The sequence below is a fragment of the Eschrichtius robustus genome, chromosome 3 (genome assembly GCF_028021215.1).
Source record: "Eschrichtius robustus isolate mEscRob2 chromosome 3, mEscRob2.pri, whole genome shotgun sequence".
Taxonomy (NCBI): domain Eukaryota; kingdom Metazoa; phylum Chordata; class Mammalia; order Artiodactyla; family Eschrichtiidae; genus Eschrichtius; species Eschrichtius robustus.
Genome location: NC_090826.1, coordinates 1,662,145 through 1,732,448, shown reverse-complemented (window position 1 = coordinate 1,732,448; position 70,304 = coordinate 1,662,145). Strand labels below are relative to the sequence as shown.

The window sequence follows — 70,304 nt, the reverse complement described above, 5'->3', positions numbered from 1 at the left end:
CAGAAATGACAGAAGCCAGAAGACAGTGTGAGTGTTATAAAGTGCTGAGATAAAATAACTGCCATCTTAGAATTGTAATGCAAGGTAAAATAACTTCAAAAATAAAGGCCAACAGTTCCTTGAAAAGTTAAACATAGACTAACCTAGCAGCTCCACTCCTAGATGTATGCTGGAGAGAAATGAAAACTTACGTCCACACAAAACTTGTACACAAATGTTTACAGCAGCTTTATACACAAAAGCCCAAAAGAGGAGGCAACTCAAATGTCCATCAACTATTGAATGATAAACAAAATGTGGTCTACCAATATGATGGATATATTATCAAGCTGTAAAAGGTACCAATTCACACTACACCATGGATGAACCTCAAAAACATTACACTCATTAAAAGAAACCAGACACAAAACAGCACATCTTGTGTGACTCCATTTACACAAAATGTCCCAAAAATTCAAATGTATAGAGACACAAAGTATATTAGTGGTTGCGTAGTGCCAAAAGAGAGAACAAGGAGTGACTTTAAATTGGCATGAGGTTTCTGTCCAAGGTGATGGAAATGTTCTAATTTTAGATTGTGGTGACGGTTGTACAACTCTTCAAATATACTGAAATCCATTGACTTGTGTACTTAAAACACGAATATAGTGGAATGTAAATAAAGCTCAAAAAAGTTGTTTTTTTAGTGAAAGCCAAAATATTTTTGCAAATACAAAGTGAGAGAACTGACATGGCAACAACACACACACACACACACACATACACATACACACACACATACACATACACACACACACAAATGTTAAAAAGTTCTCAGGCAAAAGGAAAATTATGCCAACCTGGAGAGATGAAATTCATGAGACAATTAAGTGCCCAGAAAGGATAACTAGGTGAATAAATATAAATGAGTTTTGTCTATATAAAACAATAATAATGATGTCTTATAGGCCTTTAAATATATGTAGAATTAACATATATCACAGCAATAACACAAAATGCAAGAGAGGGTCAAAGGAGTTAAAGGTGTCTGTGTGGTACTCAGTTATAGTAGAGGTAACAGACCAAGCATGCATGTTTCAATCTTTAAAGACTAGAAGAAGAATAAAATATATGATATCTAACAAGCTAACAGAGAGAGAAAGGAATAAAACAATCAGAAACAAGAGGGAAAGGGATCAGATGGGCCTAATAGAAAATCTAATAGTCAGATGGTAAATTTAAAGCCCAAAATATCAGTAATTATATGTAAAAGTACTAAATGTTCCAATTAAAATATATTGTCAGACTGTATTTTTAAAAAAAAACTATATACTGCTTGTGACACACTTTGATTATGAAGATGCAAAAATCAAAATGAAAAGGATGGAAATATCTGTGCCCTATAAAACTAACCCAAAGAAAGCTGGTGCTTTTCATGCACAAATATCAGGGACAGGCAGACATCAAGGAAAGAATCTGGATGAGAGATAAAGGGGGATGGTCAGTGAAGGCAAAGATGGTCACTCCCTCAGGAAAACACAATAATTTTAATTTATATGAAACTAATAATACAACTTCAAAACATATAAGGCAACAAGTGACAGATGTAAAGTGAGAAATTGGAAAAATTATAATTATAATGGGAAGTTGTTCATCTGCCTCAGCCTGTAATTGATAGGAAAAGCAAAAGTTCAGTAAGAATGTAGACAGTTTGAAAACGTGAATTAAAATGACACCCGATTTACAGATATACAACACTGTACCCCCAAACTGCAGGACACACATTCTTTTCAAGTATAGGAATGTTAACCAAAGTTTATCATATCCTGAGCAGAACACAGACCTCACAAACTTCAAGGGCAGGGCCAGGACAGTAAGGTGAGGCTTCCAAAATATGAAGAGACATTCATTCCCAGATTCATGCAAGTATGGAGTTATCACTGATCACAGTGGAATTAGGCTAGAAGTCAATTAAATAAAAATAACTCTAAGGCAGGGAAATTTTTGTGATAATAAGAATTCTCAGAAAACAATAAAAGGAAACATTTTAACCTGATAAAGAGCATCTGCAAAAAGCCTAGAGCGTGTATTACACTTCATGGTGAAGGTTTCCCCCAAGATCAGAAATGAAACAAGGATGTTTGTTCCTCCTGCATCTATTAAGTCTACGCTGGGGGTCCCAGCCAGTGCAATATAGCAAGAAAAAGAAATTAAAGGCATTTGGTTGGAAAGGAAGAAATAAAACTTTTATTATTTGAAGACAACATGATTTTATATGCAAAATATCTTAAAGAATTCAAAGGTAAACCATGATTAAGTAAATTCATTGTGGTCACTGGGTCCAAGGTCAATATACAAAAGTAAATTACATTTCTATGTGCTAGTGTTGTTGACCCACAACAAGAAATGAGATGGACCAACCCACACCACATAAAATTTGATTCAGATATAGATACTGCTGATCAGACACGTACACACACACACACACACACACACACACACACGTCCCAAGAGAATATGAGAAGGTTTACCACTCACACAATGAGGCTTTCTGGGGAGTGCAGCGCTGACTCACAGGCTGGTCTGGAAATGGCTTGAAAGAGCTTGGCCTGGGTTTACACAGTGGTTAGGGAGTGGGCAGGGTGAGGGTCCCACATACAGGCTGGGGCTTACAGGGACAATAAAAAAATTAGAAAATAAAACAACCAAAAATGAAATGATATTATTTACCATAACATAAAAAATCAAATACCTAAGAACAAGTGTTATATGTGCAATACCTCTCACAGAAAACTACAAAACATTGTTTTAAAAAGGTAATGATGAATGTGGAGAAAAGGGAATCCTCTTGCCCTTTTGGTAGAAATGTAAATTGCTGCAGCCACTGTGGAAAATAGTATGGAAATTCCTCAAAAAATTAAAAATAGAACTACCATATGATCCAGCAATTCCACTCCTGGGTATTTTTCTGAAGAAAACAAAAACACTAAATAGAAAAGATACATGCACCCCAATGTTCACTGCAGTACTATTTACAATAGCCAAGACATGGAAGCAACCTATGTGTCCATCAACAGATGAATGCATAAAGAAGATGTGGTACATATATACAATGGAATATTACTCAGCCATAAAAAAAGATTTAAATAAGGCCTTTTGGGAGAACATAGATGGACCTAGAGGGTAATATGCTAAGTGAAATAACTCAGACAAAGAAGGACAAATAGGAGTTGCAGCGGGGATAGGGGAGGATGGGGGTGACGGCCATTTCTTCTAGATGCTAGGGAATGCAGCTGGACCTGGATCCAAAGCAGGCTCTCCATATCAACTAGGCCTAGAGGGCAACGCCTGGCTGGAGGACCAAGTGGAGAGCAGAATGCCAGCCACCCTGTGCCTTTGGATTGGAGAATTTAACCCATTTACATGTAAGCCATGTGGCTGACAGAGTCTTGATGCTCCGGCCGGGTGTCAGGCCTGCGCCTCTGAGGTGGGAGGGCCAAGTTCAGGACATTGGACCACCAGAGACCTCCCAGCCCCACGTAATATCAATCGGTGAGAGCTCTCCCAGAGATCTCTGTCTCAATGCTAACATCCAGCTCTACTCAATGACCAGCAGGCTCCAGTTCTGGACTCCCCATGCCAAACAATTAGCAAGACAGGAACACAACCCCACCCATTAGCAGAGAGGCTGCCTAAAATGATAATAAGTTCACAGACACCCCAAAACATCACTGGATGTGGTCCTGCCCACCAGAAAGACAAGACCCAGCCTCATCCACCAGAACACAGGCACTAGTCCCCTCCACCAGGAAGCCTACACAACCCACTGAACCAACCTTAGCCACTGGGGACAGACACCAAATATGACAAAAACTACAAACCTGCAGGCTGAGAAAGGGAGACCCCAAACACAGTAAGTTAAGCAAAATGAGAAGACAGATGAATACGCAGCAGATGAAGGAGCAAAGTAAAAACCCACCAGACCAAACAAATGAAAAGGAAATAGGCAGTCTACCTGAAAAGGAATTCAGAGTAATGATAGTAAAGATGATCCAAAATCTTGGAAAGAGAATGGAGAAAATACAAGAAACGTTTAACAAGGACCTAGAAGAACTAAAGAGCAAACAAACAAATATGCACAACACAATAAATGAAATTTAAAATTCTCTAGAAGGAATCAATAGCAGAACAACTGAGGCAGAAGAACGGATAAGTGACCTGGAAGATAAAATAGTGGAAATAACTACCGTAGAGCAGAATAAAGAAAAAAGAATGAAAAGAATTGAGGACTGTCTCAGAGACCTCTGGGACACCATTAAACGCACCAACATTCGAAATATAGGGGTCTCAGAAGAAGAAGAGAAAAAGAAAGGTACTGAAAAAATACTTGAAGGGATCATAGTTGAAAAATTCCTTAGTATGGGAAAGGAAATAGTCAATCAAGTTCAGCAAGCACAGAGCGTCCCATACAGGATAAATCCAAGGAGAAACACACCAAGACACATATTAATCAAACTATTAAAAATTAAATACAAAGAAAAAATATTAAAAGCAGCAAAGCAAAAGCAACAAATAACATACAAGGGAATCCCCATAAGGTTAACAGCTGATCTTTCAGCAGAAACTCTGCAAGCCAGAAGGGAGTAGCAGGACATACTTAAACTGATGAAAGGGAAAAACCTACAACCAAGATCACTCTACCCAGCAAGGATCTCATTCAGATTCGACAGAGAAATTAAAAGCTTTACAGACAAGCAAAACCTAAGAGAATTCAGCACCACTAAACCAGCACTACAACAAATGCTAAAGGAACTTCTCTAGGCAGGAAACACAAGAGAAGGAAAATACTTACAATAACAAACCCAGAACAATTAAGAAAATGGTAATAGGAACATACATATCGATAATTACCTTAAATGTAAATGGATTAAATGCTCCAACCAAAAGACATAGACTGGCTGAATGAATACAAAAACAAGACCCGTATATATGCTGTCTACAAGAGACCCACTTCAGACCTAGGGACACATACAGATTGAAAGTGAGGGGATGGAAAAAGATATTCCATGCAAATGGAAATCAAAAGAAAGCTGGAGTAGCAATTCTCATATCAGACAAAATAGATTTTAAAATAAAGACTATTACAAGAGACAAGGAAGGACACTACACAATGATCAAGGGATCAATCAAAGAAGAACATAAAACAATTGCAAATATTTATGCACCCAACATAGGAGCACCTCAATACAAGAGGCAAATGTTAACAACCATAAAAGGGGAAATCGACAGTAACACAATAATAGTAGGGGACATTAACACCCCACTTTCACCAATGGACAGATCATCCAAAATGAAAATAAATAAGGAAACACAAGCTTTAAATGACACATTAAACAAGATGGATTTAATTGATATTTATAGGACATTCCATCCCAAAACAACAGAATACACTTTCTTCTCAAGTGCTGATGGAACATTCTCCAGGATAGATCATATCTTGGGTTACAAATCAAGCCTCGGTAAATTTAAGAAAATTGAAATTGTATCAAGTATCTTTTCTGACCACAGTGCTACGAGACTAGATATCAATTACAGGGAAAAAAAAAACCTTAAGAAATACAAACACATGGAGGCTAAACAACACACTACTAAATAACCAAGAGATCACTGAAGAAATCAAAGAGGAAATCGAAAAATACCTAGAAACAAATGACAATGAAAACACGATGACCCAAAACCTATGGGATGTAGCAAAATAGTTCTAAGAGGGAAGTTTATAGCAATATAATCCTACCTCAGGAACAAGGAAAATCTCAAATAAACAACCTAACCTTACAACTAAAGCAATTAGAGAAAGAAGAGCAAAAAGCCCCTGAAAGTTAGCAGAAGGAAAGAAATCATAAAGATCAGATCAGAAATAAATGAAAAAGAAATGAAGGAAACAATAGCAAAGGTCAATAAAACTAAAAGCTGGTTCTTTGAGAAGATAAACAAAATTGATAAACCATTAGGTAGACTCATCAAGAAAAAAAGGGAAAAGACTCAGATCAACAGCATTAGAAATGAAAAAGGAGAAGTAACAACTGACACTGCAGAAACACATAGGATCACGAGAGATTACTACAAGCAACTATATGACAATAAAATGGACAACCTGAAAGAAATGGACAAATTCTTAGAAAAGCACAAAATTCCGAGACTGAACCAGGAAGAAATACAAAATATAAACAGACCAATCACAAGCACTGAAACTGAAACTGTGATTTAAAATCTTCCAACAAACAAAAGCCCAGGACCAGATGGCTTCACAGGCCAATTTTATCAAACATTTAGAGAAGAGCTAACACCTATCCTTCTCAAACTCTTCCAAAATATAGCAGAGGGAGGAACACTCCCAAACTCATCCTACGAGGCCACCATCACCCTGATACCAAAACCAGACAAAGACGTCACAAAAAAAGAAAATTACAGGCCAATATCACTGATGAACATAGATACAAAAATCCTCAACAAAATACTAGCAAACAGAATCTAACAGCACATTAAAAGGATCATACATCATGATCAAGTGGGGTTTATCCTAGGAATGCAAGGATTCTTCAATATACACAAACCAATCGATGTGAGAAAACCATATTGACAAACTGAAGGAGAAAAACCATATGATAATCTCAATAGATGCAGAAAAAGCTTTCAACAAAATTCAACACCCATTTATGATAAAAACCCTCCAGGAAGTAGGCATAGAGGGAACTTACCTCAACATAATAAAGGCCATATATGACAAACCCACAGCCAACATCGTTCTCAAAGGTGAAAAACTGAAACCATTTCCACTAAGAACAGGAACAAGACAAGGTTGCCCACTCTCACCACTATTATTCAACATAGTTTTGGAAGTTTTAGCCACAGCAATCAGAGAAGAAAAAGAAATGAAAGGAATCCAAATCGGAGAAGAAGAAGTAAAGCTGTCACTGTTTGCAGATGACATGATACTATACATAGAGAATCCTAAAGAGGCTACCAGAAAACTACTAGCGCTAATCAATGAATTTGGTAAAGTAGCAGGATACAAAATTAATGCACAGAAACCTCTTGCATTCCTATACACCAATGATGAAAAATCTGAAAGAGAAATTAAGGAAACACTTCCATTTACCACTGCAACAAAAAGAATAAAATACCTAGGAATAAACCTACCTAAGGAGACCAAAGACTTGTATGCAGAAAACTATAAGACACTGATGAAAGAAATTAAAGATGATACAACCAGTTGGAGAGATATATTGTGTTCTTGGACTGGAAGAATCAACACTGTGAAAATGATTATACTACTCAAAGCAATCTACAGATTCAATGCAATCGCTATCAAACTACCAATGGCATTTTTCACAGACCTAAAACAAAAAATTGCACAACTTGTATGGAAACACAAAAGACCCCCGAATAGCCAAAGCAATCTTGAGAAAGAAAAGCGGAGCTGGAGGAATCAGGCTCCCTGACTTCAGACTATACTACAAAGCTACAGTAATCAAGACAGTATGGTACTGGCACAAAAACAGAAATATAGATCGATGGAACAGGATAGAAGGCCCAGAGATAAACCCACGCACATATGGTCACCTTATCTTTGATAAAGGAGACAAGAGAATACAATGGAGAAAAGACAGCCTCTTCAATAAGTGGTGCTGGGGAAACTGGACACTTACATGTAAAAGAATGAAATTAGAACACTTCCAAACACCATACACAAAAATAAACTCAAAATGGATTAAAGACCTAAATGTAAGGCCAGGCACCATCAAACTCTTAGAGGAAAACATAGGCAGAACACTCTACGACATAAATCACAGCAAGATCCTTTTTGACCCACCTCCTAGAGAAATGGAAATAAAAACAAAAATAAATAAATGGGACCTAATGAAACTTAAAAGCTTTTGCACAGCAAAGGAAACCATAAACAAGATGAAAAGACAACCCTCAGAATGGGAGAAAATATTTGCAGATGAAGCAACTGACAAAGGATTAATCTCCAAAATATACAAGCAACACATGCAGCTCAATATCAAAAAAACAAACAACCCAATCCAAAAATGGGCAGAAGACCTAGACAGACATTTCGCCAAAGAAGATATACAGATTGTCAACAAACACATGAAAAGATGCTCAACATCACTAATCATTAGAGAAATGAAAATCAAAACTACAATGAGGTATCACCTCACACCAGTCAGAATGGCCATCATCAAAAAATCTACAAACAATAAATGCTGGAGAGGATGTGGAGAAAAGGGAACCCTCTTGCACTGTTGGTGGGAATGTAAATTGATACAGCCACTATGGAGAACAGTATGGAGGTTCCTTAAAAAACTAAAAATAGAACCACCATATGACCCAGCAATCCCACTACTGGGTATATACCCCGAGAAAACCATAATTCAAAAAGAGTCATGTACCACAATGTTCATTGCAGCACTATTTACAATAACCAGGACATGTAAGCAACCTAAGTGTCCATCAACAGATGAATGGATAAAGAAGATGTGGCACATATATACAATGGAATATTACTCAGCCATAACAAGAAACGAAACTGAGGTATTTGTAGTGAGGTGGATGGACCTAGAGTCTGTCATACAGAGTGAAGTAAGTCAGAAAAAGAAAAACAAATACCATATGCTAACATATATGTATGGAATCTAAAAAACAAAAAAAAAAGGTTCTGAAGAACCTACGGGCAGCACAGGAATAAAGACACAGACAGAGAGAATGGACTTGAGGACACAGGGAGGGGGAAGGGTAAGCTGGGACGAAGTGAGAGAGTGGCATGGACATATGTACACTACCAAATGTAAAATAGAAAGCTAGTGGGAAGCAGCCGCATAGCACAGGGAGATCAGCTCGGTGCTTTGTGACCACCTAGAGGAGTGGGATAGGGAGGGTGGGAGGGAGACACAAGAGGGAGGGGATATGGGGATATATGTATATGTATAGCTGATTCACTTTGTTATACAGCAGAAACTAACACAACATTGTAAAGCAATTATACGCCAATAAAGACGTTTAAAAAAAAAAGGACAAATACTGTATGATTTTACTTATATGTGGAATCTAAAAACCAAAACAAATGAACAAACATAACTAAACAGAAACAGACTCATAGATACAGAGAACTAACAGGTGGTTGCCAGAGGGGGCAGGGTGGGGGGATGAGAGAAATAGGTGAAATAGATTGAAATTTACAAACTTTCAGTTACAAAATAAATGAATCACTGGTATGAAATGTACAGTGTGAGGAATATAGTCAATTAACTATGTAATATCTTTGTATGGTGACAGATCATAACTAGACATACCATGTGATCATTTTGAAATGTCTAGAAATATCGAATCACTATGTTGTGTTGTAGGTCAATTATATTTCAAAAACAAACAAACAGAAAAAGAGATCAGATTTGTGGTGAGGAGAGGGGGAATTGGATGAAGGCAGTCAAAAGGCACAAATTTATCTTACTTATAAGGTAAATAAGTAATAGGGATGTAATGTACAGCATGATAATTAACACTGCTCTATGTTATATATGAAAGTTGTTGAGAGTAAATCCTAAGAGTCCTCATCACAAGGAAAAATTTTTTCTCTATTTCTTTAATTCTGTACCTATATGATGATGGGTGTTTGCTAAACTTACTGTGATAATCACTTCATGATGTACGTAAATCAAATCATCAGCATGCTGTACACCTTAAATTTATACAGTGTTGTATGTCAATTATACCTCAATGAAACTAGAAGAAAAATATAAATTTCTTGAAAAGCAATGATGAACCTAAATAAATGTAGGTTCCTATCGTTTTCGTGTCTTGAAATACAATATTGTAAAGATGTCAATTATCTCCAAATTAATACATGGATTCAATATTAATTTTGAAATTCCAACAAGTTGTTATTGGTGGTAGTTGACAAGACAATTTTGAAGTGTATACGTATACAATGTTGAAGTGTATATGGAAATGAAAAGGGTCAGGAATAGGGAGAAAATCTTGCAGGAGGACAATGCAGAGGACCTGCAGTACCCAATGTCAACATTTATCATGAAGCTACAATAACTACGGAATTGTGGTGTTGGTACAAGGATGGACACACAGACCCAGGAGACAGACCCAGTCAGGATAAAGGATAAAGGTGACATTGCAGTGTAGACAGGGGAAGATGGCTTTTCAAGAAAAAGTACTGAGTCATTTGGGTATCAATATAGGAAAAAATAAATCTAGATCCCTACTTCATACCGCTCATAAGTATCAGTTCCTAGAACAATGTGAATTCTACATATGAAAGATAAGACAACAAAATTCCCAGAAGATAACTTGGGAGAAAATTTGCATGACTTTTGTGTAGGCAAAGATTTCTCGAGTAGAACACATAAACACAGATCATAAGGCAAGAAAGTAAAAAGGCAAACCACAGACTGAGGGCAAATATATCTGGTAAAGGACTCATATCCAGAACTTATAGTGACCTTCTGCAAATCAGTAAGAACAAAAGACACCCAATAATCAAAAAATGGGTAAAAGACTTGTATGGGCATTTCACAAAAGTTATCCTATAAGCAATTGAAAAAAAAAAAAACCCTGAAATGTCACTGCTCATCAGGAAAATGCTAATTAAAAGCACAATGGGAGGGTTTCCCTGGTGGCTCAGTGGTGAAGAATCCGCCTGCCAATGCAGGGGACACGGGTTCGAGCCCTGGCCTGGGAAGATCCCACATGCTGCAGAGCAACTAAGCCCATGCACCACAACTAGTGAGCCCACGAGCCACAACTACTGAGCCCATGTGCCACAACTACTGAAGCCCGTGCGCCTAGAGCCCGTGCTCCACAACAAGAGAAGCCACCGCAATAAGAAGCCCACGCACCGCAACGAAGAGTAGCCCCCACTCGCCGCCACTAGAGAAAGCCCACGTGCAGCAACAAAAACCCAACGTAGCCAAATATAAATAAATAATAAATAAATAAAAGCACAATGGGACCCCTTACATGCCTACCAGAACGGCTAAAATTAAAGACTGGGGACACCTGTGCTGGTGAGGACATGGAGCCCTGGAACTCTGGTTCGCTGCTAATGAGAATGGGAATCAGTGCAACTTTGGAAAACCGAGAAGCAGTGTTTACTGAAGCTGAACCTACACGTACCTCGTGACCCAGCAATTCCGCTCCATGGTGTATGTGCCCCATGGAGATGTGAACACATCCACCAACCGACACGTACAACAGTGTTCAAAGCCGCAGAAGAAGCAGCAGCCACAGGCAGGCGCAATCCAAGTGCCCACTGGCAGTAGGATGGACAGAGACTGTGGCAACAAGGGTAGCAAATCTCAGCCCCACGTGCATGGATTAACCTCGTGGATTAATGCTGAGCGGAAGGAACCAGACACGAAAGAGGCCACGCATGTGACTCCATGTACGTAAAGTTCAGAAAGAGGCAAGACCAGTGTGTGCCGTGGGAGGTATGTGCTTTGGGGAGGAATGTGGAAAATGACCGCTGCGTGGTGCTCAGTGCACCCCCCACGCCACACGCTCGGACCGTGGGAATCAGATTGAGCAGCGTGATGGCGTCCCTTCCCAGACCAGCGTGGTGCTCCTGCGTAGAGGAGCCGGTGCCGCATTCCCCGCCTCTGAGCAGCACATGGAAGAGATGAACGTTCGTGGCCACGGGAGCTGCGCTTGGCCGCTTCGGACATGCTTTCAGCTCTGCACTAAGACCAGAGGTTGGGACTGACATATACACACTACTGTGTATAAAACAGATAAGTAATGAGAACCTACAGTATAGCACAGGGAACTCTACTCAGGGCTCTGTCGTGACCTAAATGGGAAGGAAAACTAAAAAAGAGCAGATACATGTATACATATAACTGATTCACCTTGCTGTACAGCAGAAACTAACACAACATTGTAAAGAAACTATACTCAAATAAAAATTAACTTAAAGAAAAAAAGAGACCAGAAGGGGGTGGCTGCCTGCCTCTCTCCTCTGCACAGAAGTCAAAGTGTCCACTGCTTCTTTGTGGGGCACAGGACTCTGGCTGGTCCCCCAGCAACATTCCCAAACAGTGATGGTGAAATGAGGTGTCCATCCTGCCATGACAAGCTCCCAGTGACAATAGAACGAAGGGTAGGAGCACTCCTGGTCGCCTGGGCCAGGCACCAACTGTCCCATGCCCCACCACAGCGTCGAAGACCCCTGAGCAAGACCCGCATACAGGAGGCAGCGGGGCCAGAGCCACTGTGCGCTTTCCTGGGCCAGAACTTGTGTCAGCTTTGTGGTTTGTCCTAAGACCTTCTCAGCAGGGGGTCAATGAGCTTCTTTCAAGCGCTTTTTTTTTTTTTTTAAACAGAGCTGGAAGAATCAGGCTCCCTGACTTCAGACTATACTACAAAGCTACAGTAATCAAGACAGTATGGTACTGGCACAAAAACAGAAATACAGATCAATGGAACAGGATAGAAAGCCCAGAGATTAAACCCACGCACACATGGTCGCCTTATTTTTGATAAAGTAGGCAAGACTATACAATAGAGAAAAGACATCCTCTTCAATAAGTGGTGCTGGGAAAACTGGACAGCTACATGTAAAAGAATGAAATTAGAATACTCCCTAACACCATACACACAAATAAACTCGAAATGGATTAAAGACCTAAAGGTAAGGCCAGACACTATAAAACTCTTTCATGCACTTTTGAATGACGTTTTCATCTCTTCTCAGCCTTTGGCAACACAATTCTTCCACTTAAACCTGAAAAGCATTTTGCAGTTGTCCTGAGGAAAGAAAAAAAAAACCCACACAATTGGATTTACCTGGAGATCCCTGAGCTTTTTTGGAAAAGAGGCAAAAGCCTCAAGGGCTCCGTGCCCATAGTTGACAAAGTTCCATAACAGATAACGCCCTGGGGGTCAGGGAGATGGACCTCGGGCCGCTGCAGGCCTCACGCCCTGGTGCAGCCCTTCAGAACAAAATGATTATGATTTGCATAATGGGATTTCTGTGGAAATCATAATTAATCCTAAGTCTCACATTAGTGAGTGTGTAGGAACCCTTTCGCTTCACCAGGTTTCCATCAGAAACCACCATGCTGCCTGAAGACCACTGCAGGCGGCTGGGGACCACCCGTGGCCCGTGGAGCATCCTGCAGGAATCCGGTCCAAGGCCAAGAGAGACACGGACAGCCTGGCAGTGCGGGAGCGGCGGCGGGGTGGGGGCCAGAGGGGCGAGCATGGGTTTAACAGGACTCTGTGGTTTTGCCATGCTGGGCCCAGGGTGGCAGACCTGGGGGTCCAGGCTGGGAGGGGCAGCCTGGCCAGGTGTGGGACCACAACTGCAGGACTCTGGTTTGAACAATAGCCCAAAGTGACCGCTCACTTGGTGTTTCATGCCCTACGGTAAGATTTATGGGACCGGGGAGCCGAAACCATCCTCAGTGGGGCCCCCTCAATTTTTTCCAAATGACCTCACAGGTCCTTGGGGCTCCAGCTTGATTCCAAATGGCTCCCCAGGGGCTGGACTTCCCCAGCCCACCGGCCCCCCACAGTCCAGCTCCAGCCCCGTCCCCGCTCCCCGCCCACCAGCCCCTCAGGCACCCCAGGGCACGGCCTTGAAACCCCGTCTCCAAACCCACAGTCTTGGAACCCGGAGCCTCTGGGGTCCCGAGGGCCTCATGCCTCAACCACACAGCCCAGCTGTGGCCAGAAGGAGGCCGAGCTTCTGGAAGGCTCCAGGTGGTGGAATGCAGGCCGGGAACCACATGCTCCCAGGGCGGGGCAGCCCGCGGCTCGGGGAGGGGGCATTGCACACAGAGCCCCCATTCTCCTCGCCACCGCCCTCTCTCCAGGGAACGGAGAGCCATGTCCAGATTTTCTGAGAAGGTTTCGTGTCCTGTGCCGGATGCTGCGCCCGCTGAAGCCTCTTTGTCCCCTCCGTCCTGGCCACCTCTGCCTCCATAAACACCTTAAACCTCACGGTCTGGGGGCTGTGGGGTCAGCGGTGCTCGACCACCCAGCCCACGGCCAGCCTGCAGACCCCAGGGCCCTGCTTCTGCCTTTGCCGTCTGTGCCCAGGACGGGCCGGGCGAGGGCAGTGACCCCTCCTGGCTCCGGGGGTGGCAGAGGAGAGTGCCTTGACCCTCATCCACCCAGGTCCCCGCTCTCTATGCGGGACTGGACCTGCCTGTAGAGGGCAGTTGGAGGGTTACCCGTCGGGTGCTGGGTGCTGACACTGCCTGGCTGGCAGGCGGGCTGGCAGCCAGGTCCGTGTCCCTCACGTGTGTGTGCACGGTCAGCCCGCACGAGGCCACACGCAGGCCACACGGCGCCCCAGCACCAGGTTGAGGCCACTTTAAACAGCAAAATCGCCAAAGAAAAGCCCAGAAACGTGGAAAACTCAGCACCAGGTAGCCCACGGGAAGGACCCTTGTCCCCATTGTGAACCGAAGCTCACCCAGGGACACGTGACTCGTGACTCAAAGTTTTCACGGCCCCCCACGTGTCTGTGAGTGACCACAGAAGTGCCACGGGACGGATGTGGAGGCCACAAATACCCATCAGCAAGGAGGCGAATCCACAAACACCGAGTCCGTGAATGAGGAGGGTCGACGGTGCTATATTCCCCGACTGCACACTTTGAAAGAGTGAGTGGTGTGATGCGTGATGACATCTCAAAAATAACATGAAATAACATAAAATAAAGCCCGTCGGGGAGAAACGAAACATCCCAAATGGCAAGAGTACTCTTGCTGGCAACACACAGACCGGCCCCAGGACCCACTGGCCCTCGGCCCAACCCCTCAGAGAAGGCCCCCTCACCCCATACTTGTCCAGGAGGCCTGGTGCCCTCTCGGCGCTGCCCCCGGCCCCCGGCCGCCGGGAAAGCGTTAGGGACGGTCACCCGGGGGCCATCCTCACACCCGCTGGCTCCCAGCCTCTTCTGGCGATATTAGGGAGAGTATGTTTTATTAATACTGGATATTAAAGTTTAATGCTGTGATTACAGGGGACAAATGGGACTTTCGAGGAGTATTAGAGCTCCAAAGTGAGCCTGAGAGGGAGAGGGACATTCGTCACGGCCCAGCAGGACGGCCGCCCCATCCATCACGCCCCCTGCAAGGCTCCAGCTGTAATTGCCCCTGCGGTGCTCCTGCGGGGTCAGCCTCGCCCCAGGGCTCTGAGGCCATGGGGCGCGTACGTGGACGAGGCCAGGGCACCAAGGTCCCCAAAGCACCCCTCCCCTCTCGCCCTGTGGACTGAGCCCGTGGGCAGCACGGCATCCCTGGTTTGCCATCTGGGCCCCTCGGGCCCTCCTCACCCCCTTCGTGGGTCTGGTGCCTCGGAATCTCGGGGGGGGGGGTGTCCGGCAGGGTGGGGTGGGCGCTGGGGCTGCTGGAGGAGGGTTCCAGAAAGGGGAGAGCGCTGACCACCACGGTGCCTGACTAGCACCTCTGGGCAGAGGAACTGGGGTGCAGAGCCCCCAGACGTGGCTTCAAGGCTAGGCCGCAGCTCACACTTCAGCTCAGGCAGCCGTTCATCTCCCACTTGCTGGCCAACCAGCAAACCGGATGTCTCCCTCCTGCCTCCCTGCCCCCCACACCGACTGCAGCTCACATTTCTCTCCACCGATGGGCCATGCCGCCTCTGCCCGCCAACAACAGCCTGACACACATGCCTTCGTTCTGCACAGGTGCCCGTCAATACGTATTGTGGGCTCAGTGAAATCAACCAACACTTTGGGGAGTGTTGAAATGTGCTGGTGATGAAAAGACCTGGTGACCCAGCCCCAGCGTGGGCGTCCCAGCAGCATCCACGCTCACCAACTCAAAGACGAGAAACAACTCCTGCCGCTCTGGCCCACGACCGTGGCAGGCATCACCAATCGATCGCCAGGTGCCTCTCTGTTGAGCTCAGACCCAGCCAGAGCCCTCCCGCCCAGGGTGTGATCACAGCAGGTGTGCAAGGAGAAACCTGGCCAGATGTCCGACTCTCACGTGCGAAACAGAACCGTGGGTGGGGCAGCCTGGAGACCCTCAGTGTCCCCTCGGAAAGGAAGCAAGAACGCAGACTTCCCATGCAGCTCTGCTCCTGGCCGCGCTCACACACCCACCCCCGGGCCCCAGGGTCCAGCGCAGAGCTAGATTCAGCAGACTAATAAGTGTCTGTGGGTGGCCGTGAGCAGCCCTGTGTAAGGAGCCTGTGTGAAGTGTCTGCCTTCTGCCAGGGACCTGGGGAGACCTCAGAGGGCCCCCCACCCCGACCCAGGCAGGCCCAGGCTGGGTCCCCTTCGGCCCAGGTCCCATGAAGGCAAGGGCCTGCTATGAGGACCCCGTGCTGCCTCCCCCGGGGAGCTCAGGCCGCCTCAGGGGATGGGAGCAGCTTGGTTCTGGGGCTCTGGTTGTCCGGGGGCGCAGGCTGAGGGGAGGGCCAGCGGGAAAAGCAGCTCTGGAAGGCTCCACAGACGGGAACCATTATCCACGGCCAGTGGGCCTGTCCTGGGAAGTAGTTAGTGTAAAAAGTAGCAGAAGCGGTGAGTGGAAACAGAGCCTCCCAGCAAAGTGGCCCCACGGGGAGTGACCTCCCCCAGAGGTGACCGCTTGGCCACAGCAGCACGCACAGGTGGAGACCCCAGCAGGGGACCGAAACTGCTCCTAGCCCCGGGATCCGGTCTTCAAGGCGGGAGCCAGGATGGGGCAGGGGGAGATCAGGGCCGAGGGGGCTGGGGGAAGTCTGGGAGGCAGGATGCCCAGGGGCTGCTGCAGTAGCTCTTCCCTCCTGAATGCCCTTGACCTCGGCTCAGCGCTGGCTGGGGGCTCCGTGTCCCAGCAGCTCAGAGCCCAAACAGAACAGGAGCTCACAGCCAGAAATGCCCAGAGAAACTCTGGTGAGGCCCTCGGTCTGTGGCACCCATCCATCCTGGGTGTCCCCGAGCAGTCCTGATTTCACAGAAGCCCCGGCCGGAGCCTCGGCTCAGCCCTTACCTAGAAGAGCCCAGCGGGGCAGTCGTGAGGCAGCACCAGGCTGGAGATTTTAGCTGGTGTGTTGTCGCTGGCAGCTCAGTAGCTGGCATCCAGGATGTAGCGGTCCTCCACGGGCACCCGCACCCCTTCCTTGCGACTCGAGGGGTTAGAGAGAAGCAGATGGGGTGGCTCAGGTAGGGGCAGGGATGGCTGGCAGCCAGGTGGGGGCTGGAGGAAACTTGCTTCTCACTGGAGACTGTTGTACATTCTGAACTGTGCATTATGTTTTTAAAAATACAATTCAATTAAAAATAAATATCCTCATGCTTGTCTGACTGTATATACCTCTCACCCAAGAAATGCTATTTGCCCCCAAAACAGGGAAGGGGGAACGTGTGTCACAGAGACCTGGGACCGCCTCTCTGTGTCAAAGATTGTATCTAAAGCAGGAGGACGTCGCCGGAATTTCAAAGGCTCCCGTGTGATACGGTAGCCACTAGCTGTCTGTGGTGATTTCAATTTAAATTAATTAAAATAAATACAATTTAAAATCCAGCTCCAGAGTCACACTCGCTGCATCTCAAATGCTCATCTGCCACATGGGGCCGTGGCCGCCCTTGCGGGCAGGGCGAATACAGGATGTTCCTGGCATCGCAGAAGGCTCAGAAGCACGGCGCTGGGTGCCCTTGGCCACCAAGGCAGGCTGTCCAACGCCACCCCCGAGACTTCGCAGGGCTCTCCTGTAGGCAGTAGGAGCTCAATACGGGTCCAAAGAGCCACATCCTCATTCGATGCCCATGTTGGTGGGGCGGTGCCCCAGGAGCTGGGCACAGCAGGATGAGCAATGGGAAGGGCCTGGGCGGGGGGTGGGGGGGGCGGTTCCTGAAGGAAGTGGAATATTGATTAGCGAGCGCAGAAGGTGGTCGAGGTACCTGGTCAGCACAGACCCTGGAGGTGGGAGCCCTCCTAGGGGGCGGGGCAGGGGTCATGCCGAGCAAGCTGTGCACAGACCCAGGTACAAGACCGAGTGATCTCGATGGCCTCGTACTTCCGGGCCAGCCAACTTCTCGAGGATTCTGATGGGCAGAACGGATTTGGGAGGGAGGTCCAGACCCCATGGAAGTCAGAGGCGAGGGGACCTGGGACGGACACTGGGAGGTCTGTGCCTTGCAGGACAGCGTGTGCTGGGCGTCCCACGGAGGGGAGCCGGGACCCCGCAGAGCCTGGTGGTCTCGGGGTCTCTATGCCGCCAAACCTCCGCCAACCCCGAAACCCCCAAGCAGAACCCCCGAGGCCCAAGGCCCCCCCTTTCTCACCTGGGCCTGCTGACCATTACTAAAAGCTGGAAGGACCAAATAATGCACCTAAAGAGACCCCTGTCCTCGTGGTGTGTTTTTTATTTAATTTTCCAACGAACACACTCTTTTATCATCCAAAACCGTGAAAGTAAATTAAGAAGAAATGGGTTTCTCTCAATTAGGCTCAGCGTTGCTTTGAGTAACTGCCTATAATTCTATTTAATGAAAAAATAAAATCATTATTCCACGTCTCCCCCGCCCTGTCACAGACCAACAGACGGCCTCCATTACCGTGCACCGTAGATTTATTTAATTAGAAAAATATTTTGTTTTCTCTGATTCTTTGGGAAAAGAAAAAAAAAAAAACCCTCCAGGCACAAAATTAATCAAATCTGTTACCTGGTGGTTAATGGCCCCTGCACCAGGCACCTCTCCGTCCACGCCGCCGTTCCCACCCCGGCATTTCCACCCAAATCTGGATGCACCCCGCCCACAGGCCGCCCCCGTGCCTCCCTGGCTGTGTCTGCTAAACTCAGATGCCAAGATCCTCGCTGCCGGGCTGGGGACCCCCATGGCAGGCATATGAGGAAAGGGGCCAAATTCTTCTGTCGCCAGAAAATATCAGTCCTCTGGGCACATCCATACTGTGCAGGAAGCCGGCCGGGACGCACACGTGCTGCTGCTTAAGAGGAGCACCCCGGTGACGGTGCCAGCCCGGGAAGCGGACCCCCGCCCACAGGCCTCCTCTGGCCCCCAGGGACCGGAGCTGGCCCGGGTGGCGGGAGAGAGACCAGCCAATGGTACAGAAGATCTCACTCCCACACTCCACGGGGGAAGAAGCGGGATCCAGGCTCAGGCCCCAGTGACCCCATGGGTGACCTCACGTGACTCCCCCCCCAACCCGGGGCCTCAGTGTCCTCACTGCCCTGAAGGCACGTCCCTTACAGGGTCCCCAGAGCCACCGTTCTGGCACTTTGGGCCACCTGGGCCCCTTCTCACAGACCCCAAGTAGTGACGTCCTCAGGGTCCGTCGGGGGGGCAGAGGAGGGTGGACCGAGCAGGGCTGTCCTTGCCTTCAGGCCAGGGAAGCCTGGACGAACACGGCCAGACTGGAGAAAGCACTTCTGTTCCAGGGCCCGGCTCACGGGAGGCTCGACAGATGCTGTGAGGGAGGGGAGCAGGCAGGTCACGGGACTCTGAGCCCTACAGGTTCCTCCCTCCCCGCTCCCGCTTCCCTTCCCTCTCCCCCGACTCCTCTTCCCTCTCCCCCACCTCCTCTTCCCTCTCCCCCCAACTCCTCTTCCCTCTCCCCACCACTCCTCTTCCCTCTCCCCCGCCCTCCTCTCCCACACCCCCTCCTCCAGAGCCGGCCGTGTCACAATGCCCCTTCGTCCACTTGGGGAGGTGGGAACCTTCACGAGGGCATCCTTTTTGCCCTCATCCCGCCCAACCAGAGTGAAGGTGGGCGCTCCCAGAGGGAACAAGAGGTGGGAGGTCCGTGCCTCCTTCTTGGGGGCTCTGGGGCCCGCCGGAAGCCCGCTGACTCATCTGGAGGCCAGGCCTGGGACCTGGCACCTCCCAGCCAGCCTGCACAAGGGGGACGGTCAGGAATACGGCTTCCCCAGCGTGGAAGTACGTCAGTCACACCGGGCAGAGGTCAGGCACGCGGCTGCGACCCCAGCCCCCCAGGGCAGGGAGAGGTGTGACTGTCCCCGAGCTGGACCCCACTCACACCACAGGTGGCCCAGCAGGGGACAGGGTGAGGGTCACCAGCAGACAGACTTACCTGGGGGCAGTTTACTTGCCTTAATGGAGCTCCAGCTAGGGACCCCGCCTCCACCGCCCCAAAGCTCAGACCACGCTTCGGGCCAGTTGGGGCCTAGCCCACTAGATCTCCACCATCTCACCCTCAGCTCAGGCCTGGGTCCACAACCCCGGCCCCTCCCCACACAGCTCCTCGAGGATGGGACCAAGGTCTCCCCAGCTGACCTAAGAGGGGGACGCCCACAAGTCCAGTCTACACCGCCTAAACCACAGCCAACCATGCGATGGCCTCCAGGCAGTGTGGACAGCCTGGGTAACTGAGGGTCAGAAGAAGCCTTCCTCAGAACCCTCAGCAATCCCACTAGGACAGGGTGAGGGGAAGCAGGGGCATGCTCTAAACTCCAGGCTTGTTAGCGGGCGCGTGGTGGCAGCTTCAGCTCAGGGAGCGGGACTCCCCCGGCGTGAGGACGGGCCGCACCCGGGAGAGAAGCCCACCCACCTGCTGCCTGGAAGCCAGTGCCATCCTGTCGCCTGTGACCGTGTGGTCCCCACGCACCCTGCTCACATGGACTTGTGGCCCAAGCCTCGGGACACCCTGGTATGTCCCTTACCCAGCCCTGAAGGGCTTGGAAGTGGCGTCTGGCTGAGTTCCTGTTCTGCTCCTTGGGGTCTGGACTTTGTAAATTTCCTGGACACGCAGGCACACGCTCAGGTCAGCGCAGCGAGCCTGCCCGCCTCGCTCCCCCCAGACGCAGCCTGTGGCATCACAGGGCAGAGAACTTCTCTACCCAAGGCCACAGGAAGGGGGGCTTACAGAGGAAAAGCTGGCCCTGGAGTCGGGGAATCTCAGAGAAACTGAGGGCTGGCACGAAGCGGTCAACGGAATCATTCTGGCCCCGGAAGTACTGGGAATTCCGCAGAAGTGTTTTCACTTGACCGCTTGGCAAGTGCCCGCCACTGCCCACCCGGCCTCCACCTGTTGGCACGTGGCCCCGAAGAAGAGGACATTCCAGTTACAGGCTATAAGGACACAGGGACACCAAGGAAAGAGGCCAGAGAAGGAACCAGCCCTGAGACACCGACCTCAGCCATCCAGCCTCCAGGACTGAGGAAGAATCCAGCTCCTTTTAAGCCGCCTGGTCTGCACTGGGCCGCAGAGGGCAGGCCAGGGAGGCCGAGCTGCCCCCCGCACAGTGGCAGGTTACCACACGCGTGTCCCCCACAGCTGGAGTCACCCTGTGACCAAAGACGTCCCCCGCCCCCGGGGGAGGCTCCACCACACACGCTCCTGGCCCCCGACCCGGGGCTCAGACGCAGCGTGAGCCACTCACCCCAGGGGGCGCTCCGGGCTTCCTCTCCCAGGGACCCTTTGGGGCGGCATCTTCGCCCGTCTCCTCTTCCCCGTGCTCGCAGGGACACTCTGCAGGAAGAATGAACCACGGTGATTTCAGAGGGTCCCGACACAGACCCAGCGGGAGACTCAGCCATGGCTCACAGGGAGGTGGGTGGTCCCAGGGGCAGCCCCACACCCAAGGCCGTCCCACGGGGTCCCAGCGTTTGCCTCTCCCTTGGCTGGGATGCCCCACCTGCAGCTAGTCTTCCCGTGAAGACAGAAAGACCGAAAACCCCAGAAACATCAAAAGAAGGGAGACAGTCAAGTGCAGTCCCAGCACCCAGAAATGAGCACCGCCGGCCTGGTTCCGGCATTTTCCGACATAATCATGATGATCGCGTCCCATGTGGTCAGCTCAACAACGGCCCCCAAAGACGCCATGTCCTCAGCCCCGGAACCTGTGACTACGTGACTTGTGACTCCGGGCTTCTCTAGGAAAACCGAGCCAATAGGATGTGTACACGGGAAGAGTTTATCATAAGGAATGTGCTCACTCGATGATGAGAAGTCCCAAGGTCAGCAAGCTGGAGACCCAGCAGAGCGATGGTGTAAGTTCTGGTCCAAAGGCCAGCAGGTTTGAGACCCAGGAAGAGCGATGTGTCAGTTCAGAGTCTCATGTCAAAGGCCAGGAGGAACAGGAGTTCCCTCTCCCCAGGGGAGGGTCAGCCTTTCTGTTCTATTCAGGCCTCAGCGGACTGGCGGGGGCCACCCACGTTAAGGAGGGCAGCCTGCTGCACCCAGTCTGCTTCCTGAAATACTAATCTCATCCAGACACACGCTCGTAGATACCCCTGGATTCATGTTTGGCCCAATGTCTGGGCACCCCAAAGCCCAGCCAAGCTGGCACATAAAATTAACCATCACCCTGGCGACAGGATTTGACAGATGGGATGAACTTAAGGACCTTGAGATGGTGGGGGTCCTCCTGGATTAACCGGATGGGCCTAATGTGATCACCAGGGTCCTTATGAGAGGGAGGCAGGAAGGTGAGAGTCAGAGAGGGAGATGTGAGCATGGAAGCAGAGGCAGAGAGAGATCGAGAGAGATCGGGAGATGCTGCACTGCTGGCTTTGAAGATGGAGAGCGGGGCCTCAGCCAGGGATGCAGGCGCCTCTAGAAGCTGGAAGTGCCGGGAACAGGTGCTCCCCTGAAACCTCCAGGAGGCACCCGGTTTCGTCCACACCTTTAGGACTCTGACCCCCCCCCCCCCAGTTCTAAGATAATAAATGTGTGTTGTTTTATTTTTTTTTATTTTTTTTTTTTTTTTATTTATGGCTGTGTTTGGTCTTCGTTTCTGTGCGAGGGCTTTCTCTAGTTGCGGCAAGCGGGGGCCGCTCCTCATCGCGGTGCGCGGGCCTCTCACTATCGCGGCCTCTCTTGTTGCGAGGCACAGGCTCCAGACGCGCAGGCTCAGTAGCTGTGGCTCACGGGCCTAGTTGCTCCGCGGCATGTGGGATCTTCCCAGACCAGGGCTCGAACCCGTGTCCCCTGCATTGGCAGGCAGATTCTCAACCACTGCGCCACCAGGGAAGCCCAGCACTGACTCTTAAACCTCATCTAGATTTCTCCCCTTGGATGGGGGGAGATGACCCAAACACAGAGAAGAACAGCTCAGGACTGTGGGCTCCGCTCGCCCAGAACACCTTGCAGCTCCCCTGACCAGCCGGCTGGAGCCAGGATTAGGGCCCTGAGACGAGGGGCGCCTGCTGGGCTGCTGCCACCGCAGATGGGCCACGCTGCCATTGGGCGCCTTCCTGCCCCACCGCCACCGGCCCCCAACTCCTGTCCTCTTCATTAGGCTGGCTGTCACCTTTAGTTTCCCTGGAGTCTGGGGATTCCAGACGGTCTCTGCTCACACTTCTGGATCACGCCTGCTGCCTCAGAACTGCTGATTCACACTGTCCTGAAGCCAGTCCTAGAGTGACAAGAGCCACACCTGCAGGTCTATTCCACTGACCAGACGCACAGGACCGAGCTGGGCCCACGGACCTTGGTCTGGACTGTGTCGGCTGGTCATTCTTGCCTAGCTTCACAGGCCAACAGCCGCTGTCCTTCCTTTCTTGCTCATCACTGCACCCGCGGGTCACTCCTACCTGCTGCCGTCACACACCTGGCAACCTCGTGTTCCGCGGCCAGCCAAGAACTGAGACCCCAGCAGGCCCCTAGTTCCCAGCAGGCAAACTCCCCATTAAACTACTGCTGCCTAGCCGTGTTCTCGAGGCTTCAGAGCCGGGAAAGTGCGGAGAGGATAGCAATCCGCGGCTCCCACAGCCCCAGACCCACGATGCTCCGCGAAGGCGCCGGAACCTCGCCGCACCCACCCGCGCCAACACAAAGGAGCTCTGCACCCGCCTGTCCCGCGGACCCGGGCACACACCCGACCATCGCGACCCACGATGGAGACGCGGAGGGCGGGGCTCGGCCGGCGGCGGGCGCTGGGGCGGGCGGGAACCCGGGCTCCGGCCCCGGCCCCGAGGCCGCGCAGACCCAGCGAGCCACCCGCCCTCCCTCCCCACCCGCCGCCCGGAAAAGCATGTGTGTTGTTTTAAAGCACCAGGTTTGTGGTAATTTGTTACAGTGGCCACAGGAAAATAATACACGCAGTCTGGCTTTTTTTCCGCTTAATATAACTCATTTTGTTAGCTGAATAGAATCCCATGATTACGTAGCGATTCTTCAGCCGTCCCTCTGGTGGTGGGCATTTGGGGGGCGTCATAAACAGCCCTGTGGGGGACATCCAGGTCCTCAGTGCCCCCTTCCTGTCCTGCATTATTGCCTCTGCATGAACTCCCAGCAGCGGGGTCTCTGCTGCTTTTAAGGCAGTTGCTGTGATGATTTCCGAAAGTCCCAGCCCCACCCTGTCAACCCTGCATGGGGGAGGGGATGCTGGTTTTTGCTCATTTCAGGGCATCCTGGCCAGCTTTGAAAGACAGCTTGCTTCAATCTAGGCGTATCGCAGCGGGTGGAGGCTGTCACTCCCCGAGACCAGAGGCAGGTCCCGAGCCAGTGTCCCCTCGGCCTCAGAACCCCGCCAGCCACATGGGCTCTTCTGCCCTAATGGTGCCAGCTTCTTGGCAGACGGCCTGGCTGCCCTCCTTCCTGGTCTGAGGGGCCCCCTCTAGGCCTCTGTTCACTCAGTCCCCGGCCAGGAGAGGTGGCTTCTCGCGGACCACGCGGAGCAGGCCACAGCGGGAGAGGACCCGCCCCCCACCCCACCCCAGGCACGTTGCACCAACGCTGGTTCCAGCGGAACCGAGAAGCCTGTGATCCGAACAGGATGGTGCAGAAAACCCATCTCTGTGGGTATTAAAGGTCAGAACCCCTCTGCCATCCCTGGACCACCCCCAGGGTTAGAGCCTGGAAGTGGCGGCCAACTCAGTCTCCAGTCCAAGACCCATAGGAGCTGCAGGCTGTGTGGCCCTGATCAAGCCCCTGGCCCGCCTCCCTGGGTCTCCCCTCCCGTGCCGGGGAGCAGCCTGGGGTGGCCCAAACACCTCGCTGTGCACCGTCTACCTGACCAAGCTCCCCAAGGCCAAGGGTGGACGCTTGGAGGGCAGGCCAGCCAGGAGGGCGTGCGGCCATCAGCCCCTCAGCCCCACCCCCCCCACCCCTTTCACGGTGACATCTCGGACACCAGGTCCGAGGCCCCAGCTCCCAGTCCCTGCAGATGGCCTTTGTGCATCGGGGGTCCACTCTCCACCCAGCCTCCGGCATACACGGCAGGCCGCCTCCGCCGGGAGGACGGAGCTGTGCATGGAGCGCGGCCCCCCTCTGCTGGAGCCTGTGTGCAATGACCAGGGCAGGAAGCGGGTGGCCACCTTAATGGGGCTCAGGCCTTGGACCATGGGGCCCAGAAGGCAGACCCCCTTCAGCTGAACAGAGCTGCAGACGCGGCCCCCCCAAGGCCAGTGCTGACCACGGTCTGCATCTGCCGAGCGCTCACCGTGAGCAGGGCGTCCCTGAGCTGTCCCAGGGGGACAGTGTCCCTGACCCCCCGCAGCCGCGAGAGGGCATCGTTAGACTGTTTTATCGGGAAGGAAACTGAGGCACAGAGGGGCGACGCGGTGATCCGAGGTGAGGCTTGCTCGGGTGGGGGCCCCTCTCTCCAGAGGCCACTCCCCTCTGGACAGGGACCGCCACACAGGCATCAGGGTCATCAGTCACCCTCCGCCCACAGCCCAGGCAGAGAGACTGAGGCGCAGGCCCCGAGTCACCTGCTGGCCCAGTCGGGCGCTCTTCCCTCTGCAGCGTCTCGGTGTGGGGGCTGCTGGCCTGGGGCTCCTGGGAGGGAGGCAACTGGGGACAGGGAGGAGGAGCTGGGGTGGACTCCGGCAGGGGGGCCCAGCACCACCCTCACACCCCTAAGACTTCATCCCCAAAGCAGCTGTGGGGGGCCGGAAGCCCAGGTGGGGCGGGACAGGTGAGCGAGAGGCTCCCACTGCAGTCTCGTGGGGTCGCCCCGTGGCCTCCTTTCTGCCTGTTGCCGGGTCTCTCCTGGAACGCACCCCCCGGCCCCGCACCCCCATGGTCAACCGTCCTTCCAGCCGTCGCCCTCCTGGGTGCTTCCCCAAGCCCTCGCCGATGTGGGCTCTGCGTTCAAGGCCTGACCCCACCACCCAGTGTCCAGGGCCGCCCACACCACCAGAGGCCCCCGGCGGCCCAACACCCCTTCCCTGGCACCCGGGCCCGGCCGACACCGAGCCCAGCTCGGAGGTTTCAGGTCTCAGTCTCCGCCCCGACGGCCCCCCGGGGACGCCAGGTCCCGCGGGTGACCCGCAGGACTCGCTGTCCCAGGCAGACGAAGAGCTTCTTTCATCACGTCACAGGCGACTCCCCCCACTCTGAGGAGAAGGGCTGGTGGTCTCAGCAAAAGTAAACAGCAGGCCGACTGTTTATCTGTCCTGACGGCAAAAGCTGGGCCATTTCTGACCACCGTGCCGTCGCTCCTGAGCAGGGCTGCAGCAAGACACCGGCCGGGGCTCCAGCCAGGACTGCGCATCCGAGACTGAGCTCACCCCCGCCCCTCCCCGACGCCCGGCTCACTGGGGGCGTGGGGTCAGCACCCCTGCAGGCCTCCTGACACCCCAGCCCCCCAGCTTCCTGACCTCCACCCCACCCCTTGTCCCCCAGCGCCCCATCCCCCCGACCTCCAACCCCCAGCCCCATAGCCCCTTGTTCCCAGGACCACCCCGTGGCCCCAGCTCTCTGGTCCCTAGGCCCCAGGTCCCGGGCCTGGCACTCCAGCCCCGCCTATGCGCGTGGGAGAGGACCAGGATGGCCAGCCCACCTTCGCCCCCAGGAAATCCTCCACACTGTGATTCACGTGAGCCTGTCGACTGCCGTGAGCTCAGGGTCACGGCTACTAGGAGCAAACAGAGGCCCCTGAGGTTAAGGCAGGTGTCAGCTCTCACTCATAGCCTGGGCGTCCACACGCGCACACACACGTATGCACACTCACAGGTACAACGGGCACACACATGCGAACATGCGTATTTACACACAGCGTGCGCACATTCACACACACGTGGATACATCTGTGGCCACACTCAAATGCCCACGTACACACATGTGTGTGCATGCGCCCACATGAACGTATACACATGGGTGTACTGTATGCACAGACACACATGCACAGCACATGCACACGTACACACACAAATGCAGCCCCACACACTCGCATGCAGACACAGCACACACACGCACGTGCACAGAGAGCATCCATGTTTCCGGTGCTCTGAGAAGCTCAGGGTATCCCAGTGAGGAGGAGGAAGGGCAGAGGAGTGGGTGGATGGGCCTGGGTCTCTGCAGTGCTGGTTACGGGGGTCCTGAGATGCCCCCGAAGCAGCGAGGCCCCCAGTCAGCACCCAAGGGCCCGTCGGGACAGAGGGGAGCGGCACGTGTGGCCCCAGCTCTGAGTTAGGAAGGGCCTGGAGGCTTCTGTAACACCGCGGAGTGGGGAGCCCTGGAAGAGATGGACGCTGCACCCCCCCACCTGCCCAGACAAGCTCAAGACATGGTTGTGTTTGAGTCCGAGAGTAAAAAGCACTCTCAGATGTTCTGGCACACCACAATATTGTGGGATCAAGGTCAGAGCCGCCACAGCAGGCGAGAGCGTGTGGCCTTTGCGGGGAGTGGGGGCCTCGTCCCTGGGGCCATGGGAAGGCACTGGGCGGGGCTTCTCAGGGGAGAAACAGTGACAGGATGGGGCTCCGCTGACCAGCAGGCTCGGCCCAGGCAAGGCAACCCCGCTTTACGGGACCCCTGTATCTTGGCATCCCATAATACCACACTCTTTTTAAGACTCAAGACCCTGGAAGATGTGCGGGTGTACTGCCATGATTTCAGTGTTTCTAAAAATTCCAAACCTCACCTTTCACATCATGAGGTCAGGATCAATGCCTCAAATGCTCGGTTTATGCAAAAAGAAACCCACACAGAGCTTCCCAGAAGTCTAGACCGGCCGCCCTCAGGGCCCACAGTCTGCAGGCATGCAGCTGCAGCAGAAAGCATCTGTGTAGGAGGAGTCCCAGCTGCAGTCCAAAGGAGTCCCAGCAAGGTGAAGTTTGTGCTGGATGGCAGAGGGAGCGATATCTGTATAATTGCGTCAGAAACTCCATGCAGACCACACGAAACCCAGGGAACAAAGAGGAAACTCTCTCTAAACGACAATGATGACTTGCTGCCAGCACAAAAAGGGGAGTCCCTTAAAAACTGAGGGCTTCTCAAAGGCCACAGAACATGGCCTTTCTCCTCTCCCCTCATTGCCTCGTTTGCAAGCTGCTATTGCAAGCATCCCACAAAGGTGGAATCCTGCCCCTGACCCTTTGGATCTGGGGTGAAGGATGCAAGTCCAGAGCAGCCTGGGTGATCTGTGCTTTCTTTGTCTCTCTTTCTCTCTGTCTCTCTCCTCACCCTGCTTCTGCTCTGAGAACAGCTCAGACTGGCCTGTGGAGGAGGCTGAGGTGCCCAGCTTACAACCAGCCAACCCCCAAGGGTGGGGGGGACACAGCCTGGCCTGCAGGCTCCCCTACCTGATCCACTGCTGACCAAAGAGATGTGAACAATAGTCAGCACTGATTATTTAAGCTCCGAGTGTTGGGGTGGTTTGTTATGCAGCTGTAGCTAACTGATACAGACAGGTTCACTTGGAGACAGAAGGGTCAGAGACAGACATTTGGAGAAACAGCAATCTCCTCACCATTTTCTAAAGTATTGAGACACAGAAAGAGCTTTTGTCCAGCTGTTCTTACGTGCATTAACTTTTTGTACAAGATACTTTGTTTTAATCCCCATCCACCCCCACCGCACACCACAGCTGCTACGGCCCAGGGGTCTTGTCCTTAAAAAGACCTTAAAAAGTTAAACATGTCCTTAAAAAGTTAAAATCCAGCTCTTCTTCCTTAAGCTCTTGATTAACACGCAGAAACCTTACCATCATTTTCCTGACTTTAAAATTGCAACCATGGGACTTACCTGGTGGTGCAGTGGTTAAGAATCCGCCTTCTAATGCAGGGGACGTGGGTTTGATTCCTAGTCGGGAAACTAAGATCCCACATGCCTCAGGGCAACTAAGCCCGTGCACTCTAGAGCCTGCGCACCACAACTGGAGAGAAGCCCACGCACCTCAACAAAGGGTCCACACACATGCCGCAGCAAAAGATCCAATGCAGCCAAATAAATAGATATTTTTCAATAAATAAATAGAATAAAAATTAAGAAAATAAAATTGCAACCATAATTTTTAAAGGAGGGAGAGTAATTAAATGCTTGTAAACATTTTAGACATTAATAAGGGAATAAATTGTATTTCCTCTTAAAATATTTCCATATTCTGATGAAACAAACCTCCCCAAGTACTTGTTAAATAACCCTTATAATTCCAATGAATTAAATTGATAAATATAGAAAAATCTTTAAATTCTCTTCAAATTCCAATACAGTTCACACTTAGTAAAGTTATCTTATGTCATTCAGCTTAAAATTACAAACCTGAATCAATTATTTATAATTTGAAAGTAGAAGCCCAGGGCTACTCTGTCGGACACTCTAATACACCAAATTCTCTTAAATATTGCAAGTACATAAAATACCAAAAAGAAATTATTTCTAAATTTAACAATAAGCTGTGGATAGTTTTGCTTTACTGTCATCTCCTTGCTGGATTCCTGTTCTCCGAGGGGACAGAGTTGGTTACTCACCAGGGAACGATGACTTGCCCACTCCCAAGTGACCTTTCTCATGATCCAAGCGGCTGAGCTTTTTATAGCCGCCGTGCAGTGGGCTCCAGCCCTAAAAAGGGATGGTCTCACAGTCCAAGCCCGTGGGTTTAAATCCGGTCATCACTCAGTGCCCCTAGGGAAGCTGGCCACTCCTGCTCAGACTGGGGCTGGCCTCATTCCTGGAATCCAGCTGGTCAAGACCAGCAGAGCCCAGCAGAGCTGCGGCCAACCAAGCCTTCACGTGATACAGCCGAGAAAGAAACAGCTGTCGCGAGTCACTGAGATGCTGGGCGGGGCTGTTCCTGCAGGCGAAGCGACCACCGCACCTGTCTCCGCTCCTCTGGAAACACTGAAGCATCTTCTGAGCCTGAGCGGAGGACACTGGACACCATCGTCACGTCCTTCAGCCCCGTCGCACGCTCTCACTCAGCTTGGATTCGCCTCACCTTGCCCCCGGGGGCAGGACCACAGCTCCTACAGGAAATAAAATGGCTCTGGATTCTGCCATCTCCCTTGGCTTCAGATCCTGCTGACGGTAGCGACACTGACGTCTACGTAGAATCACGTCAGTCACTGGGCAAGGGACTCCTGGATTTACTGTGCTTCGCAGGCACTGCGTTTTTCACAAACTGAAGGTTGGTGGCCACCCTGCACCGAGCAAGTCTATCGATGCCATTTTTCCAACAGCATTTGCTCGTTTCATGTCTCTGCGTCACATTTTGGTAATTCTCGCAATATCTCAAACGTTTTCTTTATTATTATATTTGTTATGGTGACCTGTGATCTCTGATGTTACTGTTGTAATTGCTTTGGCACATTTTAGCAATAAAGTATTTTTTTGGTGAAGGTATGTACATGGTGTTTTTAGACAAAATGATATTGCACATTTAGTAGACTACAGTGTAATATAAACATAACTTTTATACGCACTAGGAAACCAAAGACTTCGCATGACTTGCTTTATTGCAATAGTCGCTTTATTGCTGTGGTCTGGAACCGAACCCGAAAGATCCCCAAGGTGCCCGTGGTGAGTTCCAAAATCACACCTTGCAGCATCTCCCAGATGGCCTCGGCAGCATGTCAGGAAGCCCTATGGGTCAGGGGGGTGGTTTCTGATTAAAGGTACCTGGCAGAGGCTTTGTTCACCCTTCGGGAACGTCCTAACACGTTAGACTATTAAAGGCTCTGAGAAGTCCTGCAATGAGAAAACCCGTTTACTTGTATTTAACCCTGTATTTTCCCCACCATGTTACATTGTTTTCATGTACCCCTGTTGAAGACTGTATTATTTGTTCACAATTATCTGTTTCCCCCCAGTTCCCAAGCTCCCCACGGTCAGAGCTTCTCCACCCTCCTGACTTGGGGCCTGGCCACTTTGCTTCAGCTGAGGGAGGTGGAGTGCGTGTGCTGTTTGCTGGACTCCGGCCTCTGGCTCCTGCCCTCCAGTTCTCATGGAATGTGACCAAGAAATAAGCAGCTGTTGTGAGTCTCTGAGATGCTGGGCGTGTCTGTGCTGCAGCCAAAGCTGACAGATGCAGAAAGTGGTACCCGAATGATGACCGTGACAGCATCGTGACATTGGCTTTGGTGTAGAGAAAACTCATAGGAGGCTGCAAGAGCGGAGACCATGTCACGATGTAGCCAAACAATCCCTGAAACAGATGCCTGTGATGACTGGGAGGGCAGACCCCCCACCCAGTGAGCACGTGGCCCTGGGGAAGAGACTCAGAGGCAGGTCCTCGGCACTGAGTTGTCCTCAATCGGCTGCCTCTGATCGAAGGTACCACAAGAGGAGGGTCTGTTCACGGAAGGGGGAAAGGGGCATCCAGAAATTCTGGGGTCCAAGATGCCCCTTGGCATCCAGAAATTCTGGGGTCCTTCTCTTGAATAAAAGCGAAAGATTTCAGATTAAGACTCAGCCTGGCGACAAAGACCAGATCGGAGAACAGGGTGCCCGCCATCTGATGGGGTGGAGGTGCTCTTAGCAGGAAACTGAGGTGAAGAGGACACACCTGGAAAAGCCTGTGCTGGTCTCAGCTCTGCTCAGCCTGATTCCACACCACCCCCACCTTCTCTTTCCAGACCCCAGGCCGAAGGGTAGCCTTCCTCGGGGCCGTGATGATCTCGTGTGAGGTGTGGCGGGCAGGATAATGACCCCCCAAACACATACACACCCTGATGCCTGGAATCCATGGATACGTGACCTGACACGGCAAAAGGAAGTTTGCAGATGGGATTAGGTGAAGGGTCCTGGGATGGGGGTTATCCTGGATTATACAGGTGAGTCCAGTGTCATCACGAGGGTCCCCAGGAACCAGGAGGATCCGAGTCAAAGAGAAGAAATGACAGTGGGAGCAGAGTTCAGGGGGGAGAGGACCCCGGGCTGCTGACTGTGAGGATGGAGAACGGGGACGTGAGCTGAGGAGAGCGGGCGCCTCTAGAAGCTGGAAAAGGCAAGAAACGGATTCTCCCTGGAGGCTCCAGCAGGAGCCCGCCCTGCCCACACCTTGATTTTAGCCCCGTGAGCCTATTGCGTACGTCTGAACACCAGAACTGTTAAGAGAATAAATTCTGCTTGTTCTCCGCACCTCAGTGTTTTTGTAGGAAGCTGATAGAAGGGGGAAGGGATGGGGGGCAAAGCCGATCCTGCATTTCGTCTCCTCCTGATGGAGCCACGGGGCACGTGCGCTCACACCCCATTCGCCAGAGCTTGTCACGTGGCCACACCTGAAGCCCGTGGGCCACAAAAGCCCGCTCCCCCACCGGGAAGCAGGCGCTCGGGTCCCGCCCTCACCCCACCGGTGAGGTTGTGCTCACAGAGCAGGATCAGGGCCCTCAGTCAAGGAAACCGCGCCGACCACCGGCAGGTCTCAGGCCTGGGGGAAGGGGTCCAGACTGTCAGACCAGGGGGCACAGAGAATGCTGTGCACTCAGCCCGGGGCTGCTGGCCCCCAGGTTCCACGGGGTCCCCAAAGAGCCCTCCTGCACCCACAGCATCAGGACCCCAGGGCGATCCTCACGCGTGGGTCTCGGGGCCGCATTCCAGATCCAGTGAATCGACCTCACCTGCCCGTGGAGCCCGGGAACCTCCTTTGTTCAACGGCCTTTAGGGTGAGGCCAGAGGCCCAAGAACGTGGGGGCTGCCATGGCAGAGTTTGGATTCGGGTAGAGGCATGGGGCCAGACCACAGGTGACCATCCTCAGGTCTGTGTGCCCCTCGCCAGCGCCATTCCTTAGCCCTCAGGGGCACAGGGGTGGAGGGGCTGGCATCCGTGCTCTTGAAGAGGTCCCCCTGCACGTCGGGGTGGCCACTGTCCCCCTGTGCTCCTTGGTCACCACCTCCCTGCTTCCCTTGAGAGAGGCTGGCACACACAGATGTTGGCACGTCCCGCATGGGGCTGTGCCATCACCCTGGGTCCCTCCAAGGTGGGAGGGCACGTATAGCAGACCGCAGCCCCCCACAGCCAGGCCGACCAGGCGGGGCCAGCCGAGGCCAGGTGACCCAGCAGAGGAGGTGGGTGAGGGGGGCTTTCACTGCTGGTTCTTCTTCAGGGAGGGCCAGCACCCTGTGGGGTGTCCACGGCGAATTCTGCCCGTGCCGAGTACTTTGTATGTACTAGGAGTGGTGCCGGGGGTCCCCTCCCAGAGGACCAGCCCCCCCTTCTATGGGGGGGGCACAGGGGACCAAGAGAGGAGCTGAAGCTTCCCACTGTGGGAGCCAACATGGCCCTGTTGCCCAGCTCTAGAGTTTTCTACGGGCATCAAGGTCCCAGAGCCAGGCTCGCGGCAGCAGCACCGCCCCAGCACCCCTACCGGCGACAGTCCAGAACCTCCCCCATCACTGGTTACCCGAGTGAAGAAGCGTCTTGTCAACCCCTGCCCCTACCCCTCACGCGTTACCCCCAACTCAGAACCTTAGTGCACCTGTTCCCTGGAGGCTTAAACAGGACTTTGCTTTCTCACAGTCTGGAGGTTGGAAGTCCGAGACCCAGGTGTTGGCAGGTTGGTGCCCCTGGACTCTGTGAGGGAGAATCTGGTCCAGGCTTCTCCCCAGCTTCTGGTGTTGCCGGCAACCCTTGGCATTCTGTTCCGTGGCTTGTAGATGCATCGCCCGCTCCCTCTCCTCCGTGCTCACGTGGCGTCTCCCTGTGTGTGTGTCTGTGTACAGATTTACCCCTTTTTACAAGAACGGTCCTATTGGAGTGGGGCCCGCCCTAATGACCTCCTCTTCACTCAGTTACCTCCATAAAGATCTCATCTCCAAATATGGCTGAATTCTGAGGTAGGGGAGGGTATGACTCCAGTACATCTTTTGGGGGGACACGATTCCACCACTACACTTAGTGAACAGTTCTCCTTAAAGACCCTCTCACCTCCTCCCCCACGCCCGTTTCCTGGTTGCCGTAGAGAACGGAGCTTCCTGGGGGCCGTCCTGGACTCTAACACCCCCGCCCCCCAGAGCCACCCCATCAGGACCACACAAGCGGGTGCTGGCATCTCCTCCTCACACGCTCCAAGGGGCCGCCCGACAGCCTCTGACACCGTGGACCCCGGAGGCGCAGGAGAACACCCACACGGGCAGCCTCACGTTCCACGCCCCTAGCCCAGCACCCGCAGTGTCCACGCCCACGTGGTCCCCCATCCTGTGCATCTGCTGGCCCTGCGATTCCTTCCGTATCCCTCGAGGGCAGTGCTGAGCCCACCCCGAGATCATGGGGGAGGGGCTCCAGGAGAGAGGGGTGTCCTGCAAGGCACCTGCCTCAGCTGAGGTCTCTGGGTGGCAAGGGGAAGGGCCTGTGCTCTTCTAGGGGTCAAGGGTCTGCCTCTGCTGCCAGAGGACTAGGGACCCTCGGGCCCAGAGCCTCAGGTGCCCCCACCGCGTGTCCCCAGCCGGGTTCTCGGGGTCCTGCTCCTCTGCTATTACAACCCCACCCATGTCACAGGAGACCCTCAGAGGCCAAGCACCCAGCCACCCTTGCAGCCCTGCCACCCACCGTTATGTCCTGGGCCTGCTTTCAGCGGGGTCTGCCCGCAGTTTCAAGGGAACTTGGTAAGACCGCGTCCCTCCCCGTCCCACTGCCCTGTCATCCATCAGCCACCCTAACCCACAGCCTTCTCTCGCTGAGGCTTTCAGCACAGGACACAGAGGCTGTCCTGCCACGGTCCCCATCGACGCTGTTACCCTCGCTCAAGTCACTGCCACAGTCACTGCACGCCCAGCCTCTCACCTTCCACCTGTACCTCCGCCCCCGCTGAGAGCCTTAGCCCCACCAGGGCCCCAGACCAACGAGAGATCAGCTCCAAAACGTCTTCCTGATGGTCTGCCTTCCAGGGCCACCTGGGTCTGGGCCCTGTAGAAAACACAGCCTAATAGGGAGGCTTTGGGGCTGCTATCTAACCAGGGAGCAGTGGGGAGGGAAGTGGAGGCGGGTGGCCACCAGGTCAGGCCCCCATGGCACAGCGGCCTGTGCCCGGGGCCGTCCCTCCTGCAGGGAAGGGGAGGTGACCATCCACTGTCTCAGCTCCCCGCCCTCAGGGTGTTCCCTTTGCAGACTCTGGGCACCGCCCTGCGGCAGCGTCAGCAGGATGCCCTCCGGGGCCGGGAGGTGTCACAGCTCACACCTCCGTGGGCTGGGAAGAGAGCAGCTGTGGCTGGAGCGTCTGCGTGGAGTGTGGGGATATCTGAAACAGCAGGTGCAGAACCCAGAGGCCGGGGCCCAGGCTTGCCCAGGGTGACACTCGGACAGGGTCATCGCTGGCCATACAGCCAGGGCTGGATGGGGAGGCCCCATCCCCGTTAGTCAGCACCGGACAGCAGCTCAGGTGATGTGCGGGCAGGAGAGTGAAGTAAGAGGCATTAAGAGGAGGAAGGAAAGCCAAGTGCTTCCAGGGGCATGACCCAGTGCCGGAAAATCCACCAGAATCAGTTAAAGGCTGTTCTAAGTCACGGGAAAAGTCAGCCATGTGACCTGGCCAAAATTAATGTAGAGAAGCCCATGGCTCTCTTACAGGCAAACAACCCACCCGAAGCTACAATGGAAGAAAATGTCTGTGTAAAATAGCAACTGGTAAAAAAGATTAAGTAGCTCGGGGTGACTCAGAAATGTGCAAGATCTAGATGAAACTGGCCAGCCTTCCTGAACTAATCAGTACATTTAATAAAAAATCCCCCTAAAATAGATAAACAACAAGGACCCACTGTATAGCACAGGGAACTATATTTAATACCTTGTAATAACCTATAATGGAAAAGAACCTGGAAAAGAACAGATACATATATGTGTCTAACCGAATCATCTTGCTGTTCACCTGAAACTGACACAACATTGTAAATCAACTGCACTTCTATTAAAAAAAATTTTAATGCACCTAAAATATGCCATGCAGCTTTTTATCGGAACCAATCAGATTTTAAAGTCCACACAGGGGACTTCCTTGGTGGTGCAGTGGTTAAAAATCCGCCTGCCAATGCAGGGGACACGGGTTTGAGCCCTGGTCCGGGAAGATCCCACACGCTGCGCAGCAACTAAGCCCGTGCGCCACAACTACTGAAGCCCACGCGCCTAGAGCCCGAGCTCCGCAACAAGAGAAGCCACCGCGATGAGAAGCCCGTGCACCACAACGAAGAGTAGCTCCCGCTTGCTGCAACTAGGGAAAACCCGCGTGCAGCAATGAAGACCTAACGCAGCCAAAAATAAATAAATAAATTTTTAAAAATAAATAAAATAAAGTCCACACGGAAAGGGAAGCATGAAAGAATGCCCAAATCTGGCTCACTGGCTGGTCTTGTGAGCTATCAATGGTTTATGCACATTTTAATGGTTGGAAAATATCAAAAGAAGAGTAGTCTTTTGTGACACAGGGAAGTAATGAGATGTAGGTGTCAGTGTCCATAACTGCAGCTTTACTGGCACACAGCCGGTCCACCTGCTGACCTTTGTCTGTGACCACCTCTGTGCCCCAACGGCAGAGCTGGCTTGTGGCAACAGAGACCTGACCCGTGAATCGTAAACTCCTCACTCTCGGGGCCACCCCTGCTCTGGAGTACCACGCAGCCAGACTTGGCCCCAGCTCCCCAGGGCTCCCTGAGTCCTGCTGCATGCCAGGCTGTGCCAGGCTCTGGGAAGACGGGGGTCTGGGGTTGTGGGGTTCCCTGCCCTGGTGAGCTGACCTTCCAGCCAGAGAGATAGACAGTAAAACATGTGACGGGGTGGGTTCTGGCTGGGGCACCCAGGCAGGCTCTCTGGGAGGAGAACCCTAACAGACTCAGAGTGGCACAAGCGAGCCACACCAGCATCTGGAGGGCGGGTGCTTTGGGAGACGGGAGAGGCAGGTGCAAAGGCCCCGGGGCAGGAACGCCCCTGGAGAGCGGTGCAGTCAGAGCGGGGACCCAGGGCTCACCAGACACCACGGTGACCCCCTCACAGGGCTGTTCTGTGGCGGAAGGGGGTGTAAGGCACAAGAGGCAGCACAGAGCTGGACCCATCATAGGAGCTGGTGAGGAGTAGGACCCGCCGTTGGCCGAGGAGCTGCGGGTCCAGGACAGGGAGGAGGTGCAAACCTGGAGAATCTGGACTTTGTGTTGACAAGGACTGTCCTCTAGGCCGAGCCTCAGACGGCCTCCTGGAGCCCCGTCCCCCACTAGGCCTTGTCCTTGGGCCCTGCCTTCAGCCTGCCCAGCCCAGGGGTAGCAAGAATCCCCCCTGAATCAGTGAGGGGAGAGTGGCCCCAGCCCTGAGACCTGATCAGTGTCGATATCCGATCAAATTCCTTCTCCCCCACCCTGATGTCCCCCACCCTGGCCTCCCTTCAGCAAGAATCCCCCCCCCCTTAGTGTTTGCTCTTCTAATTTTCCACGCCCTCCCCAGTCCTGCTCTGCGGCTATAGCTCGCCCTGTCCTGTTGTATGCGGACGGGAGCCTGACCCCTCTCCCCTGCTGCAGCAGTCCTGAGGGAAGACCTCCTTACCATCCGAACAAGGGTCAGAGTGATGCCTTCTCTGACAGCAACCCCCCACCCTGGTCTCGCCCGGCCCCAGCCAGAGCCTCAGCTCTCCCTGACCATCCCGAGACCGCAGCCCACGTCCGAGAGGGGCCCTACCCTAGACACTGCCAGGGGCCAGCCTGAGACTCGGGGCACGCCTGTTCATCGAGCCACAGTGCGTCCGATCATGGCGCCAACCCCACGAGGGCGCCCACCACCCCCGCCAGGAGGGCAGCTCGGCCCGACTCCATTAATCTAACGCTCGCTCACGTGTCAAGGTGCACAGCAATTTCTGTAAAAATGATCTGCCTGCTAATTAGGCTGTTTATAACTTGTTTCCCTGGTCGCTAATGATAATTAACATGCAAATTAGCTCGGGGAGGGAAGGCTCTGGGGCCCCCAGTTCATTACCACGTTAATTACTGTTTGCATACTTAAGCATCACAGATATAAATGGCGGCATTTAGTGTAATGGGCAAGATGATAATTATACCAACGACATTTTGAAAAGTCATTTTGCTGTGTTATTTTTCTGTGTGATTAATGCTTCCATGCCTGGTTGATAAACTTCGTTAGTTCAAACCAATACAGGCTCCGTACACAAACCGGCCAGCAGGCGCAGCCCATTAATCTCCCCCCATTCCCCTGATGGCTACAAAGTTTCGGAGGAAGGAAAACGGCAAAGGAGAAAGTTGGGCAGCTTTGGGGGAAGGAGAACTTCCCGAACTTCTTGCTTTTAAGCAGCTGGTTCCTTGGAATCTGCTCTCACAGCCACGGCAGCTGGTAACTGTTTAAGGTGCTGAATTTGGGCAGACCTGTGACTCGAGGCCAGCCTCCTCTCAGGGAGCCGGGCCGGGCCTCACTCCTTCCTTTCTTCCTACCCTCCCTCCTTCTCTCCTTCTTTCTGTCCCTCCTTCCCTCCTTCCCTCCCACCTGTCAGGCAGGAGCCTGCTGGGAAGTGGCAGCCCTGTCCTGCTGGAGCCAACATTCCAACAACAAAATCCCATAACAGACAAGAGGATTATGCTGGGCAGTGAAGCAGGTGAGGGAGCAGAGGGGAACAGGGAGCTGTTTTACATGAAAGGGGGTCAGAGAAGGAAGTGAGGGAGGACGTGTGGCAGCAGAGGGGCAGGCAGTGCAAAGGCCCTGGGGCAGGAACAAGCTTGTCAGGGTACGGCGTGGGGCGGGCCCAACAACGGGGCCAGTGTGGCTTGGCCGAATGACCAGGGTGCTGGGCGGGGCAGGTCCCAGGGGCAGGAGCTGTTGGTTTAGGGGAGCCCCAGAAGCCTCCCTGATAAAAAGAGGGGCCTTCTCCATCAGCCTAGGACCTCAACATCGCACACCTGCTCCTTCTAAAACGAGAGCTTCACCCACAATGGTGCCCCTAAGGCGGAGGCGCCCTTGGCAAGCCACAGCCACTGTAATTGAGATTAAAAGACAGGTGGGCGATGGGTGAGGAGAGCAGTGGGGACGCACCTCGCCCGCTGCATTATTGATGGAGGGATGGTGATCCGGACAGGCGTGGTCCCCGTGCCGGCCTGAGGGCTGCTGGGCCTGCAGGAAGCTTGCGGCGAGGCCAGCAGAGGGAGGGGTCCATGCCCATGGGTGGTCAGCAGAGAGGGGGAGGGGCCCGAGAGGAGGGGTCTCCCCGTCCCAGGCTCCCGGCTCCAGACTCCAGAGGACTGTGCGGCCTGCAATTCCTGCCGATCTGGCAGGAGGGATGAGAAGCTGAAATTTCATCTGGTGACGACCAATCCCCGGCCCACCCCGGTCCCCTGGATCCCAGCGGTGTCCCTGTGGTGTCCCCCACTGCTGTTCTGGTGTGTTCGGCCACTGCTCCACAGGTGAGCCTCCAGGGCTGAGAGGGGGCTGCTCAGAGCCGGGGGTGGGTGCGGGGGGGGCGGGTCGTCCCGAGCCCTGGCAGCCAGGGGGCTCTGGTGGCTCACACACCCTGGGAGCGCACCCTGAGGAGCACAGGATGGTGGGGGTCGCTGAGCCCAGAGAAATGACCAGAGCTGCTCCTGGCGCCTGGGGAGAGAGGAGAGCACCCCTGAGAGCCCAAGGTCAGCTTTGGGGGAGCTGGGTGCAGTCACAGGCTGTTGCTAAGAGCCCCCCTTTCTGACCGAGGTCGGTGGAGAAGCAGGGAGCCTGCCTTGCTGGCCGGTGCCTGGGGAGGAGGGGGCAGGCATGTTGGAGGCCAGTAGGCTGGGGATCCCAGGAGAGCTCCCAGGGAGACAGGAGGGGCTACACGGGCCCTCCCCTCCCCCGTGTGCAGGGTGGACAAGGCCAGCTTGCCTCCAGGGCCCCTACTTGGAGCCTTGGCCGTGGAGGCGGCTCACGGGCTTCAGGAGGCCCAGCCTCACCACCCCCCCGGCCGAGGAGCCTCTGGCCCTCCCGGGGCCACAGCAGAGTCTGCAGGCAGCGCCACAGCAGGAGCAGGACCAGACCCAGCACCCACCTCCCGATTTCTGGGCCCAGCGCTGGGATCAGGCCTGACCTTGGGGAGGCAGGTGCAAAGGCAGGGAATGGGCCAGGGTGAGTAAATGCACCTGCTTTTGTGGAGGTGATGGGTGAACTGATGCCCCCCGGCCCCTCTCAGAGGAGCCCCTGGGGAGGGGCTCGTGAAGATTCAGAATGAGCTCCTGACAGGGCCGGGGAGCTGGTCCCCGGGCAAGCGACCCCACTGCTCCGTGTCTTTCCATACAAAGGGCCCAGGAGTGCCCGGCACACCCCACCTCGAAGGAGGTACAAGCCACGCAAGTGCAAGGTCAGCCTCAAGGCCGTCACCAACCGTCCACTTTCATGAGCTGCTTTTATCCCCAACTTCTCTGCCGTGCTTCTGCTCACACCGAAGACGGTTCTGGAAACGGGGCCTCAGCGCTCTCTCCAGTTGGTGGGCCTGTATCCCAGTCAGGGCTGTGACCGGGACGGTATCTGGAAAAGGGACTGTGACATGGGCGCCCACGTCCCTTGGGGCAGCCATCGCATGGCCATCTCAGGGAGCGTAGGGGTCCCTGCGGGGCACCGGGCGGCCCCCCTAAACCCGCCCGGGTCTGACCGCAAACACTGGGGCGGCTGGGCAGGCAGAGCGTCCTCACGGGGGGCAGCAGCGGCGCTCGGAGGCTGTCGGCTCAGGGTTGCTTCTTGCTCCATTCCTGGCTCCGTGGGGCACCCATCCAAGCGTGTTCAGTTGGAGCCTTAACGCTTCCATCACAATGACACCCCGTGTGCCCCTAAAACTGTGGATGAGTCACAAACTCCCCACAAAGATGTGGCCTGGCCTGGCGTGTCAAGGTTTTGAGGGGCACAGCAGTGTGAAGGGCAAGTGCACTGAATCACCTCCATCTGGGTACCGGTCAGAAATGGCGAGAACCCCACTGTAACGGAGAGAAAGCGGCTTCTTTTTGAATTCAGTTGTCACACCACGGCCTGAAGCAACACACATCTGCACACAGGATACCTGCGCCTGGTCCAGCATCCTAAAGTTGCCCTGGGGTTACCTGTATCCAGGTGTGCTGCTCCCAGGTAGGGTCTGCGATCACAGCTTCCGGCCCACTGAGACCACTGGGCTCATCCGGCCAGCGCCCGAGGGTCCACGGGCACCATGTGCCAGGGCAGAGGCTCGGGGGACCAATCAGGCTAATGTGATGGCGAATGTCAGGCAGGACTGCCGCCTCCATGCCCCGGGCCCTTCCCACAGCCCTGTGACAGCCCAGCTCCATTACCACTCTTGCCTAATTAGGGTAATAAAATGAAAGTAATCAAAACCATGGGAGATCTCTCACCGCTCAGCTCGGGTATTGTGCCTTTGTGAATGTCAAGGAGCTAAAGAACAGGCCAGGAGCCGGACCGGGGGGCCAGACCCTGCTGACCACACCTGCCTGACCCTTGCAGACCTTGAGCCCAGACTCTGACTCTGCCCATGGAGCCCTCCCTAAAGGGCTGGTGGGCCACATCCCAGGGGCCAGGACCCTGGGGAGGACATCAGAGGCAGCACCCCCCTCCCCTGCCCCTGCCCACCCTGCCCCACAGCATCCAGTGCCCTAGTGGGCACTCCACCTGATTCCCTGAGCCCCACAGAGGACCGGGGTTTCCTGGCATCTGGGAACCTTGACATCTTGAATTGGGAGGGGCCCTAGCCCCAAACAGGACCACGTCTCCAGGGACGTGCAACTCAGCAACCTGCCCAGGGGCCCCTGCCAGGGCTGGGCTCAGCGTCTCGGACCCCAGTGCACCAGCACCGCCCCAGCAGCCGTGCCCACCTCTGCACCTCTTCACACTTACCCTCCTTGCTGCTGGGAGGGGGTGAGTCCTAAAATATCACCCCCACCCCATGCTGCCGGCCCTCCTGCACTACAGTCCGGGTGACCCTGGGCCAGCAGGTGCATGTCACAGCCCCTTAGGGCCACCTTCTGGGCCTCATCTCAGGAAGGAACAGGCCCTCTGCTCAGGAGGCCATTGGGAGTGGAGGTGGCTGGGTGTGTACACAAGGGTCTGGTCTGTCTGCCCGGCTGGGAGTAGCCTGTGGGGAGGGAGACCCAGGGCCAGTAGGAAGACCTACAGGAGCCCAGGTGGTCGGGGCGACTTGGGGGCCGGCTTCCTAGGAAGCAGCCTGCAGGGGGTGCACCAGCCTATAGAAAGGGGCCCTGAACCAGCGCGACAGTTCTGGGGATGGCAGGAGCCCAGGGCTCCTGCACCTCCCTGGAGCTCCTTCCTCACCTGTGAGGGTCATGAGGACGCGTGTGCGGCTAGCCCCAGACTGCGGGCAGCTCCTGCCAGGGAGCCCCATAGCCCCCACCCTCCTCCCCAGACTCGGGGCTCAGGCTGCCCAGAGCCTGGTCCTGGGGTGGCGTCTCTCCCCTCCCCTCCCTGTGCTCTGGTGGGGCAGGGTCGGCGGGGCGCAGCGGGCCTGGGGGACTGGGCGGGGTCCGGTGCGGGGGCGCGCCTGGCCGCTGGGGGCGCCGCTGAGCCGCCGAGCCGCCGGGGTGTTGACGGTGTCCCGGGAAACGGACCCGCCCTCCGGACCCGGGCGCAGCGGCGGTGGGCGCCTCTGGAAGCCCAGCCGCGCGGACCCTCGGGCAGAGCCGCGTCCACCGCCCCTCCACCCGGCCGCCAGCAGGTGTGGTGGCTCGAGCCTTTCCCTTCCCCGCGCGCCCCGCACAGTCTCGGCGCACAGGCGAGTGTGAGCGCGTTTGCACATTGGGGGGCGCCTGTGTGTGCACATGCGTGTGAGTGCGTGCGTGTGTGTGCACACTCGTGTGTGTGTCTGTGTCTCAGTGTGTGTCGGGGAGCATACATTGGGTGGGGGGCTTGTTTGCAGGCACTTTGGGATCCAGGAGAGAAAGGGCCACAAGCAATTGGTTCTTCAGGTCAGAAGGTTTGGGGACGGGGAGAGGCACGAGACAGGGCTGGTCCTGGAACTGACCTCAAGACCTGACCCTCTGGCCTGGGCCATCGTGGCTCCCCGCTGCCACCCAAGAGCCGGCCAGGTGCCCCTCACCACCCCAGCAACCGGCTCCCCCCCTCCGCATTGCCCCCGTGCGGGAGGTGGGCACCACTGTGGTCCTGAGGTTGGGTGAACAATAGAAACTTAGAGCCCTGAGAAGGCGTCGAGAAGGCCTGTGTGAGCTGGATTGATGGGAGGGGGTCCCCCTTCCTGAGGGTCTCTGTGCTGGGAGGGGCAGCAGGTGGAGTGAGGGCCACCCAACTCCTCCCTGCGTGGATCCTCAGGGGTCAGATGTCCACAGAGGGCCCATTGCTGAGCGGGGTCACGGCCCCATTCTGCAGAAGAGGAAGCAGAGGCCTAGAGGCAAAGAGCCAGCTGGGGGCCTGGCTTGGGAGGCGTGCCCCAGCCCCATGGAGATGCCTGCAAGGCAGACACCCCCAATGCCTCTTAACAGTTGAATCCACCCTGCCTTCACTCGGGGGCTCTGCGCTGACCCTGGGGTCTCCATGGGGAGGGGCAGGAGGCCTCTCTGGAGCACGGCTAGGGGGCCGTAGGGCAGGTGGGCTGCCGGCCACCCACGCACTAACCACGCTCCCCCCTCCAGGTGCTGGGAGGACCGGACATGGGCCCATCTGAGGTGTGGGCGTGATGTCGGCCCAGGAGCTCGCAGCCTGCCTCTGCTGGCAGGGGGACCAGCACCTGGCCCTGGGGGAGACACCACTGGCCACTGCCTTCTACCTGGCTGCCTTCAGCTGCCACGCCCCCTCGGCCGTGCGGAGCGTCCGAGCTGCCCTGGCCGGGGCTAGGGGGTCCCCCGTGGTGGCCACGCTGGAGGCCTGGTGCCGAGGTGACAGCCAGATCCCGGCCATCCACTGGGACGGCATGGCGGTGGTCTCTCTGACGGGGACCCTGGCCTGCGCCTTCCTGGCCACCCTCTGCCCCGACCACCCAGCTGCAGCCCTGCACTCCCTGGCGGGCCTGCTGGCCCACGGGCACCACGGGGAGGTGGTGCAGCGCTGCGGGGCCCTGCTGGACGCCCACTCCCAGCAAAGTCTGGAGCTGCGGCTGACCCGTGCCCTGGCCTGGGTCCTGTCCAGGACACGGGTGGACGCCGGGGTGGCCGACTACCTCCAGGCCTTTGCAGCCAGCGCCGACCGGATGGTGGCCTTCGTTCACACCCACCAGCAGCCCTACCTCCCCGCTCTGGTCAGCACCCTCCAGGACTACATCTCGGGATGCCAGGAGGCTGGGGACGGTGCCAGCCAGCGGGAGACCGACTGCCGGGGACTCCTGGCAGCCCTGGACCCTGTGGGCACGTGGAGCAACACCCCGTCACCCGAAGCCCTGCTCCAAGGTGGCAGGTATGAGGACTGCCAGGCGGCCTGCAGCCGGGCCCTGGAGGCCGCCTCAGCGGGCAGCAGACCCCAAGGTAGGCGTGCCCTCCTCACCCCCTAAGGGCCGGGGCAAAGGTTGCTCTCACTATCGCTTCACTGCGTGGTTAAGTCCTGCTTATGGCGGGGGTGGGAGTTGTGCTGGGGCTGGGGACACCACAGTGACAAAACAGAAAGACCCCTGACCTTATGTAGCACCAAGAAAAGAAGCAAAACAAAATCTGTGCTTTGAAAAATGGGCTATGAGAGGCGCTGCTCTAGCCTGACGGTCAGGGAAGGCTTCTTGGAGGAGGTGTCGTTTGAGCTGAGACTGAAGGATTCCAGGCAGCAGAAACAGAATGTGAGAAAGTACTTGGGGTTCCTTGCCACTGAATGGAGATAGAATGGCTGGCGGGGGGTGGGGATGGGGGCAGAGGGAGCCGGGGGATGCTAAAGACAGTAGCGGTGGCCAAGCCCTCCTGGCCTTGAAAGACTTTGGATTTTATCCTCAGGGCAGCAAGAAGCCATGGGAGGGTTTTAAACTGTGGAGTGAGGTGCTCTGATTTGCATTTTTAAAGTTTCCTCTGGCTGCTGTGCGCTGAATGTGCCACGGGGGCCAGACTGAGAACAGAACCTGCTGGAGGCTGGGGCGCGGTCCAGGTCTGAGTTATCACTGAGACAGAAACGACAAGACTGTGGCCAGATGTAATGATGGGGAGAGGACGGGGGCGTAGAGAAGGATCAGCAGTGATTTTAAGAGTTCGCCTTCAGCAACTGGATTGCAGAGGCCGGGGAGGAGTGGACGGGAAAGGGGGCATCAGGGGCTGGAGACACCCCCAGTCTGAGACGCCGCTCCTGCCGGGCCCCTTCGCTGGGTCCTCCTTCACGGCGGGGGCGGGGGCAGTGGGGCGTGTGGTTGGGAGCACCCCGGAGCCGCGCGCCAGCCTGCCGCCACACTCCCGGCTCCCTGCCGCCTCTCCACCTCCCCGCGCGCAGGTGAAGGTGGTGGCCACGCCCACTTCTGAGGGTTGCTGTGCAGATTCAGTGAAACTGTGTATCAAGCCCTGAAAATGTTGTCACCCGCTAAGCGCTCCCCAAAAGTGTCCCTTGGGCCCCTCAAGTGGACGTGTCATTAGGCAGCTGGACACATGAGCCTTGAGATGAGTGGGGGCTTGGTCTGAAGAAGGGGTTTGGGGATCATCCACACAAGGAAGGGATTTAAAGTCAAGGTCTAGATCGGGAGGGAGCACGGGAGAGAGTAGGGCAGCCGGACACCTAGAGGTGGGGGGCCGGGGGGCCTGCCATTCACTCAGCGGGCGGACCCATTGTGCGGGCTTGCTTGATACGCGTTTTCATCGCATCCACACAGCAACCCTCGGAGGCGGGTGCAGGCACATCCCCACGTGCCCGTGGGGCCGCCAGGGGCACACAGGGCGTTCACGGAAGCTGGGATTTGACCCCCGGGTGCTCCTAACTGCCCACCGCACTGCTCTCCACCAAAAAAGGGCCCAGCAAAGGGGACAGGAGGACGGAAGAAGGGGGAAACTCAGGAGCCTGCAGGGCAGTGGCGAGGGTGTGTGCGAGATGAAGAGCTGCACCGGCTCAGAGCTGCCTCAGCCGAGCCCACGTGGAGGGCGGGGCCTGTCTGTGCGTCCCGCGAGGCTGTTGGTAACCCCAGGGTGAGAGGGGGGCCAGACAGAACTGAAAACTGAGCCGGCCAATTTCTTTCTGGAAATATGCCAGACCAGATACCCTGAAACCCTCCTGCTATAAATTACCTAGAAACGCTAGAGTCGCAGAGAATCCCGAGTAGGAGGTCCTTGGTGCCCAAAGCACAAACATGCAGCGGCCTGTGCGCTGGGGGCGGTCAGCAACCCCTGGGGTGGAGGGGGTCTTCCACTTTAATGGCCAGAAAAGCCCCTGCAGAAATCCAGAATCCCCAAAGGGCTGCAGCCTCGAGGAACAGTGTTCTAGAAAAACTCTGCTCCCCACCCCCACCCCCAGAGACTGCAGGAAGCTTGTCTGTCCCGCCTGGGCTCTGAGGCGGACAGGCGAGCCTTCACTATGGAACACTGCATTCATTAGGACAAAGTCACTGATGTCACTGGGAGTCACCTTATCATCCCCACTCACACCAGCACGGCTTACCACGTGAACAAATAAATTCTCCTGTAACAAACGTTTTGCAAATGTAGATTCCTATAACAAATGCATTCTAATCTCCAGGTTACTTATCCAAAGTCCTTGGAAACATCGAACAAAATCTTCCATACTTGGGAATATGCTCAGTCCTTCTTAGTACGTGGACATACAAGGACACTCAGTGTATGAGGACGAGATACAGAACAAGAGTAGCTTTAACTCACATCCCCCAGGGGCTTCGGTTCCCTGACTGCTTATCCTCTGAAAGTCCCCAGGGCAGCCATCTCCAGTTCGTTCAAGGTTCCTCATTAAGAGCTACTGGGGTAGGTGAGAGACAGAGCCATGGTTGTAGCTCTGCCCAGCATGGAAACAGAGTTCACTTGGCCTTGCGATTTGCTGGGACCAGCAGAAAATAGTGGAAGTGATGCCGTGTGGTTCTGGAGGCCAGGCCCCACCTCCATCCTCTTGCAACGTTCCCAGTGCCCTGCGAGGACGCTAAGTAGTGAACCACGAGGGCACACACAGAGAGGGAGGCTCAGCCCACGGCCAACACCAGGGCCCCAGACATGCGAGTGCGGCCACCTTACACCCTCCTGCCCAGTTGAGCCACCAGGTGGCCGCAGCCACAGGAGTGATCCCTGGTCAGACCAACAGAAGAACTGCCAGCTCAGCCCAAATTGAAGAAGAATCGCAGACAAATAGAAATGGTTGTTGTTTTAAGTCACTAAGTTTTGTGGCGGCTTGTTACACAGCAATAGTAGCTGATACAACTGCATACTGAGTCAAAGCATTGGCTTTTGATGCATCCTTTAGCCAAAACTGAGTTAAATAATGCAAGACTTATAGTTTTATGTTTCTGTAATAACACAATTTACTACATTCATTAATGGAAGAAAGAAGAATATATTATCATTGCAATAAATCAGGGAAAAGTATTTTATAATATTTAACATCTCCAAAATGTAAACAACCAGGAATAGAAGAAAGCTTACTTAATTGCAGAAGATAAAATCTATCAAAACCTACCAAAATATCGTACTTCATGTGATATTTTAGAACCAAGAACACGACGGCTGCCCACTCCCCCATTTATCCATCATTGCTCTGGAGATGCAGCCAAGGCAATGAGGGAAAAAATGTAAGACCAGAAAGGAAGAGATAAAGCAACCATTATTTCAGACAATATGATTAGCTATGTAGAAACCCCAACAGAAGCAACAAAAATGTATTAGATATAGGAATAGAATTTAACAGGAGATACAAAAAGTATTTATGTTTATAGACACCAGCAACAAATAGAAACTTTATGGGGTTTTTTTGTTTGTTTGTTTTTTAGTTTCTTTAGATTTATTTTTTTATTTTTTTTTAACATCTTTATTGGAGTATAATTGCTTTACAATGGTGTGTTAGTTTCTGCTGTATAACAAACTGAATCAGCTATACGTATACATATATCCCCATATCTCCTCCCTCTTGCGTCTCCCTCCCACCCTCCCTATCCCACCCCTCTAGGTGGTCACAAAGCACCAAGCTGATCTCCCTGTGCTATGCAGCTGCTTCCCACTAGCTATCTATTTTACATTTGGTAGTATTGGTAGTATTTATAAGTCCATGCCACTCTCTCCCTTCGTCCCAGCTTACCCTTCCCCCTCCCCGTGTCCTCAAGTCCATTCTCTACGTCTGCGTCTTTATTCCTGTCCTGCACCTAGGTTCTTCAGAACCTTTTTTTTTTTTAAGTTTCCATATGTATGTGTTAGCAAACTTTATGGTTTTAAAATACACCATTTACCGTAGGAAAAGAAAATAATTTATTTCAATGAGTCATATGACTTAATGGAGAACACTATAAAACTTTATTAAAAGAGAATAAATTATACATATATAAGCAGAGAGAGTCACTGTCCATTGACAGGAACACTTGGTATTATAATAGAAAAGGACCAATAATAGACAAGACAAAGGAGAATGAGCAGGAGCAGAGGGGGAGGGGGAGGGGAGAGAGGGGGAGGGGGAGGGGAGAGAGGGGGAGGGGAGCGGGGGAGAGGGGGGAGGGGGAGCGGGAGAAGATGGAGAGGAAGGTGGTGGTACAAGGATTTTCTCTACCAGTTAATACAAAGCTATGTTAATCAATACAGAAGGATATTGACTTAAGGTGTAGATAGATAGACTAATAAAACCAATATGAGAGGTTAGAAACAGACCTGTATTTGTCTGGAACTTAATATGTGAGAGTGTGCATTGCAAATCTGTGGGGAAAAGAGGACCATTATCCAATGCATGGGGCTGATTCTCTACCTCAAACCGTGCAAAAAAAAGTAAATTCCAGGTGAATCATGTTAATAGCTAAGTTTTACAGTTTCTAAGAGAAAATATGAGAGAACATCTTAAGACTTCTGTGTACAGCTGGGCTTCTTAAGATACAAAAAAAGTGGAAACAGTAAAGAAAAATTTGATACATTTGATTAAATTGAAAATTTTAAACTTCTGTTTTGCCCATAACTATAGAAAATGAGAGGAGAATCCACAACAGAAGAAAATATTTGCAAAATATTCAGTGGGCAAAAGATGAGTACCCAGAGTATTTGAAGAATTCCTACATATCAATAAGGAAAAAAAAAAAATCCAGTACAAGAATTGGCAAATGCATTTCCCAAAAGAGAAAACACAGATGGCTAATAAACGTGCGGAAAATGTTCAACATCATAGTAATGATACAAATGCAAATTAAAACAATGAGACACCACTTTCTACCACCAGATTGGCAAGAAAGGTTTTTTAAATAAATGAGCCTTAACCAGCAATCAGGAAAATGAAAATTAAAACAACAGTGGGGTAGCATTATAGCATTTTATATTCCCCCACCGCCAGATTTTCAAAATTTTTAAATCTAACAATAAAAGATTCTGGCTTTCAACAATGGTGAAGTAGCTGGACTAAACTGTGTGTCCCACATATAATTATAAAATTGGGGCAAAATATAAAATGCAAATATTTGGCAACCGAACAGTGACCAAATGCAGGGAGAAACTGGAGACTGACCCCTAAAAGATGAAGACTGTACAAGGTAAGATTTGCAGGCTTGCAGCTTTTTGCCTCCTCAATCCATGTTTTATCCATGTAGGACAGAAAGTTGCCATTTTACTGGCTTGAGATATCATATGACGGAAGTTGGGGATGAGAAAAGTGACTGTAAAGTTAGAAGGGAAATCCTGAAAAAGAGAGAGCCACATTCAAGGGGGAAGGGAGGTAAGACCCCAAATCTGTGTATTAAATCCACTTAAATTCTCGGCTGACCACTGAACTATACACACATGGGAGAGACTGGGTGGCCTGAAAAAGCAACAACTGGAAGCTGCAAGAACTAAATGGAGATTTCAGCTGCTGTCCAATAAAGAAGACAGAGAATTTGGAGTTTGATCCTAGCCAATTTAACTGCCTGCTAAAACAAAATTCAATTCTCTTCAGAGGAACACAACTGAACCCAGAGTCTCTACAGAGAATCAACCAGATGTCTAGTGTACAATTTAAAAAATTACTAGACATGCAAAGAGACAGGAAAATAAAAGGTGAGCCACAGTCAGGAGAAAAAGAAGTCAACAGAAACTGACCTCAAGATGATCCCAGGGCTGAAATTAGCAGACTAAGGACTTTAAAGGAACTGCTATAAATATATTCAAGGACTAAAGGAAAATATGGTCATAGTGAATGAACAGTTGTGGAATCTCAGTAGACAGGTGGGAACTATTAAAAAAAAGATGCAAATGGAGATTCCCCATTCACACAAGCACGTTTACGCTGCTCGGATACAAAGTATGGGGATGGTGGAGGTGAGGCCGCTGCTGATGGGAAAGCTCACTGAGTGACGCCACCCACCAGCCCTGGTTCCAGGCCTGGACACACATTAATCCATTCAGTCCTCGCAGCCCTGTGAATGGAGACCATCCTCATTCCCACTATAAAGCAGAAAAGGAAACTGAGGCACAGCCAGATGCAGTAAATCCCCACGTCCCCCGCTCTTTAAGCGGCATTGGGTGCACCATCCGTCTTTCCGGAACCTGACGGGGGATCTCATTTCAAAGAGGGAGGCACTGGGTCCCACTGTAGCCAAAGAAGGCATGAAACAAAGGTGCTGCAGTGACACCTGGCCCCTAAACCGTCACAGGCTCAGAACCTCAGCTCTGACCTGGGGGAGCAGGGGTCGGGTGGGGTTGCTCTCAGAAGAGGGAACTCAGCCCTAAAATCCATCACTGAAAGTGCCAGGGGTGTTGTGACGAAATGTCCAGGGCGGCTGGGCTGGCTTTGACCCCACGTGGCGAGCAGCGCTGGGGAGGCCCACCCTGGTTCCCCCCTTCTGAGCCTGCTCTGTCCCTGACGGGCTTAGGGCCTCCTGCCAGCACTCATCCTTCCGGTGCCATGTCCTGGGCTTCTGGGAGACTCAAGGGAATCGCCGTGAGATGCTTCAGAAGGTCCCAGCACTGGAGGGCTGGGGTCTGCAGGTGGCTCCCCTGGAGGACGTGGCCCAACAGGCAGGACCAACACCTCTGTTCTCTCCGCAGGTGAGCGTCGGGCCACCCTGCTGGTCACCCGCGCTGCCGCGACCTTCCTCCTGGACAGCGGGGCCCAGGACCTCCTTCGGGACCTGCACGAGGCCTTCTGCGAGAGGCCCTCAGGAGCGCGGAGGCAGTTAGAGGCCGTGCTCTCGGCCGGGGACCGGGAGCGTCTGCGGGCGCAGGTGCAGGAGGCCGCGGACGTAGGCTTCGCGCGCTTCCAGGAGACCGTGCGGAGCCGCCCCGAGCTCCGCGAGGACTCGGGCCGCGAGCTGCTGGCCCCGGTGACCCGCGCGCTCCGGGTCCTGTGGCGCGTGGCACCGCCCGGGGCGCGCCCGGCACTGGGCACCCGGCTGGCCGAGTGCCTGCTGCTGCGGGGGGACGCGGTGGGCGCTCGGGCTCTGTGCGAGCGCTTGCTGCGGCCCTGGCGCACCGGGGACCGTGCGCGGGACCGGGCCGGGGACCGCGCGCCCCTGCTGGCGCTGCGCGGCTTCTGCGCGCTGCACGCCGGCGACGCGGGGCGCGCCCGGGAGGACTTCCAGGCGGTGGTGGAGCTGGGGCCGCCGCACCCTGGCAGCTGCGTGCGAGCCCTGTGCGGCCGCGGGCTGCTGCGGGTGCTGGCGGGCAGTGCGTTCCTGGGCGCGCTGGACTATGTCACCGCCTGCCGCCTGCGGCCCGAGGAAGCTCTGCTTGTCACCAAGGCCTACGTGCCCTGGAACCAGCGGGGGCTGCTAATGACCGTGCTGCGGGAGGAGGGCCGCAGGATGCTGCAGCAGAGGCCGGAGCCGGGATCCGAGAGCGGGCCGGGCCGCAGGAGCAAGGCTGCGGAGACCGACAGCCGCGCTGTGCAGGAAGGGTAAAAACTAGACCCGCGCACGCCGGGGGCTGCTGCTTCATCCTGGTCTCCTCCAAGTTAGTCGCGGTGTGTTTCCTACCACCTTACAGTAAACTGAGGCAGGGAGCTGCTAGGTGATTTCCCTAAAGCTTTGGTGGCAGATTTAGCTCCGGGGCCCGGATCTTAGGACCCTCGGTCCCAAAGGGCAGGATGCATTATGGACTTAGCTGTCAAAGAAAATTAGAAACGCAAAAATGGGAATGAAAAAATAGAACTTACGTGTCATCCCACTGTTAACATTTCCTTGTTGTTTCTCCTTGTGCATATAAAATAGAGTCCACAAAACTGAATTTGTGCTCTATGTGCAAATGCATCCCACCTTTTTTACTCCCTAGATCATGAACACTTCTTTGGTCACTAGATACGTTTCTTGGGCAGCCCCATAGCTCATCCTGTGAATGTGCCATCGATCCTTCGGGCACTCCAGTATGTCTGCTCTTAGTTATAACGCATCCCGGGTAACCTCCAGCCTATGCAATGTTCTGCGCTGCAGATGGAGACAGAGGTGGAGCTCCTGGGTCAGACAACACAGCCCCCGGTGAGGCCCTTGACTTCGGAGCTGCCCACCTGCCCATCAGTCCACACGCTCCAGCCCTCGTGCTCCTTTCGCAAAATTCTTTGCCAGCCCAGTGGGTGAACCTGCAGCTGTTTTGACTTGCATTCTCTGGTAGCTGGGAGGTGGCAGGGAGGTGTTTTAGCAAAGCTAAAAGCACTGAGCTGAGGGGCCCCTGGGGGGGCCATGTTTGACGTCAGCCCCCTCGCCCCTACACGCACACGCACGCACGCACAGGCACGCACACACGCAGGCTTCCTCAGCCCCCTAGTTCCTTAATTTGCATTGCTTTGATCTGATGGTGAGGAGGAACTTTCTTGTAAGAGATTTGGGGCCCTTTCTATCTTTTCTCTCTGGGAACTGTCAAATTTGAGGCTCTGGCCCCTTCTCCCAGTGGGAGTTCCTTCTCACTCCCAAGAGGGCGCCGAGATCATTCCAAGCGCAGCCTGGGTGTTATCGAGCTCTGCCTACGGCGCCCCTGAGCCCTGCAAGGCCAGCATTTTTACGCTGCTTTTGCAGAAAAGAAAACTAAGGCAGGGTTGGCTGGGGGTCGGCATACAGCCTCGATTTCTCTTCTGTAAAAGGCCCTCCCTACGGGGTGGGGGAGAATGGGGGGTGAGGGCCAAGGGCTGTATGTCGGAAAGGGCAGCCGTGCGCTCTGGGGACGGCACGAGGGTCCTTCCAGCAGGAACCTGGTCTCTGAGGTCCAGCGGGAAGGGCGCTGCCTGGACCAGGTGCAGGGGATAGGATTTGCCTGCAGCCTGCCTCCCTGGGCAGGTGAAAAGGGTGTAGGGGAGGGGTCAGCTCTCTCCCAGCTGCTCTCTCCGCAGGGACGCCCGTGGCGTGTACCAGCTGGCCGTGCTCCTGATGGAGCTGGACACGGAGGACGAGGCTTCGCGCCTCCTGGCGGCCGATGCCTTGTACCGCCTGGGCCGCCTGGACGACGCCCACAAGGCCCTGCTGGTGGCCCTCTCCCGAAGGCCTCAGGCGACCCCTGTGCTGGTGCGGCTGGCCCTGCTGCAGCTCCGGAGGGGCTTCTCCTATGATGCCAGCCAGGTGAGGGGGCCCCGGTGGGCCACAGCAGGGCAGATGGAAACAGGGCATAGCTCTGCGGAGGGCACCAGGCCTCCACCGGCCCTCGCTCAACACCCTGCAGCCCAGACTTGAGAAGAGGCAAAGCTTGTCCCAGCCCCGGTTCTGCCGCCTCCAGCAGGTGCCTCACCTCTCTGACCCTCAGTCTCCTCATCTGTGCCCCGGTCTTTCAGGTTCTCATGAGAATTAGCTGCAGCAGGTACCCCAGGGCCCAGCAGGTCTCCAGCATGCAGTGATGCTCTGTATTTGCTTTTCTTGTGTTATGAAGAAAAAGGGCCATGAGTTGAGTGTAAGCAGAGCTTAGTCCCAAATCTCCCAAGTAAACTAGGCTTGGAGGTGACCCTGTCCCGGGGAGGCAACGAGCAGAGGCGCCCCCAGGCCCTCAAGCCCTGCTTGCCTCCCCTCCCTCAGGTGTTATGAGGGCTTCCCGTTGGAAAGCGGCAGAAGATGATTCAGGCTTTGGGGCAGGGCTGTGGGGCCTGTCAGCCTCCCCCTTCCGCTCTGGCCTGGTCTGGGTTCTGGTCTCCCTGCGCTGGGCCGTAGGGGTGGGAGGGAAGGATGCTCTGGGACCGGCGTCCACACAGGTGCAGCCAGCCAGGGCAGCATCGGGCAGGCCTCTGCGAAGTTCTGTCTCCCCGAGGGTCTCACTCCTCCCAGAGCAGGGACTGACTCCAGGGCTTTTGCTCTGCACCTTCTGAAGGACTCCCTGGGCCCTCTGTCACTTTACGACTGGAAAGCCCCCTTTCCCCAAACTTCTCAGACCTGTGGCCCGTGGGCCTGTGAGGCAAGGTCTCCATGTCGCCGAGAAGGAGGCGCGGCTCAGGGACACTGGGACCACCCCTCCCCAGATCCTGACACTCAGCAAAGGAGCAGCCCAGAGCGGGGCCCACACCTCCCGACCCAGTTTTCCCTGTGCTCAGCTCTGGCAACCCGCAGTCCCTGCCCCCCATGAGCCACGCCCCATGAGCCACGCCCTTGTGGGCTGCATCCCTGAGCCACACCCCTGCACGGAGGATGGGGGTGGAGTGGTCTGGCCTGGGGCACAGGGAGGACCGGTGGTGACGCCCCTGCCCCTGCAGCTGGTGAAGAAGGTGGTCCAGTCTGGAGACACAGCCTGCCTCCAGCCCACCCTGGACGTCTTCCGCCACGAGGAGCGCCAGCTGCTGCAGGGCCACTGCCATACAAGGGCCCTGGCCATCCTGCAGGCACAACCGGGCGGCGCCGAGGGCAGGGCCCACACCAGGGAAGCCATCGCCTACCTCTCTCTGGCCATCTTTGCTGCAGGTAGGAGCCGCCCTCGTACCCCCGGGGCCCCCACCCTGTGCCAGGTGCCCGGGGGCAAGGGGAGCCTCTGCCATGCGGGGAGGGGGTGTGGTCAGGCACCAGGGAGTCTGAGCATGTGCTTGGCTCAGGGGTGTGGCGTGCTCCCAGGCCACTCACTGCAGCGAGCGCGCTAACGCCTAGGAGAGGGCCCGACCAGCTGGGACCTGAGCTGGGACCCTCTCCTGAATCCTGGGCCGCCATCGCACACACCCAGGGCCCTGAGGGTGGGAGGGCCAGACTCAGCTGAGGCCCTTCTCCCAGCTCAACCCCTCTCCCTCCATCCGTGGGGGATGAGCGCCCCACCCCCCGAAGCCCTTCTTAGGAATAGCGGGGGCAGCTCTGTGTGTGTGCGCCTGGTCTCCCCGCTCGCCCAGCCAACCCACCGTGCCCTGCCCTAGGCACAGGAGGGTCAAAGAGTTGGGCCTTCTCAGCCTGGCACCTTCACGGCTGCAGCCATTCTGTGACCTGCCCCGTGGACCCTTCCCCCCACCCCCGCCCCTCCCCTGGCCTCGCTTCAGATGCAGCTGCAGTGCCCCCTCCTCTCAGAAGCCCCCTCTGACTGTCCACCAACCCTCCCAGATGCCACCCCTCCTGGCTGAGCTCCCCGTGTCCCTCAGCCAGGGCCCCCGGATCAATCCACACTGCTGCTCCCTGGTATGTGGTGGTGCCCAGCAGTCTGTGAGCTCCCTAGGTGACCCCAAAGCTGCCGCACCCCCTCCGCCTGCCCCTTAGAGCACCAGGACAGGTGCAGTAACTCCTGGATGGGGGCAGACACACTGAACCTGGCCGTGCCCAGCCGAGGTCGCATCCTGACGCCACACGCGCTTCCTCCAGGGAGTCAGGCGAGTGAGTCCCTGCTGGCCCGCGCCCGCTGTTACGGGTTCCTGGGCCAGAAGAAGACGGCCATGTTCGACTTCACCTCCGTGCTAAGGGCTGAGCCGAGAAACGTGCAGGCGCTGTGCGGACGGGCGCTCTTGCACCTGGCGCTGGACCAGCAGAAGGTACGGGCCCACCCTCCCCACCTGGGGCTGGGCAAGTGGGGGCGCCCAGGGGAGGCGCTGCCCTCCTGCTCAGCCCCCCCCGGAGAGAGGAAGCAGGGCCAGGCCATCTGAGCGTCAGTCATCCATCAAAACCCCGCCTGCACTGGGGCTCACGGGAGCCTCACCATCACATCCCCAGTCTGGGGGAGTCTTTCCCTTCCATCTGCAGAGTCCCCGTGCCCCCCCGCTTCAGTCAGCATGGATTGATGTGCAAAGCCTCAGGAGTACTAGGGGGCCCCCCACCTTACAGTAATGAGACCTCCGCTGCCCCCTTGGGTGCCACTCTGAGCTGTCTACACAGGGCCTGTGGGTTTGGGTGGTCAGCGTGCAGGGACAGGGGTGGGAAGCGGTCCCTTGCAGGCCCAGGGCAGGTACTTTCCAAAGTGAAGACGTGCAGCCACAAACAAACAACCCTGGACAAGGGCACTCTGCAGCCAAGAGCAATGTCACTGGTGAATAACTGAAATCGATTGTCTGCCCTGATGCTTCGCTGGGCCAAAGTACAGCCCAGAGGTATCCTGCCTGCCAGGTTTCTGAATTTCTTAAGGGTTGGAGTCCTAGGAGACAAGGAAAAATGATCCAAGATGCCACTGGGATGACAGCATCTCAAGATGGTGCTTCTGCCTGTCAGGGTGTCTGTGTTTCCCCCAAGGGCACTGGCAGCCTGATTTCTGTTCCAGCTGGGCACACACTTGTGCTTGGGAGCCCAACCCTTTGCAGGCCCCTTCCTGTGCTGGGAAAGCACCTGTAGTTCTCAGGGACAAGCCCATTAAACAGAGACGGGATTCAGCCTGGAGGGCCCTACTGCAGGAGGCAGACCCCTTGGAAACCCACCCCTGGGTGATCTCGACATGCCAGCAACTCCTCCAAGAGGTGCCTCAGAAACATCCCTCCTGCCGCTCTGTCCAGGGCAGCAGGGCATGTGGCAGGGAAAGTCAGCCTGGATGTCTGTGAGTCAGGATGAGGGAGCAGGGGCAACCCCACATCGTCACACCCATGAACTTCCTCCTCCTGGAGATGGGCTGCGGCCAAGCACCCACACACCCTCTGGCCCTTCACCAAGAGAGGAGCTCTGAGCCAGCCTGCCGGGGTCCAGAATCCAGAACCCTGCTCCCCCTCCTCTAACTTTCTGAGCAAGTCCTGTAACATCTCTGAGCCTTGTTTCAACATCAGTAAAATAAGTGGGGGGGGGGGGGCGGGTGCTTGTTCAAGGGCATCAGTGCTCAGCCTTGAGGGGGTTGCTTATTCGATGCTGTCAGATACTCAGCGTGGTGCCTGGCCCCTAATGAGGGCTCCATATGTGGCAGCTGGAATCCCCATGAGCCAGCACAGAATTGGACTTTCCCAGCTGATCAGGTTCACCACTGGCCAGCACCAGGGTCACGTAGGGCCCCGGTCATAGTGTAGGAAGGATCGGAGAGGACCGTCTTTCCATCCACCCATCTAAGGGCTCTGTCTCTCCAAGACCTTCATCCCCCACACACCTGCTCCAGGAGAACCCCATCCCTGGACTTTAAAAGTATCTGGGCAAACTTCCAGTGCTGGCTAGGAGAGGGTAACTGGTATTGGGCTGCTGAAAACAAAATATCTGGATAAAATACATGACAACTGTCTTCAGGCCCTGAACAACAGGCAGTGGAGAACTGCCATCCCGGAGGAAAGGGAAACCACACCAGGGGAGTCCAAGGGGAGCCCCACGATAACCTTTCTGCCTGGGGAGGTTTTCCTGTTACTGCACAAGGAGTTGGGGCAGTCAGCTTGCGGAGCTGAGGAGGCAGAGGCTGGGGTTCCAGGCTGCTGCAGTAGCTGGAATTTGCAAGGAAAGGCGATGGAGAACATGGGGCTGTGCAGAGAAGTCTTCATGGGATTCCAAGTGGTTCTTGTCTGAGTCCGGGCTGCACATGCAGGGGCCCAGCAAAGCTCACCCGTGGCAGGAGATGTTGGAATTCTGACCCTGCCAGAGCAGAGACCTTTCTGAATACCTTGGGCACTTAGCTGAGACCACACCCTAAGTAAAGGTCATATCTTAGGACTAAGTTCAAAACTGAAATGGACCTGCCCTCACAAGGAACAAAACCAAGTCTAGCAGAACCAAAATGACCCACCAGAATAAAATACAACCTCCTTTACGAGAGGGTGACATAGTCCAGACTCTCTACAATGTACCATCCACAACGTCCAGCCCAAAATCAAAAACTGCTAGACATACAGAGAACTGGGAAATGTGACCAATAATAAGGAAACTAAGTACTCAATAGAAACAGATCTTGATCTTGAACAGCCACCTCAAGATGGCTCAGATGCTGGAATTAGCATACAAGGATGTTAAAACAGTGATTGTAAACATGTGAAGAACTTCAAGGAAAATTTTTTCATAGTGAGTGAACAGATGGGGAATCCTAGCAGAGAAATGGAAACTATAGAGAAGAATCAAGTGGAAATTCTGGAGCTGAAAAGTATATCTAAAATTTTAAATTTACCGGATGCGCTTAACAGCTGGTTGGAAACTGCCAAAGAAACGGTTAGTAAAATTGAAGATGGACCAATACAAATTATCCTGTCTGAAGAACAGAGGGGGGAAAAGGATTTTTTTCAATGAAGAGAGCTTCAGTGACCTCTGGGATGATTTCAAGCAGTCCAGTATACATATAACTATAGTCCCAGAGGAGAAAGAATGGGGCAAAAATATATGCATGTATGTATATATGTATATGTATATGTATTTGAAGAAATAATGGCAGAAAATTTTCCAAGAAGCTCAACAAATCCCAAGATGATAAACACAAAGAGAACCACACCTAGGCACACCTTGATCAAATTTCTCAAAACAAAAGATAAAGAGAACATATTCAAGGCAGCCAGTGGGAAAAAGAAACATTACATACAGCAGTATGAAAAAATGACTGACTTGTCATAGAAACAATGGAAGCCAGAACACAATGGAATGGTGTCTTTAAAGATACATCTTGTGGGGACTTCCCCAGCAGTCCAGGGGTTAAGACTCCACGCTTCCACTGCAGGAGGCACAGGTTTGATCCCTGGTCAGGGAATTAAGATCCCACATGCCACACAGCAGGGCCAAAAAATAAAAAAGAAAGGTACCTATTGTCACCTTATGGGACAACTGCCAAAAAATGTTAGAGAGGCAGAGTTAAAAGGCCAATGGAGGAACTAAAATAAAATACTAAAACTATTCAATTAACCCAAAAGAAGGCAGAAAGGGAGGGAAAAAAACAAAACAAAACAAAAGACACCTAGAAAACCAACAGGAGGCTGGACCTGAAGGTGACTGCATGGCTGCCGACTGTTGGCCAGGTCAGAGGTCAGATGCAAATGACTCACCAGGGTCAAGGCTCTCCTGACGGGGCCCAGCCTCCCCCCGGCCTCGTGTGCTTCCACAGCACAGTCAGGGCCTCCAGACTCCTCCCCCACCACTCCAAGCTGCAGACTCAGCCCCTGGCCCATGGCCCTTCTGGTGCCAGCCCAAGCCCACCTCTGTGCCATAGCGGGTTCTTTATCAGAGTGGCCCTTCCGGGGTTCCAGACCGTTTCCCCCGTCCAGAACTCTGACACGCTTGCCTCAGTTTCACCACGCCCTCCTTGAATGCTTACCATATGGGCCCTCATGTTGGCTGACCCCCACTCCCACCCCACGGTGGGAGGGCAGGAGCTGGGCCATCTGCCCGTTCTTGTGTCCCCAACACCCGGCACCAAGAGGAACACGACAGATACCCAGCTGGGACCACTTCTGCCACCCACCCTGCCCTCCTCCCCTTGCAGGAGGCTGTGGACGACATCCTCTCGGCTCTGAAGCTCAGCCCAAGAACGGCGGTCCCTGAGATCCGCTCTCTGAAGCCAGAGGTCCAGGCCCTCATCACGCAGGGCCTCTCATCCCGCTGCCGGGCCCTCCTGATCCAGCTGCCGGACACAGGGGCCCGCCTGAGCAACGAGGACGCCCAGAGCCTCCTGGCCGTGGGGGAAGCACTGATTGAAATAGATGCTGAGCAGCCCAGCTGGCACATCCTCCTGACAGATGTGCTGGCTGCAGTGGGTATGTGTCGGCCCAGACATGAAGAACGTGGGCGTCTGTCCCTGCTCCTCCCACCCCTGGATCCTTTTCTGTAAAACGGGAGAAAGAGACTCAGGGCTCAGTGGCTTCTAAGGTCCCCTCCACCCTGAATCCCAGGACCTGGTCCCCGTATGGGTCCTCTGTGTGGCTTTGCCCACTGGGAGGTGAGACAAAGGAGTGATTTGGGGTTTCGTAAAAGGCTCAGATGCTCAGGCCCCTCATTAACTTATGCATTTATTCAGCAGCTGTTTATCGAGTGCCCTGTTCTAGGTGAGATTGTCTCAGGCCCACATGTGTCGGTCTTTCCTGCAAAATCTTGAAAATATCTCAGCACTAATTTGAAGGGGAGACCTCTCTGCAGCCTGCGTTTCGCGGGCCTGTCATCGTCACCTCCAAGCCTGTGAGATGCCCCCACCAAGGCCTTCAGGGCCTCCGGGGCTGCTCTGATCCCAGGCGGCCCTGCTCAGGAGAGAGAGCAGGTCCTTGCAGGGACCACGGTGAGGGGGCTTAGAGTCCTGCTACCCCACCGGGGGGCCGAAGAGTTTAGTGACCGCCCCCAAGTCGAGGGGCTGGGTCACCAGGTGAGTCCGTGTGAGCGACATGGCGTCACCGTGCCCCTCTGCTCCCTGCTCCTTCCTTCTGGTGCTGAGCCCCTCCATCAGCCAGCCACTCCCAGAGCCAGCCCCAAGAAAGGCTGAACTGGGCTTCCCAGCGGCCCCCCCTGCCCCAGCCCCACCCTGACTGTCCTTCCCCAATCCCTGACAGGCAGCTTTGAGGAGGCCGGCGCCCGCCTGCAAAAAGTCCTGCACCTCGCCCCTGCATCAGAGGCGGCCCGGGCCCGGCGTGGCCTGCTCCGGCTCAAGAAGGGTGATGTGCCGGCCGCCACACAGGACCTGCAGCGTCTGGCAGAGACAGACGCCCAGGACCTCGGCTTCCTGCTGCATCTCCTGGAGGCCTCGGAGAGGCAGAGCCTCGCCCAGGTGGGCGCAGCACCCCACGGAGGCCCCAGCCCAGCCCCTCTCCAGCACCTCGGGTCGGAGACCCCCCCGGCCCGGGGCTCTGGGTAGTGCTGAACTCCCCGTGTGCTTGATCTCACCTGGACATGGGGTGGGATGGAGGTTCAAGCGGGAGGCACCCGGATCTGGCCAGCTCAAGCCCTGACACCCCCAGAGACCTCAGAGCTTCTTTACATGAGGCGTACAAGCCACAGCTGACTCGGGGTCAGGGAGGGGGAGGGGACCCCGTCCGCAGAGCCCGACTGAGCCAGGCAGGAACACCTGGCCCTCGTTGGAAGCCCACCCCAACCCCCAGGCCAGGCCAGGAGAGGCGTGTCCCTCCCGTGAGCACGTGGGTGGTGGGCCGGCTCCTGCCCCTGGTGAGCTGAGAGGGACCCTGAAGGCATGCTGGGCTGGGGCTGCTGCCTCTCTGGGTGGGTGACTGTTCCACTCTCATCTGACAAGAACAAAGAGCACCTTCCACCGGCCCCGGGTGGAGCCGCTGCCTGCACTGTGGCCCTGGCAACTTATCGGGGGACCGTTTGGGGGGAGGGGGAGTTCACTTCAGAGGGTGAAAGTGTAAGGAAGACCCTGAGACAGGGCAGTGGGGCTGCGAGGCGGCCCTGGAGGTGAGACCACGGTGGCGACAGATAGGCCAAGGCAAAAGCCTGGAGGCAGGAAGGATCTCAGAGTGTTCAGGAAACAGGTGGGCAAAATGCAGCTGGTGTGGCGTGCAGGAGGAGGGGCTTGGGGTGGGGGCAGAGGGAAGGGTGTCCTCCATTCTGGTCTGGCCACCTTATTCCCTTCACCTGCTGGAGGCAGGAGCAGGAGAGGCAGGACTGGGGGAATGAACACTGCAGAGTGGATTTCCCTGCAGTGGCTGAATTTAACCTTTTTTTTTTTTTTTTGGAGGGGGCGGGCAGTGAAGGGACCAGCAGGTTGGAGTGGGGAGGGGCCAAAAGCATCAGCCGGTGAATCAAACCCCTGCGCGGCCTGGGGCAAGTATTTCCCCTCCTTATGCTTCCGTGGGCTCTATCACTCAGGGTCCTTCAGGAAAACAAACACCGCACTAGGTGTTTCAACGAGGGGGTCAGTAGGGGAGGTGGCTAAATGAGCATTAGGGACGGACGAAGCGAAGCGAGCAATGGGCCATGCAGGGGGGACAGCCCTCGTAGGGTCATGCAGGGGGGACAGCCCTCGTAGGGTCATGCAGGGGGGACAGCCCTCGTAGGGCTGAGGGGGCCAAGGAGCGTGTTAACAAGGCCTAGAACTCAAGAGGAGCGGCCGCGGAGCCCGGGGATGTCGGAGGAGGGGGCCTGGCTGGGGTCTCAGAGCCTTGAGGCGGGGGCAGGGGGGCTCTAAGCTGGGAGGGGGGAGCTAGGTGAGGGTCTCTGAGTTCACAAGGCGGGGCTGGGCAGGGCTCTGTCTCTGAGTTCAAACGACGGGCTGGGCCCGGAGGAGAGCACTAGGCAGGGCCGCCCGGAGCCCAGATTCGGTGCCGCGAGAATTCGCTCGACGTTGGGCCGTGGCCTGGCAACGAGGGCCGACCCGGAAGTGAGACGGAAGTAGTGGCGCCCCGTTTCCGGCGATAGTACGGCTGCGCGGCCGGTGGCTCCACGCTTCTCCCCAGCTCCGGGGGGACCACGCAGAACCCGTGGGGAGGGCGCTGCACGGAAAGGACGGGTCGCCGGTCCGTGTCGCACAGCAGGGCCGAGCTGGCTCCAGCCCGGGCTCCGGCCGCCCGCCAGCCTGTGTGCGCGGTCGGGCTGGTGGGAAGACAGGACCACGCGTTCACCCCGCCGGTGCCGGGTGCCCTGTGCTCTCCTGGGGACAGGCGGGGAGCGGGGGCGTTGCTACCACCTGGCTTCGTGGAAGAGGGAGGGTCAGCAGGAGAGGGAGGGTCTGGAATGTGCCCGTTCAGCCCGTGGGGAGCCACTGTGGGTTCTTGGGGGCAGGAGGAGCCGAATGGGCAGGCGGAGTTACCCGGGGCAGTTCGGGGGAAGAGGTAAGGCGTTCTGGCAGGTTTGGAGAGTGGGCTTCAGTCACACTCAGAAAAGGAGAGTGAGCCTGGGGGGCAGAGGAGAGGCATCGGCATCCAGACGGGGCAGCAGGGGACTCAATCCAGCAGTCCCCGGGGAGAGAAGTGCTAGGGTGGACAGCGCCCTCTGATCTCTGGCCTTGCCCTGCAGCATCCAGCGAGGCTGAGGCTGGGTCCACCACAGCCCTCCTGCACGCACCGCTCTGCCCGTCCCAGGGGAGCAAACACAACCCCAGCCCCTGGGCCATGCTGGCAGGAGCTGGCAATGCAGGGGGCGCCCGGAGAGTGTGTCCCTGGCCTTGACTCTGGCTCCACAGGGCCTGCGGGAGCAGCTCGTTGGTTAGCAAAGTGAGAAGCACAGTAGCGCAAAGCAGACCCTGCTTTTCTGGCCCGGGGCGCGGGGGAGGCTCAAGGAGCAGGCTGAGCAGAGGCGGCGTTTGCCGGTGTCCTCGGGGCCAGGGCAGCCTCGGGAGGGTGGGGGGCCAGGGCAGCCTCGGGAGGGTGGGGGGCCTGTTGCGGAGGTGGCTTTGCTGGGAAGAGCAGAGGGAAGGGGAGGGAAGGGAGGAGGTCACCCAGGTAAGAGAAGCTGGGCCGCAGGTGGGGCGGTAGGGCTGTGAGAAGGGGGAGGACGCCTTCTGAGCAGGGCCTGCCTGCGGGAGAGCTTGCAGGGTGGAGGGATTGCAGCGGGTGGCCTGTGCCTCCACCGCTTCCAGAGGGAGCAGGCAGCTTCTGCCTGGGGAACAAGCAGCGGCCAGCCCGCGAGGGGCCTTCAGTGTTCTGGGTTGACCTGACCTCCCTCCCTCCGTCCTCTCTGTGCAGGCCGCAGCCCAGGAAGCTGACACCCTCATGAACTCAGGGCTGCCCGGCCAGGCGCTGGGCTACTGCTCACTGGCCGTCCTGGCGGGTGGCGGTAGCGCCTGTCACCTGCGCCGGCGGGCTGCCTGCCTAGCCGAGCTACGGGAGTTTGGCCGGGCACTCGGGGACCTGGACCACGTGCTCCGAGAGGGTTCAGGGGACGGTGACCTCCAGGCACAGGCAGAGGACTTCTGCTCCCAGGGCCGCCTGCTTCTGAGCCTGGGGGACGAGGCCGGGGCCGCCGGGGCCTTTGCCCAGGCCCTCAGGCTGGCGCCCGCCCTAGCCCAGAGCAACCTGTGGCAGCGGCCAGGCCGGGCCCCCGCCGCCCACGCACTCCTGTGCAGGGCCCAGCACTGCCTAGACGAGCAGCGCTACACAGAGGCCTGGACGGCGGCCGAGGGCGGCCTCCTGGTGGACCCGGAGCACAGCGGCCTGAAGAGACTGAAGGCGAGAATCCGGAGGGAGGCATCCTCGGGCTGCCGGCTCCACTGACCCAGCGCTCCCCAGGCCCAGCCGTGGGACCACCCTGTCGTTAGCATTTCTCGTCCGGACCCTGGGGTGCACCCCGCCCCCAGATCGGGGAGGTGCTCACCCACCCTCCCCCTCCTCCCAGTCCTGGGGTGGGCTGGCGACAACCAGCCTCGGGAAGCAGAGCGGAGAGCTCCCCACTTGCCTGAGTCAGCATCCCAGGAGGCTCAGAGACCCTCCCCTCAACAGCAGCCTGGTCCCCAAAGCTGCGGCCCTCTTGGCCCACACGTGGGGCTCGGGCCTTGGAGAGCAGCCCCAGTCCTGCCCCTGCCTTGGGACCTGCAGGTTGGACGGGGTTCAGGCCAGCCCCTCGTGGCCCTGGGGAGACGGTGCCAGCCCAGGAAACCCTCCTCCAGGTATGAAGCAGCCCTTGACCCTGGCCTGACGTTCGGGCCAGCCTCCTGCAGGGCCTGGGCTCCCTCAAGGACAAAACTCCCAAGCTGGGCCCCGAACCCACGCTTTCATCAAGGTTGCTCTCCAGGGAACCCAGTGCCTCCTCCCCCACCTGCCATGCAGAGCCCTCCGCCCCCCGAGGGGCCCCGATGAGCAGGGCAGCCAGGCGTCTACTCGGCAGGTCTCCGGCAAAGCTGCCTGATGTCAAGGCGCTTCCTACGTGGATTAAACTTAGCCACCCCCACCCACCACAGTTTGCTTGGAAAACCTTCTCTCCTGCAGGGAGCGGAGAAGCCCACCCTTGTCCCATCACCGGGGGTTTCAAAGAAGCCAGGTCTGAGTTACACAGTTTTTCTCTCCACGAACGCAACTGCTGGACAGGCCATCGGGTAAAGCCAGGGGCCAGGGGGTGCATTCGCCCCTGCTGTCCTCCCCCCAAGATGTCCTGCCCTCATCCGTCCCCTCAAGGCCAGAGCTCCTCACGCTGAGCCTGCGGGAGCCCGACGCGCCACAGCTCTCCAGGACCTGATGCTCTCTGCAGAGCCCCCAACGTGCCTCCCACCCCCGGCTCCTCACTGCTGAGCTGGAGGCTGAGAAGCCGGGCCTGGATGTGTCCTGACAGAAGGCACGGAGGGCAGCCCTCTCCCTGCAGCCTGGCCGCCTGGCCTCATCGCCTGCCCCTGCGGGGCGCCAGGACTGCTCATAAGTGGGCCTCTCAGCCCGCGGCTTCCTCTCTGCCCTCCTCCAGGGCAGAAGCTGGGAAGGTGGAGCTAACTGCTATCAAGCCCCTCACCACCGAGCGAGCGCATCTCCCCGAAGCTTTTCACGTGTGTTACTGCTTTCTTTTTCTCCCTGGAGGCTAAAGTAAGCTCGTCCTGGTCTGAAAGCTGAGGCTGGAAAGGTCCAAAGATTCACACGTGGTCACAGTCAAGTTAGCTGGGATGTCTGGGAACCACGCCCAAGCTCCCGGCTCTCCGGGCAGCTTCAACAGAAGACAGGCCTACGGGACCTGCAGAGAGGGGCTCATCCCAGCTCCTCGGGCAAAATCTGCCCTGCCCCGAGTCGTCCCCGCCCACCTCCACCTGGGCAGGGGGTCGTTCTCACATCGGCAGGTACGTGTGAGGCCGCTGTCCCAGCCTCCCGTCGTGGCACTCAAGTGGCCAAGGACTAGCGGGCGCCGGGTGGCCTCCGTAGCGGAATGACCAGGCGGGTCTGATACAAATCAGACTCTTCCCCCGGAGCAGATGCCGCACCTTGTTTTCTCAAAATCACGTTTCAGGTTACCAAGAAAATGTTTATGATGTGGTATAGAGAGCATTACCTACTCTCAAGACGATAAAGCTATAAATTAATTTTTTTAAATTCCCTGCAGGTGAAACACCTCTTGGATCCAACAGGAAATCAAATCTGGAATTGCAGAATGTTGGAAAAAATAACAGTGACAAAAACAGTCCAGGGAAGCCCCTAAGGGATACAGTGTCCAGAGGGAAGTTCACACCCTGAGGATATAACTGACCAACGAATAGGAAGCACATCCTCATCTTGAGAAGTTAAAAAAAGACAGTAAAATAGAGAAAATCAGCAGGTAGGAATTAGTAACAATAGGAGCAGAAAGTAATGAATTAGGAATAGAAAAATGGAAGAACTCAGAAATCCAAAATACAATTCTTCAAAAATCAAATAGATGAACCAGTAGCTAACTTAATCTAGAAAGATGGAAAAAGCACAGACAATTTTTTTTAAAGTAATAAGGACAAAATGACAGGAAATTTAAAGAATCATAAGGCATTACTTTTCTCAATTCTGTGCAAATAAATTTGAAGGCCTGGATGAAATGTATAGGTTCCTAGGAAAACATTATTTAACTAAACTAACTCCAGAGTAGACGTAAAAATTACACAGGACAATTACCGTGGAGGGAAACAGAAGGTTGTTAGGGAGCTTTCCCCAAAGCAGCTCCGGTTCCAGATGGTGTCAGGGAAGATCTGCCAGCCTTTAAAGAACAGTCAACTCGTAATTGCTTTAAACTCCTTCATAGCCAAGAAAAAGAAGAAAAGCTTCCAAGTTATTTTTTTTTCTATCAAAGTATAGTTGATTTACAATATTGTGTTAGTGTCTGGTGTACAGCAAAGTGATTCAGTTATATGTGTATATATCTGTATTCTTTTCTTTCAATTCTTTTCCATTATAGTTTATTACAAAATAGTTACTATAGTTCCCTTCCAAATTCTTTTTTGAAGAAAGCATAATCTCAACCAAATGAAAGCCACAAACCAATTTCATTTAGAGATTTCCAGTTCAGAAACCCTAAATGAAATACCAACAAACCTGAATCCAACAGCACGTTAAAAGAATAACACACCACAAGCAACGTACACGGGAATGCAAGGATGGTTCAAAATTAAGAAGGATGTTCATATAGTTTATCACAGAAATAGACTAAGGAGAAAGTAAGTCCCGTGACCCTTCCTGGGTCTGTAGCGGGGGCACGGGTCACGCGTGATAAGTCCACTCCAACATGTCATCTCCCTGCGCCTTTGGGTTCCTTCCTCTACGGCACACAAGGGAGGTTCTGGCATCTCAGCTTCATCAGCTACAGACCACCATTAAGTCCAGATAGAGTCACTACCCGCAGCTGCCGTGAGCCAACACACAAATTCAGAATCTTTGGCAGGTGCACCCATGTGAATGGAGCCAACCCGGCCCAGTGCCGGGCTCCCTCCACTGTGGTCTGATACCCCTAGACCCAATCCCCACACATAATCCTCAGGTTCCTCAGTGTCAGTTAATTATATCTTGAAAGTGTTTGGGTGGATATGCCACTTCCTTCTGGGACAGATTTCGTACTTTCCCCCACCCTGAGCACGCTGAGACTGGATCCTGCTTATGGGTCTGGGGTCAGCAGGGGCTGGGGGTTGAGTAGAATGAGGGTCCTCTTTCTAGGCACCTGATCCACGTGAGGTTCTCGCAGGGTTTATAGTGAAGAAGGGCTCATCTCCTCAGGCCCTGGAGGGGCTCAGCGGACCCCGGGGGTTCAAGGCTCTCAGCTTCCTCTGAGCCCGACCAGACATCCCATCCCTCGTTTCAGGGTCCCATTCCTTCCCAATCAATGCCCGAACTTTCTCGTAAGAAACTTGGTGAGGCTGTGAAGGCACCAACACTGCTGGGATTGTCCTACTCACAGGATCAAATGTTGCGTTTGACTTTTAGCCACATCAGCCCTGTGCTGGTGAGGAATGAGGGACTCTTAGGGCTGTGGCTGGAGCTGAGTGCAGACCTGAGCTCGCGAGTGTCCAGGACACCAGGGACCTCGCGGCTGCTGTCATTCCATCAACAGTGGGGGCAGCCCTCAGCTCCCGCGGCCCAGATTCAGCTGTCACATCACAGCCAAACTCGGTGGCAGCTCAGTCACTCCCAAAGCCACCACGTGCCAGAGTCACATCTCCCACGGCCTCAGGCCCAAGGACACAACCAGGCCAGTCCCCAAACCCCATCTCTGGAGGCACCTCCTGGGGCCACTCCTAGTGACAATTTATGTGTCACCAGGGTCCACTCAGGAGACAGAAACCACACCCAGTGACTCAAATAGCGAGAATTTAATATAAAGAACAGTTAGTTATGGGGGTAAAATAACTCAAGGGATCATGGAAGCAGCAGCCGAGCTCCAAGACAGGCAACCCGCCCCTTGGCACGGGCCCCTCCCGCCCCCAGGTGTTTCCCAACCACACTGTTGGGCCAGACATTGCACATCTGTCTTCTCCTCTGACTCCGTGACAAACCTTGTAGGGGAGGGGACCAATGTTCCAGCTATCGGGGCTGGGTTGGGCACTCAGTGACGGAGCCCTGGGGCACAGTCAGACAGCCCTGGCTCCTTCCCTTCTGCCCAGGAGGCCCAAGGCCTGGCTTCAGGACGCAGCGAGCAGGGAGGGGTGCGGGGGCTCCCAGAGGCCCGGCTCTCGTCCCAGCTCTCCAACTGCCTCAAAACTATTTAACCTCTTCCAGCCTGGAGGTCTTCTCCAAGCGGGGCACCTCGTGCCTGCCTGGAGCGTGGATGGGCAGGGCCAGGAGAGGTCCGGTTCCCGTCGTGCTGAGGCCCAGAAACACGCCTGCCAGGGGATGCTGGGCTTCCTGCAGAGGACAGGACCTGCCCCAGACCACCCAGCCCGAGAGCGTGGGGCAGGGAAGGACTGGACCCAGCAGTAAAGGGCAGGCGTCTACAGGGTCTGAGGGTAGCCCCAGGAACAGAGGCTGCTCCCTGGCTGCCATGGTCCCAGGACTGATGAGGGAAGGGATGCCCACCCCCTACCCTCATGGGGGGCTGCCTTCTTGGACCCCAGAGCTGAGGCTGGGCCTCAGACCTCCACATCCCGCATCTACTGCCTGAGAGACCGGGAGGGCTGGGCAGGGAGCCCGCACTGGCCCCTGAGCTCACCCAGGAGGAAGGACTAAAATCCACCTGGCGGAGGTGGCCTGAGCAGCTGGGTTGCTGTCTGTCCAGGGACCCGGCTGGGGCTGGGGCTGGGCGTCTGTAGCTCCTTGGCCTGTGGACTCCCCCGCCCCGCTTCCCAGCTTCTCTTGGAAGGGAGCCAGCACTGCTAGGCTTGGTTCCCCCCAGAACCTGCCGGCTTCAGCGCAGTGCCTGCTAGGAGGCCGGGCCAGGACCCCCGGCTCCTTGCTCCCTCACAGTTTCTATCTTTCACTGATGGAGCTACAGACAGGGAGGACCCAGAACGGGGCAGTGTGGGTGGGAAAGCACAGCTGAGCTCCGGAGACCGGCCAGCCCCTGCACCCAAGCAGCCTCTGGCAGGGATGGGGGCCACTCTGGCTGCACTGCATCGAGCGTGGGTCCCCAGGGCCGTCACACTCTGGGAAGGAGTCTCTAGCTGGCAGGCTGGACCCTGACCCATCTCTGGCTCCCAGGAAGGGCAGTTGCAGCTTCTCAGTCCCCTGACCTTGACCTCATCCCCATTCAGGCCAGCAGCCCAGACAGCTTCCAGGCCAGGCTGACAGCTCCCTGCTCTGGCTGGGTTTGTTTGGGGGAGTGGAGGGCTGCCAGGGCAGCCGGGGGGCTGAGGAGAGCATTCCCTGGGGGTCAGGGTGGTCTCTGGATCTGAGCCCCTGAAGCGCTGCCCTCCTCCCAGGGAGGGGGCCAACCTAAGAGGCCACCTGAACGTGGACTGGAATATTCCAACGAGACCCAGTGCGGTGAGGGGGTGGCATGAGTGGCTGTTTACCCTCAGACCCCCGGCTCTGTGGCCTGGCCCCTGGCCTTGGACACCCTTACAGGGTCCCAGGGGCCTGGGAGGATCCCTCTGCCCATGGGATTCTGAAACAGAGGCAGAACCATGCTGATGACCGAGTCGGGCCCAAAGAAGGGACATCTG

At 55.0% G+C, this 70,304-nt stretch overlaps 2 protein-coding genes across 2 annotated transcripts; both read left to right on the top strand.

Annotated features, from left to right (window-relative positions):
- The first annotated feature begins 23,718 nt into the window (after positions 1 to 23,718).
- Positions 23,719 to 34,350, top strand: LOC137763107 (basic proline-rich protein-like). The gene is made up of 7 exons (XM_068541931.1): positions 23,719 to 23,998; positions 24,573 to 24,746; positions 24,910 to 25,071; positions 25,233 to 25,508; positions 25,801 to 26,202; positions 26,389 to 26,757; positions 34,061 to 34,350. Exons 1-7 carry the CDS (start codon positions 23,719 to 23,721, stop codon positions 34,348 to 34,350), a joined length of 1,953 nt encoding a protein of 650 aa, XP_068398032.1.
- A 9,379-nt stretch (positions 34,351 to 43,729) lies between these two features.
- TTC34 (tetratricopeptide repeat domain 34) lies at positions 43,730 to 64,491 on the top strand. The gene is made up of 8 exons (XM_068541930.1): positions 43,730 to 44,510; positions 51,150 to 51,996; positions 53,419 to 53,644; positions 54,760 to 54,964; positions 55,838 to 56,004; positions 59,823 to 60,093; positions 60,877 to 61,091; positions 63,964 to 64,491. The coding sequence occupies exons 1-8, from the start codon at positions 43,730 to 43,732 to the stop codon at positions 64,489 to 64,491; spliced, it is 3,240 nt and encodes a 1,079-aa protein (XP_068398031.1).
- The last annotated feature ends 5,813 nt before the right edge of the window (positions 64,492 to 70,304 follow it).

Coding starts and splice junctions, on each gene's coding strand:
- LOC137763107 (XM_068541931.1), top strand. CDS start 23,719: ATGCTCCGCGAAGGCGCCGGAACCTCGCCGCACCCACCCGCGCCAACA. Junction 25,509..25,800: donor GGGCGACGCGGTGATCCGAG/GTGAGGCTTGCT, acceptor CACACCCCTAAG/ACTTCATCCCCAAAGCAGCT. Junction 26,758..34,060: donor TCCTCCACACTGTGATTCAC/GTGAGCCTGTCG, acceptor TGGTTGCCGTAG/AGAACGGAGCTTCCTGGGGG.
- TTC34 (XM_068541930.1), top strand. CDS start 43,730: ATGTCGGCCCAGGAGCTCGCAGCCTGCCTCTGCTGGCAGGGGGACCAG. Junction 54,965..55,837: donor TCTGGCCATCTTTGCTGCAG/GTAGGAGCCGCC, acceptor CGCTTCCTCCAG/GGAGTCAGGCGAGTGAGTCC. Junction 60,094..60,876: donor AGATGTGCTGGCTGCAGTGG/GTATGTGTCGGC, acceptor AATCCCTGACAG/GCAGCTTTGAGGAGGCCGGC.